Below are 72,089 nucleotides of genomic sequence, written 5' to 3' on the forward strand. Positions count from 1 at the left end.
GGGAGTCTTGGCTGTTCCACTTCCGATCCAGCTCTCTGCTATGGCCTGGGAAAACAGTAGAAGATGGCCCAAATCCTTGGCCCCCTGCACCCACGTGGGAGACCAGGAAGAAGCTCCTGGCTCCTGGCTTCAGATTGGCACAGCTCTGGCCATTGCGGCCAATTGGGAAGTGAACCTGTGGATGGAAGACCTCTCTCTCTCTCTCTCTCTCTCTGCCTCTCCTCCTCTCTCTGTGTAACTTTCAAATACATAAATTAAAAAAAAAAATCAGGAACTACTAACCTTGCAATGGGGAAAAGTTCATTCAGACCAAAATTCCTGCTTTGGACACTCAGTAAACTAATTAAAATATATTCTACAGCTCCTCTTGAAAATCTCAAAGACCTGGGGCCAGTGCTGTGGTGCAGCCTGTTAAGCAGCTGCCTGCAATGCCAGCATCCCAACTGGTGCAGGTTTGAGTCTAGGCTGCTCCAGTTCTCATCCAGCCCCCTGCTGGTGAACCTGGAAAGCAGTGGAAGATGACCCAAGTCCTCGGGCCTCTGCACCCACGTGGGAGACCTCAAATTCCTGACTCCTGGCTTCTGTCTGGCCCAGCCCATAATGGCCACTTACAGAGTGAACCAGTGAATGGAAGATATCTGTCTCTCTTTGCCTCTCCTTTTCTCTCTGTAACTCCTGCCTTTCAAATAAATAAATTAAAAAAAAAGAAAATCTCAAAGACCTAACAAGGAAACACCAGGCCAAAATCTAGAAGAAAACCACCAACCCAGCATTTGTTTCCATTATAACCTATTTCAAGACTATATTCAATTCACCTACCAGGTACACTCACCAGTGTTATCATTTGAAAGCATTAATCAGACAATTCTAATACTTGGCTCAAAATGTTTCAGTAGCTTCTTGTATCATTCAAGACAAAATGTAAGCAAATCCTTGCCTTAGAAGAGGACTTCAATGATCTGCTAGCACCCCCTTCCTTTTAAATTCATCCTATATCCTCTACTACCCTCACCTCTTCTACTGCTCTCCTCTCTGCCTTGAAAACTGCAGGACACCCTTCCATGCAAGAAATTATCAGGTACTTCTCTATCAGCTTGAAATGCTTTGCCTCCAGACAGCAGAAAGACTTGCTCCTTCACTTTCTCAGAGTCCCTTCTAAAATGCCACCTTACCAATGAAACTCTTCACTCAGCCCTTCCCCTCACTCTCTATATGGAAGCTGCCATTTCGTTATTAAAGTACTGATACTATTGGTCGCTGGTATATTTACTGTCTACCTCGTGCTACTAAAAGAACCATCAGCTGCTTTCTTCATGTGTCTGCAGCACCTGAAAACATTTGCTGATTTCATCAACAAATGGAAACAATGTGGAAGCATCACAAGGATAAATGATATCTAACTGAAGATTTGCAATCCAATGAAATGGAATATCTGAGATTTTTAAATGACTAATCCAGTTAAAGCTTCATTCTACTCTATACACCAAAATTCACTGAAATGAGATAAATAGTTCCAAAAGATAAATTTTGAAATATAATTCCTTTAAAAACTTTATTTAAAGGCATGTCAGTGATGTATTGTTTGTGAGAAAAACATTGTTGCAGAATAATCTATTTAGCATGATCTTATTTACAGAGAAAAACTGACAATACATATATATATATATATATATATATATATATATATATAGAAATAGAGCTAGGGTGGCCGGCACTGTGGCGCAGCAGGTTAAAGCCCTGGTCTGAAGCGCCGGCATCCCATATGGGTGCCGGTTCTAGTACTGGCTGCTCCTCTCTGATCCAGCTCTCTGCTATGGCCTAGGAAAGCAGTAGAAGATGGCCCAAGTCCTTGGGCCCCTGCACCCTTGTGGGAGACCCAGAAGAGGCTCCTGGCTCCTGGCTTTGGATCGGCGCAGTTCTGGACATTGCGGCCATCTGGGGAGTGAACCAGCAGACAGAGACCTCTCTCTCTGTCTCTACCGCTCTCTGTAGCTCTGTCATTCAAATAAAATAAACTAAAAAAATAGAGCTAGATATAGGGGTATATATACACATCTGTGGGTATCAATGTGGTTTTGTTTTTTTTTTTCAGCCTGAAAAGGATGTGAAAATGGTTTTGGATTTTCCCTGTGTTTAAGTCAGGAGTGTTAAGAATCTCCATGAGTGAGATCCCAGTGGAAAGAACAGGTCATCAAAGAAGGAGGTACCTTTCTCTGAAGGGAGGAGAGAACTTCCACTTTGACCATGGCCTTGTATAAAAATGATCAGAGTCAGTGAACTCAGGGGGCTTCCATAGCCTTGGCAGCTCATGACAAGAGCCTAGGGTGATTACTGAGGCCTTAAACAAGAGTGTCAATTTGTTAAGTCAACAACAGGAGTCACTGTGTACTTACTCCTCATGTAGGATCTTTGTCCTTAGTGTGCTGTACATTGAGATTTAATGCTATAACTAGTACTCAAACAGTATTTTTCACTTTATGTTTCTGTGTGGGAGCAAACTGCTGAAATCTTTATTTAATGTATGCTAAATGGATCTTCTGTATATAAAGAGAATTGAAAATGAATCTTGATGTGAATGGAAGGGGAGAGGGAGTGGATAAGGGGAGGGTTGCGGGTGGGAGGGACATTATGGGGGGGAAGCCATTGTAATCCATATTCTGTACTTTGGAAATTTATATTCATTAAATAAAAGTTAAAAAAAAAAAAAAGAGTTCCGGAGTGGAAGAAATGGTGATACAGAAACATTTTTTCCCAAAAGTTTCTTTCATCTAACACTTTAGCAATGAATTTTTTTTTTTTTTACCATTTGTATAGGAAAAGTCAAGAGACAAAGTCAAAAAAATTTTTAAAAAGCAATGTAACTCACTATGTTTTTAAAACATCTCTTAGCCTTTACAACTCTCTGGATTCCCATCTCTAAAAAAGATGCCAATGCCTACTCTAACAATTACCATTTACTGAATGCTTTCATCAACATCAGGACTTCGTGGCATTTTTACTGATTATTTTACTTAATCTTTACCTCCTCTAAAACATGTTCTGTCATATATATAAAATTATGACTTCCACCACACAGAATTAAAATAAAGAACAAAGAGATGCAATATGTGAGAATGATCTTGACACCAGCCAAGTGGCATGCAAACTGATTGGGTATGATGTTTGACTCTTTACGTAACAGTAAACATTACCATGATGTAAAATGACAGCACATACAAACCCCATCAGGGAGACCAGTATTGACACAGATCAAAGGATCAGAATCAAGAGACCACATGAGAAAATCAGATGCTTGTGCATGAGTCTCAATAGGACAAGTTATCTTTGCAACTCACCAACATTTTAAAAATAAACAACTACCAAAACATTTACACTTCTGAAAAAAAATCAAGAAACATTTTTGCAGAGCATCAAAATTTGACCTTTAAAACATGAAAACCTCCCACTGAAGGGACGTCCACAATAGCAACTGCTTTCATAAATAAAATGTCAATAAAAATACAGAGTAAACAAATATTAACTCAATTACATGCTCTTAATAAGTCCCTTGATTTCCCCAAGTCTCAAAGTCATCCATCTCTAAAAATCAGATAATACTTGCTCTTTGAGTAACAAAACCAAGTTATCAAAAATTATGTGAAACTTATACAAATAAACCAATAAAACATTACTGAAGGATATTAACAAAATCTTGAACCAATGGTTAGATCCATGTTTCTGTGTAGCAAGACCCTGTAGGGTAAGAGGTTGAATTTCATTTCATTGGCAGTTTAGGGAAACTTCATTAAAAATCCCAAAATACGTGACTCTGGCAGGGGTGTCCAAGAGAGATTTCTACAATGATACCAATGTTCTGCACCCACTTTACCCAATAGGGAGACACTAGCCACATACGGTTATCAAGTTCTTGAGATGGGGCCAGGAAGTACTGGTCTAAAATAAATTCGTATTTAAATAGGTACATTTCGTCAATTCAGCTTTCAGAACTCATTCACAAAATGAAATTAAATAGTAATGACATTCCTCATACTGGGTATCAAAATGGAACTGAAAAACTATCAAATTAAAACTATGTGGTTTCTTCTTTCAAGAATGGATGGTGTTGGAGCCTGTGCTGTGGCACAGCAAATTAAGCTGCAGCCTATGATGCTGGTACCCCATATAGGCACCAGTTTGAGTCCTGGGCTATTCCACTTCTGATCCAGCTATCTGCTAATGGCCTGGGAAAAGCATCAGAAGATGACCCAAGTACCTAGCTCCCTGCCACCCATGTGGGAGACTCAGATGAAGATTCCGGCTTCAGCCTGGCTCAACCCTGGCTGTTGCGGCCTTTGAGGGGAGTGAAATCAGTGTAAAGAAGATCTCCCTCTCCTTCTCTTCCTCTCTCCCTCTCTTCCACCCTCCCTCTCTTTCTTTCTCCCTCTCTGTTTCAAATAAATAAATGGTTTACCAAAAAAACAAAAGGAGAAGAAGAAGAAGAATGCACAGAGTTGAAACAAGCACTATGACTAAATGTTGTTACAAAAATTACATACCTGTAGAAAATTTAAACAGTTAAGAATTACCCACAACACATTTTACATGGCTTAAAATGTTGAATTTTAAAATGGAACACAAAATAAGCCTATTGATCTGGAAACACAGGGCATACGGTGAGAAAAAAATTAGAAAAGTTGAAACGAATAGCATACTTGCTGTTTTTAAAAGGAACAACTTCTGAAGGTTACTTTTCATTGCTACTGACAGAGGGGTCTCAGTGGTAGCTGGGCAGTGCAGACCATTGGCTATGCACCCAGGAAAACGTATTTTAGAGGATCTAGGGGAGAGGTTTGTGGTGGGTGTGCATATGCACATTCTAAGTGACTTTCATCTGTGTATGTGATCAGTTTCTGAATGGTCTCAGAGCTGCCAACAATGAAGTCCTAAAGGTAAGCTCAAGGAGTGGATGACCAGGAGAGGGGCTCCAGAGATCCTCAGTCTCCCTTCACATACCTTTGTCCCCTGCTTCCATGAAACTGAGCACCTGAAACTCTCCTAAGTAAAAACATTTTGATCTTAGAACTACAGGGAAATGCATGTCATTTACTTGCTCTACTACATATAACTTCTACAACTTAAAGTTTTCACATATTCAGGAAGCAAATGGTACCTGCAATGTGAACAGGCCTTCCTAAGAGCTCATTCCAGGTAGGCACTGCGCTGGGACCTCCTGAGGATTCTCCCCTTGGATCTTCCCAACAGCCCAGGCAGCAGATGGGGTCACTGCTCCTCTGCCCTTGCCGCACAGCTCAAGAGTGAACTCACCTGCGACTGACCCAGAATGCTAAGGGTTATGTTACCCACGCGTGATCCCAGTTCTACAGCCCAAGGCTCCAGACATGTTGCTCAGCTATCTAAGCCCACACACCTTTCCCTGGAGGTGTGAGTGTAGCAAAGGGGCCTTCTCTAGCAGCTGTGGTTTGAACCACCTGCAGAGAGCATGGCCATTCACGACATGCAAAGGTTTTCCAGGGCATCAGGGGTTTCATTTGGGGGGAGTACTCAGAAAAAGCACTCTCCTGAGTCCTCCTACATGGCCATGTGCACAGAGCGTGAATGAGGATGTGTTTTCTTTTACTTAATGTACATTATTCATCTACTCTTAATGATGCTCTGGAAATGCATGGATTATGTTTGATCCAATTAGAAATCCCAAGATAACAAATGAAAAACTATGAAATCTAAGACAGGTAAAAGTGGTAGGCAGAAACATCGTAGACAGATAAGTACACAGATGATAGACACACAAAGAAGTCATTGATGAAACAAAAAGGGAAGAAAATGCACAAAAATAAACATACTAAGATACTTTAAAAACCGGTAAGATAGTTCCAACAGCCCAGGTGAAATCATAATCATTTCATAAGGCACATGAAAGGAGACTGGACTAAAGAGATAAAAGGTACTAGGCCGGCGCCACGGTTCACTAGGCTAATCCTCCGCCTTGCGGCGCTGGCACACCGGGTTCTAGTCCCGGTCGGGGCGCCGGATTCTTTCCTGGTTGCCCCTCTTCCAGGCCAGCTCTCTGTTGTGGCCAGGGAAGGCAGTAGAGGATGGCCCAAGTGCTTGGGCCCTGCACCCCATGGGAGACCAGGAGAAGCACCTGGCTCCTGCCTTAGGATCAGTGTGGTGTGCCAGCTGCAGCGCGCCAGCCGTGGCGGCCATTGGAGGGTGAACCAACGGCAAAGGAAGACCTTTCTCTCTGTCTCTCTCTCTCTCTCACTGTCCGCTCTGCCAGTCAGAAAAAAAAAAAAGAGATAATAGGTACTTTCTTCAAAAAATGGAATTAAAACATCAGTTTAATTTGGTGCAGAAAGTTTTGAAATTCATGCATAGATTTTTCATAAAATGCAATTTCCATGAACTTTTTGAAGACTCCTCATATATGTTTCCATTACTCCAGATCGAACATTTGATACTTATGCTTTTTTTGCAAAATTCAATAGGTATTATACATTTTAAAATGTTTATATTCAATATGCACAATATATAAAATGTAAAATTTGATATAACTCGCATTTTTAAAATCCTCACAGAATTTTTTCCTCCTGAATTTGACCAAGTGGCATTATATTCACTCAGAAGGGCATATTCTGATACAATCCCCAACAGTGCGACTAAGGAAGATTTACCACGCCAGGCACTAACTGGCACTTTTAAGTTTCAATAAGTAGCCCAAGGCAGCCTGGGCTCACGGGCTGAGGGTCAGAGGAACAGAAATACATCAGTGAAGGAAGTTCTGAGGATACCACAGCCCAGTGTCATTTACAGACAGGCAACCGAATGATGCATCGGTGATTTGTACCGATTTGCTGTTCATGAAACCCTTAAAACTTTTGACAGGTGTCAACACAGAAGTGTTAGATGAGGACAGAGTGTTTGTCTTTGGCGTGCAAAGTACAACAGTGTTTTAAGCAAGAGCTGTAGCCGTGCTCCGAGGTAGAGACGTGTGGGCACTCAGCTGTGTCCTGTGAAGGACAGCATGGCCCGGGTGATTGATTACACAGGAACTTCCTCATTTCATCATCTGCAAACATTTGAAACCGATGCAATTATTCCAGCTCAGTAAGGGGCAGCAACGAAGGAAATGAGGAAACCATCAGTCAGCCCCAAGAGCGAAAAAGGATGGTGATCCCTTGAGCACTGTGACTCACAAACAGGTTTCCCCTTCCCATCTGGAACCATCAGGATTCGAGCTGTGAGTCAACCTGCTAACTAGCCGGCTATAGCCCTCTGATTACATTGCCAAACAGTTCACCAAAGTGAGCCTTGGAGAGTGGCTTCCACGTGGCTGCTCAGGCAAACCTGGGCCACTTAGCAGCAAAGTCTTATCAACCTGTTTACCCGAAGATCCCGATGCCAGAACAGAGCCGAATGTTCTAGATTACTGTCCAGAGAGGAAAGGCCCCCGAAGCCAGGGATCTTCTCGTTCTCTCTGGCAATATCTAGCACTGGATGATGTGCTGCTAATGTGGAGCTACCTCTAAAGCACAGATGGCATTGTCTGTTTTAGGCCTTGATGATACAGCAGCGAAAACACAGGAGTTTTAATACACTATTTACCAAAACATGTAACATGTCTGGAACAAAGAAAATGGTATATAGATGTTTGTGAAGTGCAATAAAAAGAAAAGCTCTATAGAAATCAGTGTTTCAGCAAACATCCATCAGAAAAAAGAATGGGAAAAAAGAAGCTGTTTGTGACACTGATAAAACCTAAAACGCCTACAATGAGCTTTTCAGTGATGGTTGTTCATGAATGGTATGGAAATGTAACTAGGCCTGCACCGTGGCTCACTTGGCTAATCCTCCACCTTGAGGCGCCGGCACACCAGGTTCTAGTCCCGGTCGGGGCGCCAGATTCTGTCCCGGTTGCTCCTCTTCCAGTCCAGCTCTCTGCTGTGGCCTGGAAAGGCAGAGGATGACCCAAGTGCTTGGGCCCTACACCTGCATGGGAGACCAGGAGGAAGCACCTGGCTCCTGGCTTTGGATCAGCGCAGCACGCCTGCCAAAGCGCACCGGCCTAACAGCCATTTGGGGGGGGGGGGCGGGTGAACCAACAGCCATAACAGCCATTTGGGGGGGGGTGAACCAACATGTTACTCACCTCTCTCTCTCTCTCTGTCTCTCTCTCACTGTCTAACTTTGCCTGTCAAAAAAATAAAACATAAAAATGCAACTAAAACTGCAGAATATGAGAGAAGACTTGAGTAAGATGATGCTTATTCCAGGAATTTTCCTAAAAGGGAAACTTATAATTAGAAAGACAATGTGTTTTTTTTTAATTAATTTTGAGTTTCAAAATGTTTTTGACATCTCAATGGAACCCCTTTAGGGGGAGTTGGCAAACAGATGTTAAATCCATCTGCAAGATCAGGGAGAAGAAAAGAGGAAGGGACAAGGAAGGACTATACCTTAATGGATTCCAAGGGGAGTTCAATGGCAATGACAATGAACTCACTGTGTTATTGGCCCAGAATTTAGGCAATGGAGCAGGAGCAAGATGAGTAATTTGGATATTTGGGAAAGGACAGCCTTACTTTACACAGATGCCCAAATGTATTCAAAATGGATTAAAGCATTATATGTTAAAGACATGAAACCACAATCATTTCCCATGACCTGTTGTTAAATTACACCAGCAAGTTAAGAGGAATCTATATGAAATGGCTCAATTCCTGCTACATCTGATGCCAACAACATTTCTTTCCCACACTGCTAATGTGTGTGTGTTCCTTTGTGTGCTGGTATTTTCCCTGATGATGGTTATAATAGATTCATGTCTGGGTTAACACTGTTCACTTCAATTGAGTAGCAATGGAGACCAGACATAGGAGGGGATTCCAGTCTACATGGTTTTAACAGCTGCAATTAGCATTACTATGTTTGCTAATTAAAATATTTCAGTAGAGATTGTTTTTAAAAGATCATAACTATAAAAATGATTATAAATAATGAAGCAAATCTAACAAGCCATAAACTTCTTCTAGCATTAGGTTCTCACATCTGTAAGAAGGCAATCCTATCTGCTTTTAAAACTGTCGGGGCCAGCGCTGCGGCTCACTAGGCTAATCCTCCACCTTGCGGCACCGGCACACCGGGTTCTAGTCCCGGTCGGGGCGCTGGATTCTGTCCCGGTTGCCCCTCTTCCAGGCCAGCTCTCTGCTGTGGCCAGGGAGTGCAGTGGAGGACGGCCCAAGTCCTTGGGCCCTGCACCCCATGGGAGACCAGGATAAGTACCTGGCTCCTGCCATCAGATCAGCGCGGTGCGCTGGCCGCAGCGCGCCGGCCACGGCAGCCATTGGAGGGTGAACCAACGGCAAAGGAAGACCTTTCTCTCTCTCTCTCTCTCTCTCACTGTCCACTCTGCCTGTCAAAAAAAAAAAAAAACTGTCGGGAAATATGCCCCCACTAAACATACCCCAAATCCACATTCCTGAGGCAGACGCTATCCCCGGCTCTGTTTCTTCCATTTACACGGGCAGGTGTCCTGTGAAGACACAGTGTCATTACTTCAGAGAGGCTGCTGGGCAAAGCAGCGGGGCACAGACTGTGAAGCTAGACACCAGGGTCTGAATCGCGGCTCCCCGACCTCTTAGCTGAGTGACATCAGGCAAGAATCGAAAATTCTCAGTGCTCTGCTTCTGTAAAACAAATGCAGTATCAGAACCGACTCCTCGTAGCACAGTCTATGAACTGTTGTATGTGAACCCCTGGGAATCGTGGGGGGCAGGTGATGCACGTCTTGAAGGGCTGGCTATCACACCCCTTACATATTTGCTGGCCAGGAGGTAACGAGGAAATGGATTTGAAAAGAATTTGTACATTGTAAATTCACACATATACTGCCGGTATCATATGCCACCCTGAGCAGGATGTGGTGTGTGGTTTCGTTTCAATTATTTACTGCATCGAAAACAAAAAGCTAACTCAAAACTTACCAATAGGTTTCCATTCACTAATTTCTCATAATTTAGGTTCTGTTTTTAAAATATGTTTTCATTCCTACAGTGTTGATTCTAGAGGGAAGGGGAATACAGAAACAAATGTGAATTAAAGCATTTTATTAAAACTCGTAGACCCTCTGTCATAATCTCAATATAGGAAATGCACTTGAATAGCCTGAATGAGAGGCATTAGTAATTTTCATCTGATACTTTTTAGGTGTACGGGTCACCAAAGGGAGAAGTGACTGAACTGGGTCAAACAGGGGCTTGGGAAAGCTTTGACACTCTAGAAAGGAGCTATGTGTGTGTGTGTGTCTGCGTCTCTGTGGATGCATGTGTGTGTCAGGCAGTGTCTTTATTGGAGGCTTTCTCCCTCTGCCACATGCACCAATGTGGACCCATGCCATATTCCACATACAAAGAAACATAATGCCAACAATTTGAGAGTCTACAGAAAACTATACTCTTTCTTCTTCTTTATTTAATGGCAGGTCAAATAACCTGAAACATAAACACATTCTGATAGATAGTAACATGAATTATTCCATCTGTCTACACAATAGCCCTACGAAACAGGCACTAGTATTATCTGCTTATTACCCATTTAGTAAAACAAGGCTAAGAAGTTACAGTTCCCATCTTAAAACACATGCCCTTTACAATGGCCACCGTCTTGCTTCCATCAGTGTCACAATAAGTGAATTTCAACAGTTTTTCCTTTCTTGGCTCACAAATCCCTTAGAGCTCTGTAGTACTTAATGTTCTTCCATTTTCATATGCTTTTCTTTTAAAGATTTATTTATTTATTTGAAAGGCTGAGTTACAGAGAGGCAGAGGGAGGGAAGGAGGGAGAGGGAGAGAAAGTGAGAGAGAGGGGGAGAGAGAAAGAGGTATCTTCCATCTATAGGCTCACTCCCCCAATGGCCATAATGGCCGTATCTGGAGGGATCCAGAGACAGGAGCCGGGAGCTCCTTCCAAGTCTCCCACGCTGGTGCAGGGGCCCAAGGACTTGGATCATCTTCCACTGCTTTCCCAGGCCATAGCAGAGAATTGGATCGGAAGTGGAGCAGCTGGGACTTGAACCAACACCCACATGGGATGCTGTCACTGCAGGTGGCGGCTTTAACTCACTATGCCACAGTGCCAGCCCCTTAATAAGCTTTCCTTAGATCCACTGACCCAACACTCTCTGGAACTCCATCATTTCTTTGGCAAATACACCATCTCAAGCTTCATAAGCACTTTCATTCCATCCCAAAATGTGGGTCTTCTCCAAGGTTGTAACTGATGTTTTCTTCAATTCTTTTCTCCACATTATTGTTAGACAACACTGCATTCCCATAGCCTCACTTCTTCCCCATGCTTTGGATAATATGTGCATGTGCTGATTATCAAATTTGATGTATACAATATGAAATACATCAGATTTACTTCTTAGCCTGCTCCTTTTCTGATACTCAGCATATACCCTTCTGGCCTGTCAACCTTCCTCATGACCTGATTTCAAAGTTGCATTCATTTTGGATCCCCCCACCCCAATCCATTTATCCTAGCCTTAACTACTCAGTAACTTTTATATTCATCCCCATTTCCCTTTCCATCCCTACTGCTGCTTCTAAAATAAACAAGAATGTCCTGGGGCTGGTGTTGTGGTACAGTGGGTTAAGACATTGCTTATAAAGCCTGCATCCCATACTGGAGTGCTGGTTCGAGTCCTGGCTGCTCTGCTTCAGATTTAGCTCCCTGTTAACACATTGGGGCAAGTTTTGTAAGATGCCACCCATGTGGGAGACCCAGATGAATTTCCAGCTTCCTGGTTTTGGCCTTGTCCAGCCCCAGCCACTGCAATCATTTGGAGAGTGAACCAGCAGCCAGAAGATCTCTTTTCCTCCTAGTCATTCTGCCTTTAAAAAAAACCAAGTATTTAAAAAAAAAAAAAAACTCAGGCTGCCCTAATAAATCTATCTTCATCTCCTCTACAGTCCTACCCATGTTACACACTGATGTCAACTTAGTCTTTCCTATTAAATACACTCATTAATTGATTTTTAGACTTAGTGTAGTCTTATGGGGAACAAAATTAGTGATATTCTTTAACAAAAGGAAAATTGAAGAATATTCAATCTCCCTGGTGTGCTTCATATATTTTGAGAAATAATACTCAAGTTGTAGCAGACAATAAAATTATGTAAAACATTAACAATGATGACAATTAACACTCATTAAGTACTTTTCTTACAGCAGATAACATATTATCACTTTATCACAATAAGCCTTTAAAGTGAATACTTTGGTTATCCCCATTTTACAGACGAAAAAGTGGACATTCAGGAGTAAGGCAATTATTGTTTAAATCTCAATCACCTTGGTTGATTTTAGGGACTTACATTTTACATGCTGCACTGATTTTCCACTGACATATGGTAGATGAGAAGCACAGGGGCACACAGCTTGATGGCTGTACTTTCACAAGTGGGAGGTCAAAAAGTGACCATGACACTAGGAGGACACACCAAGGCCCTTCTTGCCTTTGTCTTCAATCAGCTGAAAGCAGATGAAATCACAAGTGAGTCATGAAGGACAGAAGCAACACATTTTTCAAATGACACTTACCTGAGCAAACCTTCTCATTTCCATTCCAAAATCACCTTTCTTAAGTGTATTAAAGAGATGAGAAATGAGTTAGGACAGTCTGAAGCTCAAGCCCATCAGGTTTTCCTCTAGCAAATAGCCTTTCCTTCAGATCTGATCAGCCTTTGCTTTCCCATCAACTCTCCATATGCTAGGACTCTGTAGGTTCAAAATACACTTGATACCAGCATCTGCTCTTGTCAAATATTGCTCCGTTTAATTCAAACGGAACTCTATGTGAAGTCCAGGACACAGGAGGTAAATGAGACTTTGGGAAGAATATCCATCATCATGTTAAAAAAGAAACTGAAACATGGTGGATGAAATTTATTTATCAGTAACACAGAGAGAAATCCACAGCTTGATGAAAATGGTGAGGGATTAAAAAATCACTACAATACATACTTAGTACCAACTATATGCCAGTCATGGACCAGGCTCTTCTACTACCATCTCACATAATCTTCTCCACCATCTGGGGAAACTAATAGACAGGGTCAAACTTAAGATAAAGTACCATGGACAATAGATTAAAATGGTCCAACGTGATCTGCCACATTAGTTGTTTGGATGATATGTTTATCTACTCTGGGAAAAGAAACTGATTCTGTTATTATGAATTCTACTTTCTCCCTCTCCTTTCATAAGTTTTAGCTATAGTGGCAGTTTGTTTATACATGAAGGACTGACTTTACTTTCAGATGTAAGTGTTGAACTTTCAAAAGAGAATCTAATCCCCATAGGTCTACAAATACTCTTTAAACAGACTTATCAAGTTAAATAAAGTATGACAGATGGCAACATACTGTGAACAGAATATAATAGTGATGTAAATAAAAAATTAAAAATTGGTATTTGTTTCACAAAATGGACACTATTTGTGAAAGCTATTCTTTTTGAATTGACATAAAAGCAAACGACAGAGAAAGGGTCCAAAATGACCTCAATGGGCTGAAATGACACAACAGTAAATTGAGCACAATTAAAGTTAATGTAGCTAAGCATGAAACTCAGTATCTGGGCCAAAATGAAATCAAACAAGCAGAAGCACTAACTTCAGGATTAAACTGATAGAGCAAATCAATAGATTTTAGAAAAAAGAGTTATACTGTTTTCTGCAAGCTCAGAATTAGTCAACTATGTGATGAAGTTCCTGAGTAGTGATTATGATTTTAGGTTCTATCAGAAGAATCATACTATATAGAACAATTGAGATGTTGGTCTCTATTCTGCAAGGAACAGGCCTTACATAATACTCAGACATATTTCTTCAAAAAGGAGTTATCTATTTATTTGAAAGGTAGAGTGTCAGAAAGGGAATGAAAGAGTGAGAGAGAAGGGAGAGGGAGACCTTCAATCCTCTGGTTCACTCCTCAAGTGCCCCTATGAGTCCGGGCTGCACAAGGCTGAAGCCATGAACTCCATCTAAGTGACTCATGTACATGAGTGACAAGAACTCAAGTCCTTGGGCCATCATCCACCACCTCACAGGTGCATTAGCAGGAAGCTAGATCAGAAGTGCAGGGTAGGTGCCAACGCTGTGGCATAGTGGGTAAAGCCACCACATTCAGTGCCAGCATCCCATATGAGCTCTGGTTCAAGTCCTGGCTGCTCCACGTCCAATCCAGATCTCTGCTATGGCCTGGGAGAGCAGTGGAAGATGGTCCAAGTATTTGGGTCCCTACACCCACATGGGAGACCCGGAAGAAGCTCCTGACCCATGGCTTCGGATTGGCACAGCTCTGGCTGTTCCGGCCAACCAGGGAGTGAACCAGTGGATGAAAGACCTCTCTCTGTCTGCCTCCGCTTATCTCTGTGTAACTCTGACTTCCAACTAACTAAATAAATAATTTTAAAAAGTACAGGATAGTCAGGACTCAAAATAGGCACTCCAATATGGGATGCAGGCATCCCATGCAGTAACTTAACCCACTACACCACAACACCCACCCCTTGACTTAGTTCATAATGCAACATTAGAGATAATGTTGATATGTTAGCATCTAGAAGCGAATGGTTAGGATGTAAAGAGTGTGGAAGCTCTGATAACAGAAGAACTGGGCTGGCTTAGAAAAGAAGTAACTTAACAGGCAATATATTAACATCTTCCACTGTTTGAAGGATTGTCATGTGGAAAAGAACTGTGTGTTTGAGGAGGGATGAACTCGGACCCTATTTCACTTGGTGAAAATTATAATAAACTACATTTCAGCTCAACACTCCAATAAATTCTATACCAATCAGAACATTCTAAAAATATCATCATGTGATAATGATGTCAATCTCTAGAAGTCAGATAATCATTTATCAAAATGAGATTGTTACTTTAGAGAGAGTATCAGTTCTGATGATTTCAAGGGAAATTTCTGGTTCTGAGTCGCACTGTTCTCATCAGTCATGCCCAGTAGGTATGTAAGTACTGTTTTCTGTGATATATCTGGATGTTCTTGTTGTAATGAAAAATTTGTGTTAACTGCATGGAAAAACAAATACAAAAGAAGTGTGAGATACATAAAGGCAGGGCTGAAATCATTTGAGCAACTGTGTCTTAAGAATCACATATGCAGGGTAGACATTTGGCCTAGTATCTAAGATTCTGCTTGGCATGCCTACATCTTATATTGGAGTACCTGGGTTCAAGGCCCAACTCCACTTCTGAGTTCAGCTTCCTGCTAATGTGTACCTTCGTAGGCAGCCAGTGATAGCTCAAGTAGTTGGATCCTTACCGCCCACAGGGACCATCCAAATAGAGTTCTGGGATCCTTGCTTAGAACTGGTCCAGTCCCAGTTATTGTGGGCATTTGGAGAGTCAACAAGTGAATGACAAATAGATTTTTCTCTGTCTCTCTGTCTTTGTTTCTGAGCTTTTTAAATGAAATAAATACAAATATAAAAGAACTGCATGCCTTCTGGAACTAGGGATAAGTAAGATAACCAGAGAATTCTAAAAAGCTGCACTCTGTATAACAGAGCCTATGGAAGTGCATTAGGTTTGTTTTTTTCTAAGTAAAAAGTAGGTACTTTGAATTCACAAAATTAATGAGAAATGTGGACAATTCTATATGCCTAGAAGTGGTTATGGTTACAAAGATAAGCCAGTGAGTAAGGACTACAGCCAATCATTTGGAAGATTAGCAGATGAAGGAAAAAGAGGATTTATCAGAAACTGAAGCTCAATTTGCAAGCAAAAAGAATAGATATATGTTTAAATGGGACGGCAGCATCTCTGAAAAACTGTATACTAGAGTTGATGATTGGTCCAGGTGCAGAAGTCCCAATCTTGAGTGTCTTGTTGGCAGGGTAAGCACTATGACAGATAGTGTTTACTTGAGAAAGCATGAAGGAGAAATGACCATTTACTTCAGTATGTAAGGAGTACAGAAAAGAAATCAAAAGTATCTGAGAAGAATTACAGGTAAATAGTTATGCAATGGATATTTGCCATGTATAGGATAAGTCACTAAAAAAACTCAGTATGACCCATGAGTGTCTACTGAAACCAGTGACACAAATTGAATTATGGAAATGCAGTCTAGATTCACTTAGGTGCTTTTAGAAGCCTTTCTAAGTATGCCAGGGAATCCTGTTGAAACAAAGCTTCATGCCCCACTGAACAGACATGCTTTGTGGAATTATGAAAACAATTTTTGTTACTTCTAGTACAAAACTAAAGACGAAGAAGAAGAAAGGAGGAGAGAATGGAATATACAGGTAGTAGGTCCCACTGTGAGTCAGGCACTGTGCCAGACATTCTCACAGATATCATCTCATTTAACCATCACATTAAAAATATGGTGAAAGTATTATCACCTGTACCAGGGATGGCTAACTTGATTTTCTGTCAAGGATCATTTGGATATTTATAACATCATTCAGAGGCCATATGACATTATCAACTTGAAAATTAGCCAGTTATAGATTTATTGAATTTGAGTCTTGCCTGCAGTTTCCTTGGCAGGGCCAGATCAAATGATTTTGCAGATCTTATATGGCTGGCAGGCCAGACTTTGCCCACTTTTGACCTGTACTTTAGACAGGCTCACAGAAATCAAGTAACTTGCCTAAGACTTAACAGGTAGTAAGAGAAACAAAGCCAGGTTTCAAATCCAGTTCTCTATGAGAAGCTAATGGAATAGTTGACAATGGAAATAAAATGAGAATAGAAGAAAAAAACTTTTGGTGGAAAATACAGTAGACTGTATAGGACACAAAAATCTGTGGTCATACAAACACCAAGAAAGGGTTTATAAACTACGTAATAGAGCTAAGATGAAGAAAAACTGGTATTGCATCCCAGGGCACTTCCCAGAAACTGGTCATAAAATGGAGAATATTAAACACAAACTCTTCTGAGAATAATCACAGTTGGCAACTATATCACTCAATACATCACCCTTTTTCCCTCCCAGCTCTTAAGAACAGCACCACCACAAACAGCACTATCAACAACAACAAAACCAGTTACAAAGTACTGACAATCAAAGGAAGAAACACCCCAAAGTGGAAGCTGAGTAAATTCCTAGAGTAGAAAACAAAGAAGTAGCAATACATTCAAGCAGTCAGTCAGAAAAACTAACGTAGGATGTGTAATGCACAGGGCCAGAGGTGAAAAATCACTGAAGAGAGCAATGGAGAAAAGTATTTCCGCGGAGTAGCTACGCAGGGAAACCAGGCTAGCTGGTATGCATATATCTGAGTCTGGACACTAGAGCTTTTACAGAAGGGCCCTAGTGTTTTGGGTCCAACTGCTTTAGGAAGTAACCTGCCATAATACTCTGACAAATACAGTGATTAAGTAATACAGATCCCCAGTTACTTCTGCTAGGAAACAGCCATGATGCATAAAGAGAGAAAGAAAATGCTGCAGTCTGGCTAAGAAAGACCAGAGCTAGTGTTAGTGACACAGGAACCCAGAGACTTCCACCTAGCCCTCTCCTTTTCAGAAATGGAAACAAAGACAAGAAGACTCATAGAAACTCAGTCATGCTATTGCCCCTATAAAGGTTTATTCATGATGGCAGAAATCTGTAAGAACTAGAAAGAAGGAGAGCGAGTTCCTGCTGTGGAGATCATGAGTGAAAACTGAAATTAAAAATTCTCCAGGGGCTGGTGCCATGGCTCACTTGGTTAATCACCGGCATCCCATATGGGTGCCGGGTTCTAGTCCCGGTTGCTCCTCTTCCAGTCCAGCTCTCTGCTGTGGCCTGGGAGGGCAGCGGAGGATGGCCCAAGTGCTTGGGTCCCTGCACCCGCATGGGAGACTGGGAGGAAGCATCTGGCTCCTGGCTTCGGATCAGCGCAGCGCCTGCCAAAGCAGCCATTTGGGGAGTGAACCAATGGAAGGAAGACCTTTCTTTCTGTCTCTCTCTCTCACTGTCTACAATGCTACCTGTCAAATAAATTTAAAAAAAAATTCTCCAATCCAAAGACTCTCAGATCATCAGTCTATAGAGTGAAACATTATTTCTTAAGATGACATGAAAATAACAACAAAAATAAGACTGATGGGGCTAGTGCTGTGGCATAGCGGGTAAAGCCACCGCCTGCAGTGCCAGCATCTCATATGGCTGCCAGTTCAAGTCCCAGCTGCTCCACTTCCAATCTAGCTCTCTGCTGTGGCTTGGGAAAGCAGTAGAAGATGGCCCAAGTCCTTTGGCTGCCGCATCCACATGGGAGACCTGAAAGAAGCTTCTGGCTCCTGGCTTTGGATAGGTACAGCTCTGGCCATTGCGGCCAGTTGGGGAGTGAACCAGCAGATGGAAGACCTCTTTATCTCTCTCTGCCTCTCCTTCTCTCTGTGTGTAACTCTTTCAAGTAAATAAATAAATCTAAAAAAATAAAATAAAACTGACTGCTGCCTTTGATTTTTTCTAAGTGGAAAAATAAATCCAAAATAGCACAGAAAAGAAAAAAGAAGTTTTAAATGCAGCTGGTCTGGTCCTCAGTGTAAAAGCAGAAACAGACAAGTCATTTTGAATGTGTTAATACCATCTTGCAGTACTGTAGATCATTATAATTTATGTCTTATTTGAAGCCTGCTTTAAAAAAAAGGGATTTGTTTATTTGAAAGTCTGAGTTACAGAGAGAGAGGGAGAGACACAGAGAGCTCTTCCAATTGCTGGTTCACTCCCCAAATGGTCACAATACCCTGGCTGTCCCAGGCGAAGCTAAGAGGTTCATCTAGGTCTCCCACACGGGTGGCAGGGTCCCAAACACTTGGGACACCCATGTTGCTTTTCCCAGGCCATTAGCAGGGAGCTGGATTGGAAGTAGAGCAGCCAGGACACAAACTGGTGCCCATATGAGATGCTGGTGTTGCAGGCAGTGGCTTTACCCACTACACCACAAAGCAAAGTCCTTGAAGACTGCCTCCTAAAATTTGTTATACTGTAATTTTCTGAAACCTGAATAAGATGATGGGGACATAAATAAAAGCAGATAAAGATAACTTACCACTGAATCATTAAATGCATATAATTTCAATTTCTTACATGGTAAGAGTTTTTATTTTATTTTTATAAAAGTTCTAATCAAAAATAATTATGCCAGCTTGGATCAGGTGTGGTCAAGCTAAATTGATCTCTGAATTACTCCCAGCAGAGGGAAAAGTGTTTGCTAAGAAGGAATGCCCTTGTATTTAACTGCATGCCACCTGCTTCTCTGACAAAGATTGCATGTTATGAAACAAGCGTCAACTCTCCCATGGATTTTCAGTTATTCTGGAATCATGAAACTAATTTCTTGTTATCAATTGTGTCAATGATTTTACAGTGAATATTACCACACAGCCTGGCATTCAATATGTTCCTGTTTTGAAACTGGTCACAAAGAGTCACCTGGCACAGGCAGGCCCCCTGAGTTCAAAGTAACAACCAGTGATTTCTAAACTACAAATTAGGTGAAAGCATGCTGAGCCTGACATGAAGAATCAGAGGCTAGACATTTTTTTAAATGGAGTAATCAGCCAGAACAATGAAATTTCAGGTCCTCTGCCTTGAGTCAGAGGTCATTTCCTAACAAAAAGGACGCTGCATCAAAACTGGCAAATAATGCATAAGGATGTTTCTTCCTGGTCTTTACATTTGTCCTAGGCATCACAGGCAAGGGTACTCCTGCACTGCCTTGCTCACCAAAGCCTTCTTTCTCAACCACTCTACCTACTTTATAAATCGTTTGATGTATAGCTACTTTTGTTGGTGCTCCCCTATTTGACTATACAGTCATGTACCTAAGACTTTTCAGTCAATGACAGACTGGATACACAACAGTGGTCGAAGAAGACAACAATGCTTAGCAATGTGTCACGGTCTCAGTTTGTCTAAGTATAGTCTATGATGGTCACACAATGAAGTTGCCCATCAATACATTTCTCAGAATGTGCCCCCAGCATTAAGCTACACATGACCATACTTGGGACGAGATGTCTAACATGGACTTTCTGGTGTGCCCTCAGCTAGGATTCAAGTTCTGCTTCTGGACAGATTATTGTGGGTATAAATCTCCTTCTAAGCAAACCAGATTCTATGACTGGCAATCTTGGAGACAGACCTCACAGCTTTTCTCCTTTTCCTATCACAGATAGTAGCCTATTCAGGTTGCCAACCTAAAGCAGGGAAAATAAGACAGAGAATTGACTTTCTTTCTAACAGGCCAGTCTTCATATTAAAGCTTCTACTGTGTTTATTATTATTACTACTAACATTGGCAAAATTACTGAGTAAAATCGTATTACTGGATACCAGATCACCACTTCATTTTCATCATTCGAGTTCTCTTGAACCTAACATTTGGTCTAACACACCACCAACCTCTTCATGGACTTGAGGGAAACACTAAAATTCTACTCTACTAGGTTCTTTCTTCTTACATTGATTCCTAAAAAAACACCTTAGGGAATAGTAGAGAAGTGGTTTCTGATTTATGCCCTCTATCCAGATACTTCATTTTCCACATTTTACCTCAAACTATTATTATGATGATGGTGGTAGTGGAGAGGGGCATACCATAGGGTCATATTTGCTTATTTCCTCAACAGGGGAAGTAGCTTGATTTTCCAAACTTCAGGTACCAGGGTCTATTAGATCTTGCCCCTATAAGGACCAGGGCAAGCCATTCTTCACAACAACCTATGTGGCCAACTTGTTCACCCTATGACAACCATCTATTGCCTCCACACTTACTCTAAGCTTCACAAGGAAACAGTCATGATCAAAGTAAGCCAGAGGTTGTCGTTCTTTGAAAATAACCCCTCACATTAAATAGTAATCAATACAAACTGAACCCCTAAAAACATAGAGAAATGTTTATTTATAGCCTAAACAGACTTGTTGTATTTTAGAGGCTTTTATTGTAGGTGGTTATACTATGAAGTATCTGTGACAGTACAGAAAGGAACAGTTCATCTCAATGCCATACATGGTGAGAAAAGTGCAAGGGTACCTTAAAAAGTTCATGGAAAAATGAATTAAAAGTTAAGTTTATTTTAGTGTCCCCCTGAATTTGAAATCCATGCATACAAGGGGTCTTCAAAAAAGTTCATAAAATGAGTATTATGAAAAAGACTGTGTATAGATTTCAATTCATTTTTCCATAAAGCTTTTGAAGTACCTTCATATCTAATTCATGGTCTGTAAGACTTAAAGGTGGTGAATGCTCAAGGATGTGAGATAGACATCATGAATGGTGTTTTATGTACAATTTCCAGCTCTCCTATTACCATGTGTGTCCAATGGACCAAAGAATATAAGCATTGAGGGCAGCCTTAAGATTAGTATAGTATTGAATTCAATATCTACTCTGTGCCTGTTGGGTGTAAATCCCTCTGTCAGTCTGATGGGAAACAAAGTCATAGCAGATATGGTTTCTGACCTGCAGGAGTTGACAGTTCAGTGGGGAAAAAAAACACTGAGATACTATCATATAATTATAATCAAGGAGTAAAAAGTACTAGATTAGAGAATAAACAAAAGAGCTGGGTTCTCAAAGACAAAGCTTGACTGTTGAACAATGGACAAGCTGCTAGTTAGAGCCAACTTACATGATCTTGGGTAAGCAAGATTTTTTTGCCAAAGAAGAGGATGGATGTTGTTTATGGCAATGGTAAAACATTTCCATAGCATAGAAATTACAAAGGGCATGTGTGTTTTGTTAAGTAACTAGCTAATACTCCTTCATGACTGGAACACTGGATTGAGGAGATTGAGGCAACACAGCATTCAGAGTCTGTCAGAATGACTTTAAAAGGTCAATGAGCTGAAAATGGTAAAGACCTTGAGTGCTATGCTGCAGTTTAGTCTTTACTATATAGGGAATGAATAACCATTGACGTTTTTGAAATGATTGGAAAGTATCTCTGGCCAGAGGAAAAGATGCACTAGAGAGAAGATGAGACTAGGGTAAGATATGCCACTTAGAAAATAGCTGAACCCGAGGATATAGCTGGGACTTGAATAAAGGGCAAGGTGAACTAATGTTTCAAAGCACTACATACTAGCAAGGCAACCATGGGAAAGTTAAACCATTTCTTTACTTGCAAAATGGAGACCACAGTCCCAGTTCTGCTTTGTTCACAGGCATATGGTAAGAATCCAGGGATCCAATCAATGTATAAGTATATAACCAAAAGAATTATGTTACAGAACAAAAAAGAACTGTGTTACTTATGACCATGATGCTAGAAGAACATATTATGTTAACTGCTTGTTAGGTTCAGATCCATGCCCTCTGGAAGTTCTTCCTTCCCTCTTCCTTCCATCAAGCCTCAAGTCAGAGGTGACTCTGGTGAATCACCACATTGTTAAACCATCCAAGCTAGTGGGTCCCCTTTATTCTGTATTCAGTCTCTTCTTTATGTATTTCTCTACATTAGTCCTTCTTTTCTCATGCTAGTCCTCATAACCCTTTGCCTCACAGCTACACTTCTTGCTTACTTTCTGCTACTATTCCACATGTGCTCAGCTTCCTCTGACAGTTCACTATCTCTTCCCCACACATTCCCACCATGTTGCAGTGTGAGCTACACTTGATTTCTGTCATGTCTCACCCATCAGTAATTTATATAAATCCCTGTTATGACTTCCAACACTGAACACTTAACATCTCTGGGGCTTTTACTGGGTCATCTTTAAGGACCATCATAGTTTTGAAGCCTGGGGAATACTGTAGTATAGTTTTTAGTCAAATGACATTTACAACATTACTTAGTGTCAAAAAGGCTGAACAATAAGACTGACATCTTTGGGACCACAGTAGGAAAGAAAATCGTATCTAAACCAATCATTCCCTATCAACCTCCCTCTTCATTACCACCTCCCTTATACCCCACCATGACACATATTAACAATAAATAATGTTGTTAGATTCTTTTCTTTCTTGACAGAGAACTCTAGTGGACATTCTGATGTGCCACCTGGCTTGTCCACTTCCAGAACTGAAACTCTCATTTCCTCAGTTGTTATAGATGAGGTGTTGTTGACTGATTTGTCTCAGCTGAGTCCATGTATAAGAATTACTGACAGCTGGAGACAGACACATCCCCCAAAATCAAAATTTTCTCTGAACAGCCTCGATATAGTGACTGGAGAGAGAGGAGGCAAGAAACGGAAGTTATGGGAGGAGTAGAAATGGTCCAGGTCATTACTTCAATTTGGGACTACTCTGCATGGATATTTCACCTCCAGAATTCTCTGTACAGTTTATTGAGGCCCTCATTATAAATTTATCAACTATGTTGAGCTTTTTCTGCTCAATCTTGCTTCCTTCCTATCTCCATAGGTGGTAATCCTGAGAACACTATCCAATAAACTTCCTTCATATAAAACTCCACCTCAGAGTTTAATTCACAAGGAACCCAATTGGTGACAGAAACTGCAGAACTTTTTTTATGGAAGCTGAGGTCATTTCTTTCCCTTTTCCTCCCCTTTTATTTCTTTATTTTTTGTTCACACAGATCTAAATACACATCACGTTTAAGGAATATGCCACACAGTAAACACAGGTGGAACATTTCTTTATGCCAAAGTAGCAATGATGTTCCATAAATTATTTTAGTAGGATTAACCTACTCCAAGCAATGTCTGAAATCAAATCCACATGACATAAATCTGGAGTGATTTTCCTCTTTGAGATCATGATGTATTCCTCATTTGCAACTGAATACCTTAAATTAGAGCCCTAATCCTGAGAGCCCGTATTCTACTATTTGGAAGAATAGTCCCCCTATTGGGCTGTTTATGGATACTGAGAAAAAGCCCTTGTCATCAGAAACATTCATTTTTATCATGCATTTATCCTATAAGTGCTTGCTCTCAAAATTAAACAGTATTTGATTTGATAGGTCTTCTTGACCTGAGTGTGTTAATATATATTTTCTAATAATCTGAAAATTATATACTTCACTGGGCTTAAAACTGGTGCTGAGGGGAAGTTGGGTAGCAAATGAGCAAGCCATTGCCCCAAGAGTTTTATGTCGGAATTTCTAATCAATGGCGCTCATGCTAACCAAAGATTTCTTTACACTGGAGCAAAGCAAGTATGCTATTGTTACTGCCTTTATAGTGTTTGATGGAAGAGGTAAGATGATACGTGGCATGGTGATGGATTTAACTGGTGTCTAAACAGTGATTCATTACAAATTTTCTTTCATATTTAGTACCATGAGATCAAAACTTCACTATTTATGGATATCAATAACTACAAACAATTGAATTGGAAATCTGCTTGTATTTTTTTATACACAGTACCTCTAGGTAAGACCTAGATAACTTTCACCCTGCTAAGAGCACTGCCTTCCTAAATGATTCATCTCACTCCAGTATCTTCAAATTTATACTCACAGCTGCTAAGGTGGTTTTTTAAGACCTAACCTAATACAGAAATTGGTACCAGAAATGGGATGATCCTAAAACAAAACTAACAAAAATATTTGGCACCACCTTAGTGGTCAGAAATCTTGATGGGAAAGAGAAACATATAGGTGAAATGACTAGAGAGCTATTTAATTAAGTAGCAAAACATTCAGTAACACTACCATAGCGTTCATTTAACAGCAGAAGAGAAGGGAATGAGAAGTGTTAGAGCCAAAGGTTCTGCTGGTTGTGTTTGGGAAGATATTTTATGAAAAAGATAACCAAAAAACAAAGTGGTTGATTTCTGAGAAGAAATAAAAGAACAAAGGAGGAACCAGAAATCTTGGGTTTGCAGACTTGGAAAAACACCTTGCTTGCATGGCACAATGATAAGAGACAGCATAAAATAATATTAAAGACTCAATGCCCAGGAAACTTTCTCAAAGTGACTCTCGGCAGGGGGAGAGTTGAAGAAGTGGCCTCTCCATGTTTTGTTCTAACTTCAAACACAGGTTTAAAGAGGTATAAAACTACAGGGGGCAAAGAAATAAGTGATAGTTGAAAAACATGCCTACATAAAGACTTTAATTGTAACCCCTGGTTCATAAAACTAGATGCAAATAAATTACTAAGTTTGGAGGTAACTATGTGGGTAAAGAAAACGTAAGATTATACTGAAGTGCCTTGTACTATTCTAGACATAAAACAAACCTGGGTCTTCCAATTTTCCATAAGTCTGAAGAAGACATCAAAGGATTTGTAGCCCCTTAAGAAAGCTTATTCCTCAACACACATTTCAGATGTGACCAAAAACAATAATGAACTAAGAACCGCTCCCTAGAGGGTAGCTTCATTTTTCATGAAGATAAAATGAACAAGGGAGTTCACTCAGAGTATAGAAGCAGAATTTAATCTACGATCATTCCCACCCCACAGGTCGGCAGACTCACAGCATCTTTCAGAGAAATTTCAAAATTAGCACATCACAGTGACTGTTCTGTGTCTCCTAATACCCCTCTACCACCTTTTAACAATTTATTTGAGACACAGACAGAGAGAGCTCCCTTTCTCTGGTTCCATTCCCAATGGCCCACAATGGCCATGAATGAGCTCCAGCCAAACCAGGTCCAGCAACATAAATCTGGGTCTACAACATGAGTAGCAGGGATCAAATTGTTTGAGTCATCACCTGCTGCCTCTCATGGTATGCACTGGCAGGAAACTGGAATTGGGGGCTGGAGCTGGGAATCAAACCCAGGATGTGATATGGGTATCTTAACTATTAGGCCAAACACTCACTCCCACTACTCCTTTCTAAACTGGAATGGTTTTAACTTTTTCTTCATTTAAAAATCTGTATATATCAGTTGCTTATAACAAAATGGAGCCAGTTCTCACTCATAGGTTTTGTGGGTCAGCTGTGGTTAAGTTCCAGTTTAACTCTGAGACTCAGAGTGAAGAACAGCTACCAAGAGCATCTTGCCACCTAGTTCAGGAAACGAGTAATAGAGTGAATTCTAAGTCACACAGGCACATTTAAATCTCTAGTCTTGGCACAGCATAAGATACCTGCTCACATTTAATTAGTCAAAGCAAGGCACATGGCTGAAACCCAAATCTACAAGGTGGATAAATATATTTACAGGAAACTATTAAAGATGGGAAGGAAAGGGGAAAATGTGAACAGATATTAAAATCTATTGTCGGGGCCAGCGCTATGACGCAGTGGGTTAAAGCCCTGGCCTGAAGTGTTAGTATCCCACATGGGCGGCAGAGTCCTGGCTGCTCCACTTCCAATCCAGCTCTCTGATATGGCCTGGGAAAGCAGCAGAAGATGGCCTAAGTCCTTGGGACCCTGCGCCCGCATGGGAGACCTGGAAGAAGCTTCTGGCTCCTGGCTTCGGATCGGTGCAGCTCTGGCCATTGTGGCCATTTGGGGAGTGAACCAGTGTATGGAAGACCTCTTTCTCTCTCTTTCTCTTGGGCTCTCTCTCTCTGTAACTCTGTCTTTCAAATAAATAAAAAATAAATCTTTAAAATATATATTGTCAAAATGTTTATTAAAGTTATCTTTGCCTAGTTCTATACTTGTATGTTAGGTGTGTTTGATTTGGGGCAGATAATCTGTCTTTTAAATCATCAGTTTCCAAAAAAATAAAAAGAGACAACAAATGGACCAGATGAAGATTACTACATACAATCCTGAGAATTTGGAATTAAGAGCTAGATACAATGGCTAGATGGGATTTAGAGCTGTATTCCTTGGGAAGTAGGGGAATACCATCTTTGAGTAGAAAGATAAATTAACCAATTTGAGGACTAAAAAGAAGACTGTCAGATATGGTGCTACATGTCAGAGCAAACATGATTCACCAATTTAGCCATTTTTGTTCAAGCTGCACATGTGAAACTCAAATAAAATTTTATCTTTTCCCTAGCTGTAACCCTATAGCTGTCATATGGTAAAACAAAAACTCCAGTCTCCTGAAGAAAAATCCTTACAGTATATTATATCTTAAACATCTTAAACGTACTCTAGAACAAGTTCCAAATTAAATGCACTGCTTTAAAGGGCACTTCTACAACTCACTTATCATTTTTCACATGTTCACTGGCCATTTGTAATTTACTCTTCTCCCAATTACTTCTCAATAGCTTCAAATTAGGATAGACTTGGTTCTGATACACAAAATCTCCCTCCTCCAAATTTCAGTAACCTATAATAACAAAGGTTGGGTTCTCACTCCCACTACATGCTCATCACATGTAATCTAAGGGTTTTGTTTCAGAGCCCACTTCTCCTAGGTCCACAATGCAATCTCTAACAAAGCTGCCACTAGTTAGCAGACACAGTACTAATGGTTGTCATGACATATGGAATACAAAATTTGCTCAGGTATGTACTAATTCAGAGGTCTTCTCCCTAAACGTGACATGTTACTTTTGTTCACATTTCATGTGCCAAAGCAGGCCAGGTGTTCATGTCTAGTTCAAACAAGCAGAGGAGTATGATCTTCCAGAAAGCAGTTCATACATAAAGGAAAAGTAATAAAGGTCTTATGCAGTCTTAACAATCTGACTAACAAATACTGGTTCCTTGCCCTCCCGTTTTGTCAAACACTTTACCCTTTCTCCAACAGGGACAATCCTAACTACCACCCAATCATTTTTCCAAACTCAAAGTTAATTATATCAAAGCTCAGGGTAAAATATTGTAGTTTCTAAGTGAGAGATCCATATTCTCAGCATACAATTGTGAAATGAGCATAGGAAAATTGCATTAAACTCTTTAATTCAGAAAGCAGAAGAATGAGAGGCATAAAGCAGCCATCAGGCCACAGCAACAATGACATTTCTCTGGGCAACTGTTGGAGAGATTCCTGCCACAGAAAATTTAGAAATTTTCTTTGGGAATATGCCCTGGTAGTCCTCCCTTTTAGTAGCTTTCTTGTCCACTGTTTGTCTACAGCTCTTGTCTCCACTCTCCAGGAATTTCTCTGTCCCCATTGTGTTTTTAGAACATGTATGAAACTGGCATGGAGAAACTTCTTTCACTGGAAATATAGCTGTGTATGTGCACTGCTAAGAGACTGTGGTCCAAAGTAGCACTTTAAAACTTGCTCACATACTACTGGGTCCAGGTTCATGGTACTTTTGTCTATAATTATTTTCCCAAAAACCTCTATCAGTCTTTATCACTATTGGCATTTCAGTTAGCTGTTTATGTCGATAACCATATCACAACTCTTTCTATATTCCCCTCTCTTAACTTAGGTTTGCGTACCTTGAGTCCATCAAGCTTTCTATGGGAGAGCCCCATCCTTAGTGTCTTTTTCCTGAGCCATTTGGTCCAAATGAAGGGTGCCACACACTTAGTTGAAACTTTATTCCAGAAAATTTAAATCTAATGAGAGTTGTTAATAATAATGGGTACAAAGATTATACTCTTGATTTGATACATTCACTGGGATAATAGGTTGAATTAGTTCAAAGATTTTTAACAAAATGTCAGGAGACATCCATATTTTTTGCTGTTTCCTTGGTGAACACAAGATTAAATCTGTTTTTATTGCTCAAAAACCTTAGCAATTTTATTTCACATTGCTTCAAATTTAAACTTAGTTTTTAGCCCTGAAGGTCCACAATTTCTAGATTCTCAATTCCCTTTCATTCATGTTTTAAAACCAGCTAATTATCACATTTAAGCTTAGATGTTTTTGTAGTAATTTGAGAAATGCAGACAAAAGTTAACCAATACATGTAACTAGCTTCTGTTTTTCAACCTGTTCCCCTAAAACCACACATTCATTATGGGCATGATCTGCCTTTCAAGCTACCATTGCAGATAATGCTTTTACTGAAACTTTTTCTAACACAGAAAATGCCTAACTAATCTTCTAGTTTCTGACAGTTTCTTCACTACCCAGAACACAAACTTTATTTTTTAATTTCATTTTAAAGATTTATTTATTTGCTTGGAACAGAATTACACACATGCGCGCACGTGCACGCGCGCATACACACACACACACAGAAGGGGGGGAGAGAGAGAGAGAAAGAGAGAGAGAGAGAGAGAGAGATCTTCCATCCACAGGTTCACTCTCCAAATGGCCACAATAGTCAGAGCTGGGCAGGTTGAAGCCAGGAACCAGGAATACCATCCAGGTCTCCCATCATGTGTGGCTAAGCTCAAGCACTTAGGCCAATCATTTGCTGCTTTCCCAGGCATATCAGCAGGGAAGTGGATCAGAAATGAAACCACTGGGTCTTGAATAGGTGTTTATCACAGGTTTCAGCTTCACCTGTGTACCACAATACCAGTCCAAAAGCACAAACTTTAAACTATGGCATATATTTTATAGATTCTGTTTTAACTGCACTCTGTTTTAACTGCACCATTATTTAGTATGGATTTCTACATGAGACAGGATAGACTAAGTTAAGACATGCTACCTATTATGGCCCAAAATTTTGTGTTACTCAAAATTCATATGTTGGGACTGGCATTCTGTCTCAATGGGTTAAGTCGATGCCAGAGACACCAGTATCCAATAAGGGTGCCCGGTATACTCCCAGCAGTTCCAAGTCTTATCTGGATTTCTGATAATGTGCCTGGGAAAGTAGTGGAACACGCCCTGAGTGCTTGAACCCTTGCCACCCACATGGGAGAATTGGTATAAAAGATGTTTTCTGGAGCCTTGAACATTGTGTCCTGACACAGGGATATTCAGTACTTTTCCCTGTATATATATTCAAAAATGCAGATGCATTTCCCATGACTGCACCAACATGAGGATCATTCTAAAGAGTGAATCCTTCAATACAATCCCAACCTTGATGATGGTATAATCCTCTCATTAAAGAGCAAGTAAAATGGAATAATTAAGAAAAAAGATGGAAAACATGGGGAAAGCAAAGCATTTTTTCAAGGAATAAAACAACAAAACTTTACACTTTTTGCCATTCTGGAAGTCTTCCATGTTACACAAAAAGATATTTTCAGAAGGAGATTTTTCCCCAGAGGTGCTAACAAAGCAATGTCAGTGAATACAAAAGCAGGCAGACTCTGTCACAGGGGCCAAGGCAGGGCATTGCCTGGTAAATGAGGACCTGTTAGAATGTCAGTATTTTAAATTCCCATATGCCCAGCTCCATTTTGTTGAGTGCAGAATTTTTTTTGAATTTCTGCTGAAAAGGAGCTAGGAGAAATGCACAGCCCCTTTTTAAGAAAGCACTGCAGGAAAATGGAGTACCATCATGGAATGAGAAAGGAGAAATGGAGCTGTTCCCAGTGGAACACAGTTGTATTCCTTTCACCCCAGAGCCACTCTCTTTTTGGTGAAAAATGTGATCATGATGCTGATATATAGATAAAAAAAGTGTATTTTTAATATTTTGAGAAAATAAATTAAAACATATTCTGGACGGAAAAACTGCCTACTTCATAGTATTTGTGTAAAATAAGTCTGTAAAAGAAGTAGAAAAATGGAAAATAATTTATTCATAAGTCACCTCTCTGTCCTTTTTGTAAAAGTAGGTGTGTATGTTAAGAAAATTATCAGGATGAAGAGTACTTATGTTCGTTTATTTCTGTGCTTTCTGGCATTTAAAAATTTTATTCATTTAAAAGACAGAGAGACACCAAGGGACAAAGACAAGCAGAAAGGCAGACAGAGAGATTTCCCATCATCAGATTCACTCTCCAAATATTAGTAATAGGACAGGCTGGGCCTGGGCAAAGCCAGGAGCAAGAGAAAGTCAATCTGAGTTATCAGCGTGTGTGGCAAGGACCAAGTTATTACTTGAGTCAGCACCTGCTGCTGGGGCTTTGACAAAGTTCTCCCTAGGATTTGTTCTTGCTGCTACTGTTCCCCAAGTAGTTCTGTGTCCTGTTTCATCAAGACTCATATCATTTCAAAGTAAGAAAATTTCCCTTCAGTTTTTTACCTCTTACACTCCAATTTGTACTGGAAATAATGATTCTGCACATTTCTCCACATTTTAGTCTCTGGAGGAAATTTGGTAGAGGTCCCTATCCCACTGCCATTTTGAGTTTCATTCCATTATATTATACACAAATTTCCTTCCCAATAATCAGCATGGAGACCCCAAATCTTTCTTTGCACAACTCTCTCTCTCTCTCTCTCTCTCTCAGATCCTTCATTCTGGCAAAAGCTATGCTTAGGGAAGCACTGCATATATGTCCAGAAGATGCTGAAAAGCCAGTCCACTACATTATAACCTTCCTTTATTCAGGCGACTACCCTAGCCCAGTATAGCTATGGTTCTTCATAGAAAAAGACTGACATTTATGAAAATATGGTAGCTGTGCAAGCTATAACACCTTAAGAATTGATATCAACAACTATTATCTTAAGTACTTCAAGCCTTCAAATAAAAACAAATGATTATGGAGGAAATAAGCTCTGAGGGAATAGAAGTAACTTGTAGGGAATAAAAATGTGTGTTTGTCACCGTTTCCCATAGTGTCCATTTCACTTCAACAGGTTTCCTTTTTTGATCAGCATTGCCCTGTTAATGAACAACTTAATACATTATCCCTCTTAGTAGTTTTTTTGCCTGTTCTACTTAATATGACTGGTTTAATTCTGTAATTAATACACAGTTATTCTTAAGTGTTGAAAATTAACTGAAATGTGATCCCTGTTAAACATAAGAGTGGGAATAAGAGAGGGAAGAGATGTATAATTTGGGACATGCTCAACCTGACTTGCCCCAAATGGTAGAGTTAGAAACATACCAGGGGATTCCAATTCAATTCCATCAAGGTGGCATGTACCAATGCCATCTCACTATTCCAAGTGATCAATTTCAGTTCACAATTGATCATAATGAAAGGACTAAGAGTCAAAGGGAGCACATAAACAAGTCTAGTACCTGCTAACACTAACCGATGGAATAAATAAAGGGGAGAGTGATACAACATGGGAAGTGAGATACTCAGCAGACTCATAGAATGGCAGATGTCCTAAATAGCACTCTGGCCTCAGAATCAGCCCTAAAGGCATTTGGATCTGGCTGAAAAGCCCATGAGAGTATTTCAGGCATGGAAAGCCAAGACACTCTGGCAAAAGATCTCTGTGAGTGAGATCCCAGTGGAAAGAACAGGTCTTCAAAGAAGGAGGTACCTTTCTTTGAAGGGAGGAGAGAACCTCCACTGTGACTATGACCTTGTCTAAACAAGATAAGAATCGGAGAACTCAGAGGGCTTCCATAGCCTTGGAAACTCATGACTGGTGCATAGGGAGATTACTGATGCCATAGACAGGAGTGTCAATTGGTAAAGTCAACAACAGGAGTCACTGTGCACTTACTTCTCATGTAGGATCTCTGTCCTTAATGTGCTGTGCATTGAGATTTAATGCTATAACGAGTACTCAAACAATATATTTCACTTTGTGTTTCTATGGGGGTGCAAACTGTTGAAATCTTTACTTAATGCATACTAAACTGATCCTCTGAAAAAAAAAAAAGAAATTATCAACTCCCAACTTGACTCTCACTGGGATTAAACATGACAATAGGTCTGATCTGATTTCATCATCATTTAAAAAAAATCATCTATTATTTTTCACTTTATGTTTCTGTGTGGGAGCAAACTGTTGAAATCCTTACTTAATGTATACTAAGCTGATCTTCTGTATATTAAGATAATCGAAAATGAATCTTGATGTGAATGGAAGGGGAGAGGGAGTGGGAAAGGGGAGGGTTGTAGGTGGGAGGGACGGTATGGGGGGGAAGCCATTGTAATCCATAAATCGTACTTTGTATACTAAGCTGATCTTCTGTATATTAAGATAATCGAAAATGAATCTTGATGTGAATGGAAGGGGAGAGGGAGTGGGAAAGGGGAGGGTTGTGGGTGGGAGGGACGGTATGGGGGGGAAGCCATTGTAATCCATAAATCGTACTTTGGAAATTTATATTCATTAAATAAAAGTTTAAAAAAATGTGTGTTTGGGGAAGGGGAATGGGTAGAGAGGAGAAACAGATATTGATATGAAGGGTGAGGAGATGGCAGGGGAAGAAAGGTAGGGAGGGGGTAAGTAGAGAGGAATGACAGGGATATGAAGTAAAGAAATGGGAAAGAGGTGGAGGGAGGCAGATCACTGTAGTGGAGAGAGAGGTGGAAGTGTGGAGAGGGGTAGAAAGGGAGAGGGGGTGGAAAGGGGGAAAGACTTGGAAGGAAAGGAGAGAAGTAGAGACTGGGTTTAGCAGGACACATGATAAGACTATTCCAGGTATACATCAAAAGACACTGCCAACAGAATGAAAAGACAACCCATGGAACTGGAGAAAATATTTGAAAATCATGTATCTGAAAAGGGGATAATACCTATAATGTAGAACTATACTCTCACAACTCAAAAACGAAAACCAAACAAACCAATTTAAAAATGAGTGAAAAATTTGAATCTCTGCAGGAGATAGTACAAATAACCATTAAGCACATTAAAAGATGCTCAACATCACTCAGTAAGGAAATGCAACTACTACCAGAGATGCCATCTTCCCAGACCTAGGTGAGAGGAATCTACAACAGCCCCCATACCACTGGTGATCTTCTGAGGGAGAACCTCAAAGTCCTCACTAATTTTGAGCCCGGCCTGAAAAGCTGGCGGATGTTGCGGAGGTGGGAAGGGTGCCCCATCTAACAATGTAAAGGGATGGCATATTACTCTTCTCACCTCAACCAACCAAACTCTGTATGACAGCTAGCTGGCTCCAGGAACAGCTTTCTCTGTGGATGCACAGGTTTGCAGGGCATGGAGTAGATCCCATCCACTGTGACTGTGAGAGCCCTGCACCATGTAACTGTGGGAAACCAGTGACTATGCAATAAACCAGGAAACTGAGAAGGGTGTGGGGGTATGGCTGGGTCTTCAGACAACCAATGGATCTGACTCTAGAAGCTTGAAGCTTACCTCAGTGCTGGGGAGGGTCACTGCCGAAGGCTCTATGCTAAACACTATAGAGCATGTAGATCATTTCTGTGGTTTGTGTGCCTGAGTGAGTGGGGTGCCCAGTCACTGTGGGCTCACTCTGTGCAGTGGTTTGTCTTAGCAGACAGGGGCTGGGGTTGTGAACACTGAGCATGACCATACCCTTCCCCTGCTGATGATAGAGCTCAACCACACCCAACACGGGTGCTCTTCTGGACTCCTGCACTACCCTCAATTTCTGGCCAGCAATCCCTAGCACCACCTAGCATACACCTCTGGATATCTTCTGAGGGATCAGGCATTTCACTAAGCCCTAGTGGCGTATTTCAAAGAACAAAGCCCTCAGGGAAGATATCAACAAGTATTTACCCAGATGATTAAAGAAAATGTAGAAATACAAGAAACATGAGCAAAGAAGATAATATGATGCACCAAAGGGAACACAATATTAATTTAATATTAGACTGTGAAGATGAGAAGACCGATGGAATTTCTGAAAAGAAATTCAAAAGAATGCTAATAAGATCACTTAAAAACACAGAGAAGCAAATATATGAGTTTAAAAAAATACATGACATGGATGAATTCTTCCAGGAGGCAGAATATTAAAGAAAAATCAAACTGAAATATTGAAATGAAGAATTCAAATAAAAAATACAATCAAAAGCCTTAACAACAGACTTGGTGAAGCAGAAGAAAGAATATCTATGCTAACATAAAATCTTTGGAAATACAATAGTTAGACCAAAAAAAAAAAAAAAGCAAGAAAAATTTGAGAAACTGAAAACAGTGATCAAGATCTTTGGGATGCCATTAAATAACCAAATATACATGCCTGAAAGTAGGGAAAAACAGAATGGCTTAGAATACCTCTCAGTGAAATAACAGCAGAAAATATCGCAAAATTGGAGAATGATATGGAAATTTAAGTACAAGAAGTGCACAGAACCCCTAATAGATATGACCAGAAGAGATCTTTGCCATGACACATGGTGTCATGATTTCAGGAACAAAACATAAGGAAAAGATCCCAAAATATGTAAGACAGAAATATCAGATTATCTTTACTAGAACTCCAATTAAATAGGTAGCAGATTACTCCTCAGGAAGAATGTCATTGCAAATATTAAAAAAAAAATAAAGGAAGATGAAGGTGTGAGTGAGGGAGGGAAAGTAGAAGAGAGGGAAGTACCAAATAACTAATATGTAGAGTACCAAAAAAAAAAATGGAAAGATACAGCAAAAGCCCTAAAAGAATGAAAATTTTCAACCCAGAAAACTGTACCCAGTGAAGCTCTCATTTATCAATGAAGGTGAAATAAAGATCTTTCCCAAACAGAAATTGAAAGGATTTGTCACCATTAGGCCAGCCTTATCTAATGATACATAAGGATATGCTACACAAAAACAGAAAGATAATTAGCATTATGAAAGAACGTGAAGACAGAAAACGTCATAGTAAAGCTACAAATAAACTCAAAATAAACAATAAGAATATTAATGGAAAAAAGGCAGGACCAAGTCATTACTTAGCAACAATAATCTTGAATGTAAATGGCCTCAATTATCCAATTAAAAGATACAGACTTGATGAACAGATTTTTTAGAAATTTCCATCTACATCCTGCCTCAAGCAACATATCTCAAAAAGATACTCACAAACTGAAAGTGAAAGGATGGAAAAAGATATTCCATGCTAATGGAAATAAAAAATGAGCAGGAGTAGCCATCCTAATATCAGACAAAATAGATTTTAACACAAAAACTCTTAAAACATAGGGAAAACACTACTAGACATTGGTCTAGTAAATGGGAGTACATTAAGCTAAGAAGCTTCTGTACAGCAAACTAATACTCAACATAGTAAAGAAGCAACTGACAGAATGGGAGAAATATTTGCAAACTATACAACGGATAAAGGACTAATAACCAGAATCTATAAAATGCTCAAGAAACTGAACAACAACAAAATAAACAATATGTGAAGAAATGGACTAAGGAATTTTTAAAGGATGAACTACAAATGGCCAACAGACACGTGTAAAGATGCTCAGGATCACTAGTCACCAGGGAAATGCAAATAAAAACCACAATAAAGTTTTGATTTGATTCACTATAGTTAGACTGGCTACCATCCCAAAATCAAAAAATAACAAATGCTGGCAAGGATATGGAGAAAAAAAGTACTCTAATCCACGATTGGTGGGGATGTATAACTACAATCATTGTGGATGACAGTAGAAAGATTCCTCTGAAAGCTAAGACCTAGCCATCTCACTCCTAAAAATTTACCCAAGGAAATGAAATCAGCATATGAAAGAGCTATACATACCATCACATTAATTAATTCACAATGGCTAAGATATGGAATCAACCAAGATGTCCATTAACTGATGACTAGATAAAGAAAATGTGGTATATATACACAATGGAATACTTCTTAAACACACACACAAAAAAAGAACGGATTCCTATCTTCCACAACAAAATGGATAAAATTTGATATCTTTATGCATAGCAAAATAAGCCAGTCCTAAAAAGAAGAATATGATATGTTTTCTCTTATTTGTGGTAACTAATATGTAGAGTACCAAAAAAAAATGTGTATGAACGAAACTGATAGTCTTGAGATCTGATTATTTTATAGCCCATGTCTATATTCCTGGGTAAAAATGGTATCTCTACTTAGTACTTGTTAATTTTTTTTATTTAGTGGAAGATAGCACATGTAAGTATAAAGTAAATTAGAAGAATGTCATTGCAAATATTAAAAGAAAAATAAAGGAAGCTGAAAGTGTGAGTGAGGGAGGAAAAGTAGAAGAGAGGGAAGTACCATTATGTTCTTAAAATTATGTAAATCAAATACATGAAATTTATTCCCTTTGCAAAAATAAACTAAAAATAGAAAAATAACTACTATCACTTCATATGAATTAGGTTAGCTATTATTTAAAAAATAAAATAAGAACTATATGTCAGGATGTGCAATTAGAACCTTTCTTTCTTGTTGGTGAAAATGTAAAATGGTACAGTCATGGTAGAAAACTCTATGGCGGTTCTTCCAAAAAGAAATAACATTACCAAATGATGTGGCAATTCCACTTCTAGGAATATGCCCAAAATAATTGAAAACATGAATTTGAAAAGATACATGCATCCACGTTCATAACAGCCAAAAGCCTTAAACCAAAAATATATGGAAAGGTGAATGGAGAATAAAACATGGCATATAAATACAATGGGGTATTATTCAGCCTCACAGGAAGAAAATTGTGGTACATGCTACAATGTGCATTAAGCTTGAAGGCATTATGATAAGTCAAATAAACCTGTCAAAAAGAGAGTAAATATTGTATAATTCAGTATCATGAGGACTCAATTGTAAATTTCAAATGTCAACTTTATAGAGACAGGAAATAGAATGATGATAACCAAGTTCTTCATGAAGGCAGAATGGACAGTTATTTTTAATGGTTATAGGGTTTCAATTATGCAGATGAAAAAGTTGTGGAAATGAGTGGTGGTGATGGTTGCACAACAATATAGATGCACTTAATGGCACTGAACTATACAATTACACAAGGATAAATGGTCAATGTTATGTATATTTTACCGTAAACAAAAAACATTAAAAAATACTACAGAAATGTCTAATGGACATATGCTAACGGAAATCAAAGACAGATTTTACAGAAATTTAACAAGCTTGGGAGATGCATTTCTTTTAACATTTATCTAAAATGAGCCAAACCATGTTGTATTTTTACAATTCATCTTTGATACTTTTTCTGTAACCAGTCACAATAACTTGTTCTCTAAAGTTATAGTTATGTGTAAATGGCATTTCAGTGAAAGTTCTTAAAAGTCAATTGCAGTAGTACAAGGAATGAAATAAAGAACAGGGGACTATCTTGAAAGAAGAATCCACAAAACACTGACAAATCTCTAGTAATCTCATGGGCACATGGTGAAAGACTATGTATTTGTAAGCATTTTTGGGTGTGGATTGTGGTATAAAGCTCATTTTCCAGAAACCTTATAGAAATAGCAACCATTACCTCATCAGAAATTCTTGGAGCCAATGCTGTGGTGTGGCAAGGAAAGTTGCCGCCTGCCGTGCCGGCATCCCATATGGACACCAGTTCAAGTCCTGGCTGCTCCACTTCTGATCCAGCTCTCTGCTATGGCCTGGGAAAGCAGTGGAAGATGGCTCAAGTTCTTGGGCCCCTGCACCTGCAGGGGAGACCTTGAGGAGGCTCCTGGCTCCGGATTGGGACAGCTCCAGCTGTTGTGGCCATCTGGGGAGTGAACCAGCAGATGGAAGACATCCCCCCCACCCCCCGTAACTCTGCCTCTCAGATAAATAAATCTTTAAAAAAAAAAAAAAAGTTGTTCCAGTTTAGGTGTTAGAGCAGAGGATCAGATTAGAAATGGGAATACACATCCTGTTCCGTTTAATAGTTGTGGTATTTGGGAATACCTATTATGCTAACCCAGATGGTGATTTTACCTTAAGCACATATTTTGCAAATATTGCAGATACAGAATTATATTAACAAATCTTATTGACCAAATGCAAAATTCAGCATTCTCATGGCAGCTGGTAAGAGAAACTGATGAAGCCCAATTTTCCTTTCCTGACAGTGCCAAGTGCTGCCCTTCTGAATGTGGTCCCCAACTTAAGATAGTAAAAATGAGACGAACATAGGAATAGGGAATTTGTGATGCTGGCCCTGGGAGCACAATTCTGTAAACACTTGAGCTTTCAGCACACACACAGCAATAAAGGAGTCATCATTGGAATAAATGAGAGCTTCAGAATTTAGAGAGATGCCTGCAGCATATCATTTTGTTGAGAGATTTATATTGATGTATATTGTTCATCTAGAGTCCCACAAGTAAGAGAGGGACCCCAATAAAGGTGTGCCCACTATTTCCTATTCTCAGGAAGCATATTTTTAGGATAATACACTAGGACATAGCACCTGGATACACCAAACCATAGAAATAAGTGGACAAGAATGAGATAATAATGAAAGCAATAATCTCCTGCAGCTATAAAAAGAAGCTACTATGCTTTGGAAATACTGACACTTTTATTTATGTTATCAGTTTTATGTCTTTTCCAGGACTGCTTTTTCTGCTGCTGTGAATAGGTCAATTTATAAATCATAAAATGCACTGCCTCCTCCACATAATGTTTTAAAATCAACAGTAACTTCCTAATTCCTTTATAAGGTCCACCAAAGATTGTATTTTCCCCCACTGCATTCCTTTGCTGATTGGTTGGGACTTTCAGTTGCTGCATGTAAAATCCCAAGAGATCAGATTCTTGTCTGATACTACCACTGTTTAATGTCAATGAAAGGCTGAGAGCATCATTCACTCCAAATATTTCCTATCACCATTGACACAAAAAGTGAAGGAAAAGATATACACATGGAAATTATGTAATTGGAAGAAATTAATGTAATTGTAATAAGATGGTAAATAAAAATGTATTTATTTAATAAATGTGGAATCCATTCATCTTTTGGAAATGTGTTGCATACCTAGTAACAGCACCAAAGTTGAATTCCAAGTCTATTCCTAAAAGCATCCCCCTCAGAATTAAAAAGAACCAGCAAAGGGCCAGCGCTGTGGCATAGAAGGTGAAGCTGCTGTCTGCAGTACTGGTATCCCATACAGGTGCCAGTTAGAGTCCTGGCTGCTCAAAGTTCCAATCCAGCTCCCTGCTAATGCACCTGGGAAAGTGGCAGAGAATGGCCCAAGAGTTTGGGTCCTGTACACATGCAGGAAACCCTGATGAAGCTCCTGGCCTCTGGCTTCAGCCTGGCCCCCTACCCTTGGCCATTGTGGCTATTTGGATGGGAGAATTCACTTTCTGTCTCTCCTTCTCTATAGTTCTGACCTTCAAATAAATAAATAAATCTTTAAAAAAAAAAAGAGCCAACACCTTTTGATACCAAATGTAAGGTCATACCTTACAGAGAACTGTTCTCGATTAGTTTCTCTTATGAGACTGAAAATAGATTATCCGTGTGTTCTCTTTATGTGCAACACGTCAAACCATGTGGACAGAGCTTTCAGCCATGTGGACAGTGGGCTAGACTCCAGACATGGAGACTGGAATGAAGGGAAGCAGCAGCAAGAAATCTATATACTGCTTCTCTATTCAACCAGCCTGTAGTCCAGCACTTGGGGCTAAGGTATGAGAGAGAGAGAGAATCTTCCCTCCACTGGTTCACTCCCCAAATGGCCTCAATGGCCCCAAATGGCCTCAATGACCAGAGCTGGGCCTATCCTATGCCAGGAGCCAGGAGCTTCTTCTGGTGGTGCAGGGGCCCAAGCACTTGGGCATCTTCCACTGCTTTCCCAGGCCCTCAGTGGGGAGCTGGATTGGAGGTGGAGCAGCCGAGTCTCCAACCAGTGCCCTGCAGGCAGCAGCTTTAACCACTGTGCCACAGCACTGGCCCTCCATTTTTCTTGCAATAGGTATACTTTATAAAGTAGAAGGTGAAGCCTCAATAGCAGAGGTCAGTCACTGGATTAGATGCTTAGTTGTCCATCTGACTGCATGATAAATCACTTGGGGGAATTTGAAGAAAAAAAAATTCCCCAATTAAATTAAAATCTCCATAGTAGGTCCCAGTTACCAGTAGTTTTAAAATTTTGCCATTGTGATTGTAATATATAGCCAGGGTTGAAAACCACTGTTTTAGATGTTACCCAAAAGCCTTTTTAACCGGGAATAGAGCATACACCTAATAACTTAATTCATAAAAAGCTATTTGAGGAAAACCAACATTTAAAGGTGCTTAGTAGAGAATGCATAAAAAAGCAGTGAGTTTAAGTTTTTTCAGGGATGTCTTTTAAAGCAAACCATATTTCCAACTAAACACAGCTGCTTTTTAAAATCTTAGGGGTAACTTTTTTTGAGCTCTGTAAATCAGCCTCTTCTTTATAAATTCTGTAACCATATACCTTAAAAATTATGTATTTTGCTTTCAGGCTCTTCACATTGGTAAGTATTTTATTAATACACAGGTTAGTATCTACCTCAGATTTCATGATTAATAGCTTTCTACAAATGGTGGTCTAGTTTCCCAGATCAAAATAAATGAATACACTGTAACTAATTAACTAATATGTGAGAGGACTTGAAGAGTTCTTGGACAAATGGAATTAGAATAATGTGCATTTACCACAAAATTTTTGAAGACCCTTCCTAAAACAAATTCTAATATAATTATTAGCAAGAGAGATTTTTTCCAATTTCCCATACTGTCTCTCCAGCTGAATTTGCCTGGCACTTGGGCCCAAAACTGATTTCATGTTTCCAAAACTAAGCATTGCCTTTGGTAGCAATGGCTTTGTTACATGGACAAAGCAACAAGTGCCACTATAAAGCCATCTAGTGCTTTGGTTTTCTTTGACAAATTAGCATTAAGCCATTACACTCTGGTTTCAGGAAGGTTTGCTCTGTGAGAGAAGATTTATGTTGAAATCTCATCCATTATTTGAAGGAGTACACAGTGTAAGAAGTATCTTCTAGTGTTGGAGACCTTCTAGTCTTAAACAGCAAGTGATCAGGTGAGGCACAGTTTAAGAGTGTAGTTTCAAGCAAGCATGAGGGGGACATTTATTCTAGGCCACTGGAAACAAAGTAGAGGAGAAATAAGATGGTATGCTCAGACAAGCATCACTGGAAAAAAATATGCAAAGGAGGTGAGAGAGGCAACTTGAGAGAAAAGGCCAATGAGACAGACAGAGAAAAGAGAAATTAATGTAAAAGAAGCAAGATTAGAAGCATGGAAACCACTCAGCAAGCTATGAGTAAAGCAAATATCCAGGCAGAAATTGATGAGGGCTGGACCTATGGCAGTGGTATTAAGAATAGAGAGGAGCTAGTAATGTAGTGATATGAAATAGATAGTATGGAGGTGATTTAGTGATGTAGAGGAGGCCAGAAGAAGAGTTTAGTCTCAGTATGTCGTCCAGGTTTCTGGCTGGGATGCCTGGCTGAAGAACAGGAGTCATGTGTGCCCCCCACTATCCCCAGTGGGAACCTGGTAAAGGTGCTGGATAAAACTATAGGGCCATTCCAGTTATATTGGAATTTCAGATAAACACCAAATACATTTTTACTACACAGTCTGTAGGACATATACTACAGAAAGGTCACGGGTGACTTAGTTTGTAGCTAATGAGACAGCAGAGGAGATGGGAAGGCAAGGCTAGTCCTGAACTGACAGATTAGTTTTTCATAGGTATTAGTCACAGCAAATGGTCGACAAAAGATCTTGGTCTTGAACACATAAAGTGATATCCTTGCTTACTGTACCAAATGTATGCTAGAATTGTTCCTTTTCAATTTGATACTGAGTAATTTACTTTAGGTTGCCATAGTGAAATATTCATCTTGGGCTTAAGAAACAGTACTGTGGAAGTGAGGAAAAAATAGCATCTTACTGATAGCACATTTATGTACCAATTTGTTTTTCAAGACATTCTGGTCATATTTAGACCTAAGAAGTCATGATTTTCTAAAAATGTACTCAACTGGATTGATGCGCTTTACTATATATTTAATTCTGAAAACATTAATGCTCATGGTTCATTGATCTTCTCATTAAAGTGATATTTTTCTTCTTAGCATTTCTGACTTAATTGTGAACTGGGGAAATGAATTTTTACAATGGAAGGAAGAAGTTGCTAGGCTGACAAGAAAGGCTTTTCTTCACAATGTGCTCTTCTCTTCTAGAAAAATACTTCCTAGTTATTGTCACTAAAATATCTCGAAGTAAAAACAGACATTTTTCTTCTATTTGATTAGGGCAGTGATAACAGAGTAGATAGGATGATATATTTCTATCATGTTAAAATACATAAATGTAAAAGAGGATGGCAGAATGAGAAATTACTGATTAGCATTTGTAAAACTAATAGAATACATGTTGCAGGAATGACCCTCAGAATTACAGAGATTTCTCAAGGCTGGGTTGCAATACAGAGACATATAGAGGTGGAACTTGATCTTACAGATGGGGTAAGATCTAGAAACACCATCTAGAGAGCAAGAACATCTGAAGAGGAAAAGATCGGGCAAATATATAGAGGCAGGACCTCATCATAAACTAGGCAGAGTGCATTCAGGTTACTCATCTCCCTGAAGCAGGAATACTGTGTCAGGGACTCAGAAGGAGTGAGTTTGGGTAGAGATGGAATGACCCAAGACTGTAAGTAAATCAATCTATTTATAAGGGACTTTTATAAAAGAACATTTTCAGAAGGGCTTATATGAATACTATGATTCTAGAACTTTTGTTTCATAATCTCAATCTATTAGGCACTAATTCCAGGCTCTGAGCTAGGCTTTTGGTATACAAAGATGGCTGATATTACTAAACAGCTTTCACTCTAGTATTAGCAGGTATTCTCAACTCACTGTAATATATAGTAAATATAAAGGATCTATCCATTCTACCTTAGTTTTCAATCTATACAAATTTTATAACACAAGTAAAAAAACATATACAGCATCTGCGTATTAGTTAAAAATTGTCTTCTGTATATATAGAAAATTGAAAATGAATCGTGATATGAATGGAAGGGGAGAGAGAGTGGGAAAGGGGAGGGTTGCGGGTGGGAGGGAAGTCATCGGGGGGTGGGGGGAAGCCAATGCAGTCCATAAGCTGTACTTTGGAAATCTATATTCATTAAATAAATAAAAGTTAAAAAAATTGTCATTAACATAAGGATCCATTAATAAGGAATGGATAAATATGCAAGCATCCCCAGTCATCTGAGTGAAAAAACAAGCTTCAGAACCTATAAGGAATATAACACCATTTCTGTGAAAATAAACCAACACAAATGTCACCTTTTCTATATGTTCTGGAGAGGGAGCGGGAGTTGGGAGGGTTGCAGGCAGGAGGGAAGATTTTTGGGGGGTGGGAAGCCATTGTAAGCCATAAGTTGTACTTGGGAAATTTATATTTGCTAAATAAAAGTTAAAAAAATATTCTGGAAAGGATAAGAGTAAGCTTGTAGAAACTGTTTTAACTTTGGCAAGAAAATTAAGAACCATAGTTATGCACATTTTTATAAGGTGGTTTTATATATCACTTAATCAGTTAAAAATAACTGCAAAAAGTTGAAAAGCACCACAGGAAGGATATCTATAAATGCAAGAAGAATTCTTTAAAGGAATACTATATGATCAGAAAGGCTAGTGCTGCCATAGAAATCTGACAGAGCTCTGGATCAAACAGATTTGGCTCCAAAGACTCTAACATTTAAGCATGGCCCATGAAAATTTGACTTTTCTGCAGCCCACTGTCTTCATTTGTGAAAAGTGAAGAGTAAATGTCCACCCTTTGTAGAGGTGGAATATCCCATGCCACTTCACTGCATTCTCTTTTCTTTTTGCCATTTATCCCTATCTAAAACAAATGTGTTTACTGTGCTCTTGCTATTTGCCTATGACCCATTTCCTCATTTCATATCTACCTTTTAAGTGTGGAATTCTTGTCAGTCTTCCTTACCACCATGTCCTTAGTCCTAGAATAGTTTTTAGTACACAAACATTACCTGACTACTTTGAGCTTGTTTTAGCCTCAGATCCCTTCCAAATATTCATCCTCCTGTCTGAAAAAATTCCCTTCACATCTCCTCAGGGCTGGTTCTTTCTGTTAAAAATCTCAGCTGAAGTATGTCCACAAAGAAATCTTTCCTGACAGTTCTATCTAAAGTTGCCTTCATTTTTTTAAACACATGATACTGTTTTAATTTTCTCAAAGGACTTATAACTGGAAGTTATTTATGGTTTATTTATTTATTGGTAATTTATCATCATCTTATTTTATGTTTCTCCAACGGGAACAGAAGCTGCCATCAGAACAAAAGCATTATATTTGTTCTTTTTGACAAGTATAGTTCAAATACCTAAAATGCTTGGAACAGAGTAGATTCTCAGTACGTAGTGAATGAATGAATGAATGAAGGCCTACAAGCAGGATAATATTAGGAAAAGGAGATAATGCTAGAGAGATAAGGAAAGAGTGAACAGAGGATGAGATGAAAAAATGATTTAGAATAAATGGGGCTTTGTAGATCATGTTAAAGATTTTTTTAGGAGCCAGCATTGTGGCTTAGCAGGTAATGCTGGAGCCTTCAAGCCAGCATCCCATATGGGTGTTGGTTTGCCATATCAGTGCTGGTTCATGACCTGGTTGCTCCACTTTTGATCCAGCTTTCAGCTAATGCACCTAGGAAAGCAATGGAAAGATGGCCAAGTAGGGCCCCTACCACCTGAGTAGGAGACCCAGTGGAGCTCCTGGCTTCTGGCCTCAGCCTGGCACCACCAGCTTATCCCTCTCTCTATCCCTCTCTCTCTGTAAGTCTTTCAAATAAAAAATAATATTAAGAGTATTTTAAATTTTCTTGATACTCTGTATTCATCAATATATACAAATGAGCTTCAAAATTTCAGGAAAAACTTGAACTAGTTCTCTTTATATCAATAATAATGCATGTTATCTCAAAACTTATATAAATAAAATACTAAGTTGGAGAAAAAAAAGGGGGGAAAACCTAAAGGGGACAATATCAGATCCCATATTTAAGTTCAAAAAGAAAAAACAATTTATTGAAAAAACTTTTAAAAAGATAATACAGTTTCTTGAACTTCATGAAACCTCTTGGTAGATATTAGAAACATCATAATGGAGTATAGGTACTCTCCACCAATTCCCTAGTCCAAATTACCATGATATTTTTGTGCCTGGATTAAGGTAATAGCCTTTAAAATAATCATTATTTTCCATTTTGTCTTCATTAATAAATACGTAGCCATGTGTCAGCCTTTAATTCAGGTGCTGACGTTACAAAGAAAAAAAATTAGCATCCTTATCCTCAGGTCCCTCACAGTTGTGTTGAAAGATAATGTAACTATGGAAAACCTAGTTTTCTGTTATAGGCATAACAGAAATTTGCTATGAGAAGAATGAAACCATGTATGCTTTCCGAAGAGGGGGATATTTCAGTTAGATCTGAAAGAATATATAGTCTTTTGACAGAGCCAATGGAGTTCAGTGATATAAGCAAGGGAACAGCAAGAGGGAAAAAAAAAAAAACATGGAAATGAGAAAGCACAGGGAGTATTTTACAACTGCTGAATAGCCCAGTTCCACTGCAGCTAAGTATCCGAGAAGAGTAAGATATGAGATTGTAAACATAGCTTAAGAGGCTCAGCATTGTGACACAGCAGGTAAAGCCACCGCCTGAGATGCAGGCATCCCACATGGGCGCTGGTTTGTGTCCCAGCTGCTCCACTTCCAATCCTGAATCCTGCTCCCTGATAATGTGCCTGGCAAAAACAGAAGAGGATGGCTCAAGTCCTTTGACCTTTGCACCCACGTGGGACACTGGGAAGAAGCTTCTGGCTCCTGGTTTCAGCCTGGCCCAGCCCCCGTCATTGCAGTCATTTGGGGAGTAAACTGGCAGATCAAGATCATTCTCTGAATCTCTCCTCCCTTTTTCTCTCTCTGTAACTCTGCCTTTAAAATAAATAATTCTAAAAAAAAGAGGCTTGAAGAGAATAGAGGTGTGTAGAAGAGAAGGTGTGGTATGATGTAGGAGGGAAACATCCAAGAAAGTCACAAAGGAAAGCTCAAATGAAACTCAGGGTGAAGGCAGTTTAGAAGCTATGTATCAGGATAGAAACTGAGGTTGACTAGAGTGAGAAATGGCACAGCAAGAATACAGTTCAATGAGGCAAGGGACTCTGCAATAGCAGGGCAGACACAACGGTAAGGGCCAATTCAAATATCCAGTCTGCTGTAGGTGGTTTCTGAGTGAGGTGACGGTCTGAAAGTACAGGACACAAACTGGATATCACTTGGGAGTCCAAGGCCTGGTAAGTATTCAGTAGGAGTAGGGAAGCAAGAGATCCGAGAAAACAGTTTGGATTACAGTTTGAGAACCTGAAGATGGCTCACTGAGATTTAAGGTTATGGAACTGTTTATGTGTAACTGTGTAGTAGAGATCAAGCTCCTTGAAGCTGAAAATACATTAAATCTGAATAGGTTAAATAAGGTTAAATAAAACATTTTTACCAAATGTTTAGGTAAGAAAGAGTTCATGTAACTTCCCCAAGGCAAATTTTTAGTCACCTGTGCAGTGCGGGAAGCCTGACTACTTAGTCATTCTTATTTCAAGGATCTATCAAATATAGAAATTTCAAGTATATAATTGTCAAGTATGTATTACTTTTGCAAAAAGTAGCTCAAATACTCCTGTAATAGATAATCACATGTACATTATAGATAGTGTATTCATTGTATTACATTCTTGGAATTTATAATCTAATTGATTTGGTAAAGGGTTAGTATACTCCCGATGAGCTAGAAGAGTCTAAGCAGGTCATTTAATACACATCATCACTGAATCATCAAAGTCATGATAATAAAAAAGCTATTATTTACTTGTCTTGGTATTTGATAATAGTAATACTTACTTTAATACAAATAAACATCACAAATATTTTAAAGATATTATCTTGTTTTACTTATACAGAACACAGGTATTTTTATTCTGTAATACTCCCAAACTAAAATGAACAAACTTTTTATAGGTGATTAGCAATTTAGGTGAGCTTCTTGCTTTTGATATTATCAAGGGTTTAAAATAATAAAACCTTAATATAATTTTTAAAGTTCCAGTAACTGAAAATGACACAATAGCATAGCTTGCTCACACTGTCGTTACCCCAAAGTAAACTGTCTAGCAGTATCCAAAAGACTGAGGCAAATACAGACAAGGAGCTTGAGTTAAAAAGACTGGATGTAGTCATCAAGTATCTACTCAAAGTTCCTCAATGCACTGTGGACTTGTCCTGCGAGGCCCACACTGTTGGGGTGGTGCGATGACAGCATTCTTCGACAAGAAGCACTGGAGACAAGTTTCAGTGAACATGTCCATTGACTAACAATCAGGCACAATCTTTTAAAGGGCAGGCAAAGAGGAGTAGTTAGTTCAGCGCAGCAACACTAATTCTATAGGATAAGCAGATACTGGTGTCTCTACCCTTCTCCAATCAGCTTGAAGGTCATGTAGCCTACTTAGCCTTCCAGGTGCTCTTTATGGGTCTGGGCCACATCCAGGAGCTATTTACCTAGTTGACAATTACAAGGCTCTTCAACAGGAAGTGGGAGTGGGGAAAATCCAGCAGTCAGGTCACATGTGGATCCCAGTGTGCTGAGCCGCTGAGCAGGGTCTTTCCTGCCAGGCATAGCATGCCATGCCCTTTTTTTTTTTTTTTGAGTAGACAGTGAGAGAGAGAGAGACAGAGAGAAAGGTCTTCCTTTTCCGTTGGTACACTTCCCAAATGGCCGCTGCGGCCGGCGCGCTGCGACCGGCGCACCATGCTGATCCGAAGCCAGGAGCCAGGTGCTTCTCCTGGTCTCCCATGCGGGTGCAGGGCCCAAGGACTTGGGCCATCCTCTACTGCCCTCCCAGGCCACAGCAGACAGCTGGACTGGTGTAAGACCTGAGCCTGGATCAAGGTGCAACTATTTTAAATTAGGCCTCCATCTTGTAACCTGGGCCTGACCAGGCCCTGAACCCTGAGCCAGAAGCTCCTAAAAGTAAATAAATGAACTCCCCTTGCAATAAACTCTCCTAGCAACAGCCGATTAGCAGATAACAGAAATACCTAGAGTTCCTGGTGTCTTCTCAGGGCAGATAAGGTGACTGATAGCTTCCTGAGACTCTGCAGTTCAGCACGTCCACCCCAGCAGCTCAGACTCTATGCTTCGGCCAATCAATTTAAAAAGCATCAACCCCAAAGCCATCCAACCGGTTACCTTTACTAGGTCCGTTCCCACCACTGGATGCACTAATCAATTCTAAGAGATGTCCTTTGAATTTCCCACGGGATGAGATGATTTGCTAAATGGTACCATAATGTATAGAATGTCTCTGAAAACCCTGTAAAAACCCTGTTACCTGAAGGGTTGGGGCTCTCAATTCAAATCCGATGCGTTGGTAATAGTTGAGAGCCCAGGCCCGGACCTGTCATAAAACTCATGTGTTTTACAGCGGTTTCGGCTCCTTGGTGGTCTTTGGGGACAATTGAACTGGGCATAACACTGGAAGAGGAGCAACCAGGACAGAACCGGTGCCCCGATCGGGACTAGAACCTGGGTGCAGGTGCCGCAGGCAGAGGATTAGCCTAGTGAGCCGTGGTGCCGGCCATGCCACGCCCTCTTAACCTCCTGCAGGGGTTAGGCAGGTAGTCCCCCAGCCAGGCACAGGATCACTTACAATACACTGAAATAATTAAGGACTCTTTGGTCTCTGAAAAAATAAAAATTGCCTTTCAAAGTTTTTTTTTTTTTTTTTCCTCTCCCAGGGCATAAAAAAAGCCTTACTTACTGAATGCATCTCTCTTTTGAGAATTCTAAAGTAGTGCAAAACAACCAAGCACCACATTTCCATCTATCAATGTTTCTACCAAAGTGCAACAAGGAGGAAAAACAAGTCTACACAAAAACTAAAAAATGAGGAAAAAAAAAAAAGGACATAGAAATGGGACTAAGGTTGATCTAGTGAGAAAGCATAAACACATCTTTAATCTAAAAATAGTTAAATTGAAAAAAAGTAACACATATGATAGGGAAAGTCCTAAGCATCACATGTGATATAAGGGAATAGTCAGAAAGTCACAGCTCCAGGGAGTGCAGTGGAGGATGGCCCAGGTGCTTGGGCCCTGCACCCCATGGGAGACCAGGAAAAGCACCTGGCTCCTGGCTCTTGCAATCGGATCAGCGAGGTGAGCCGGCCGCGGTGCGCCGGCCGCAGCGCGCCAGCCGCGGTGGCCATTGGAGGGTGAACCAACGGCAAAGGTAGATCTTTCTCTCTATCTCTCTCACTGTCCACTCTGCCTGTCAAAAAAATAAATAAATAAAAAATAAAAAAAAGAAAAAAAAAAAAGAAAGTCACAGCTTCTAGGAGAAAAAAATGGTTTAACAATCCCCACCACCAAAAAAAAATAATAAATAATAAAAAATAAAAAAATAAAAAAAAGAATCACCCATTGGTGAAACGTAAAAGAAGCAAAAGATAAATGTAGAGTCATGCAAGATAAGAAATTCACAAAATCAGAGGACACAAAACCCTTCCACACTAACCAAAACAAATAAATCCACTTAAGTATCTGGACTTTGCTCTACTGACAGAAGAGTATCATTATAAACTAGGAATGCTATAAAACACTACAATACCTCCTGATTTCAGCCTGGCCCAGACCTGGTTGCTGTGGCATTCGGGGAGTGAACCAGTAGATGGAAGATCTCCCCACCCCAGCCTTTCAAATAATAAATAAATAGTAGATTTTAGGTAATAAGTAGGAAAACACATGGAAAGATGGATGTATGATACAGATTTAAAGAACAAAAAAATTGGGAAGTATGAGAAAGATTAATGCATAAACATTATATGTTTTAACAAAGTAAAAACAATGCAACGAAAAATGGGAGAAAGGAAATTTGAATAGGCAGTAGGTAAAGCCCAAAGTATACTAATACAAAACTGAAAAACGACATAAATAGGCTAAATAAGGAAACAAGAGACTGTGGTTATTTAAAAAGGAATAAATACAAAGCCACTAGGACAAAAATGTAAATTTTCCTGAAGATGTATGTGTGTGTGTGTATATGCAGTCTTCAAACATCTATATTTGAGCAATCTTTAGAAAGTTTTTTAGAAAAAAACTATCAATGGATTTCAGGATTTTTTTTACAACACAAAAAGCATCTTTTTAAAATTGGCTTTTATTTGAAGAAGAGAAAGAAGAAAGATACAGAAACAGAGACCTTCCATCATCTATTTCACTATTCAAATGTCTCAAATGTCTGCAACAGCTGGAGGTGGGCCAGGCTGAAACTGGGAACCAGGTAGTCAATCCAGATTTCACACGTGGGTGGCAGGGACTTAAGCCATCACCTGCTAACCCCTAGGGAGCACATTAGCAAGAAGCTGGAATCAGATAGAGCCAGGACTCAAAACAAGGTATTTCAAAATGGAATGTGTTATCTTAACGACTGCACCAAATGCCTGTCCCTAAACTTTTCTTTTAACTCCATTTTCCATGCATTTTTAAGCCCCCTCATATATATGTATATGTAACAAAGAATACACATTTTATAGTAAAGCATAGCAAATATAACAATATACACATAATTATAAGACTGTGATGAAACTGAGAACAATTCATGTAAATAAATGGAAATGGGCATAATCTACTTACTAAAAAGTATTTTCAATTTTACAGAGCATAATCCAGCTCTTTTGTATACAAGAAACACAAAAGATAAATGAAGAGAGAGAATATTATGCCAGGAAAATGAAAACAGGAAGAAATGATCTAGAAAAATGGAAACAGTGAGTAAAGCATCTTCAATATTAGAAAAGTAAAACTTAAGCCCCAAAGCCAAATGACATGACAGGAAGGATGTTTTAATTTTAAAGTGCAGAATGATACTATAACTGTTAAAGAGCATTTATTACCAAGTAATAGCCACCTTTATAAAGTAAAAACTACAGATGGATGAAAGGAGATAGAAACAGAAATAGTAGGAGTAGGAGACTTTAATATTCCACTCTCACTAGGAGACCAATCAAGTGGACAAAAGTAAGGAGAGATAAGACTTAAAATAATTAACAAAGTAAAATTTTATTAACATATGTCAAACTTAAAGAGCATGCTTTATTTTCAGTCACCCATTGCACATTCATAAAATTAATCTATATTGTCAAAAATGAATAAAATTCAAAAAGGAGAAATATAACAAATATCCTACTACTAAGCAGTTAAACTGGGTATTGCTAATAAAAAATGTATTCATTTTTGTCAGGCAAACAAAATGTATGTGTGCAATATTTCTGCAATTAGCCAACACAGTCTTTAGGAAAATAGAAAGCACAGGCACCTACCGTATGTGCCTGGCATAGCGTTTCAGAGATTATCAGATTTGTTCCTTGTCCTCAAGAGACATAAATCTGGCAGACAGAAAATAAACATAAACAGAAAATTACATTAAAATGAGGCTCTCAATATTAAGTGTTAATTGCACTGATAAACTGTGGGCTCTTGCTCTTCCCTGTTACCTGTTGCTACATATATATAATCACTCTAAGAATATACCTATTTATACTTATATTTTAGTAGATTTATTTATTTATTTTAGTAGATTTAGTAAATTTTTATCTTTTAGTAGAAAGGAGCCAAGAACATTCATTTGACTCCAGTGTTTCCAAAAAAAGAAAAAAAAAAAGCTGATGACGAGGCAAATGAAATAAAGCGCAAAATACAAAAGTGAATCTGGGCAAAGAGTATATGGTTTTGGGGCCAGCGCTGTGGCATAGCAGGTAAAGCCGCTGCCTGCAGTGTTGGCATCCCATATGTGCACCTGTTCTAGTCCTGGCTGCTCCACTTCCGATCCAGCTCTCTGCTGTGGCCTCGGAAAGCAGCAGAAGATGGCCCAGGTCCCTGAGCCCCTGCACCGACATAGGAGACCCCAAAGAAACTCCTGGCTACTGGCTTCAGATGGGTGCAGCTCCGGCTGTTGCAGCCATTTGGGGAGTGAACCAGCGGATCAAAGATCTCTAGCTCTCTGCCTCTCAAATAAATAAATCTTTTTTTTTAAAAAAAGAGTATATGGTTTTTGCTTGTGCTTTTTTATCTTGGCAACTTTTGAGTTTCCAAAAGTTTGATGGTAAAAAAGAAATGATCGCTGCAGAAAATCAATTCCTTCTTAAAAATTAATCTTTGATATTCAAGAGGAAAAAACTCAAGATCTTCAATTTTTCATAGTTTACCTTTACATGGTTCAATCTATTTGACCCTTCCCTGGCTGGGCTTTATTTTTCTTTGCAAAGTCCCATTCATTGTTAAAATATCTGTTTCTAGAACTATTCTAAATATTTCGAAAAATACAAATCCTCCTTTTTCTTTTAGAGTGAGCTTTTGGTATTTAAAAAATATTACATAATACAACTCACAATTTCAAAAACATGTATATACTTAAGACAATCTTTGAAATCGAGAAATTACTTGGATTTACTATTTGACTAACAAAGCTGAGGTTCTTAAAGAGCTTGATTGTGAGGTGAAAGGAGAAGCGGAAGGAGGAGGCACAAAGCAGAACCGACCAGGTTTCCAGGGAAGTCAGGTATGGCGTTTTACAGGTACAGAAAAAAAGCGGGAGTTCACGCCACAGCGACAAAACGTTTAAAAAAAAAAAAAAAACGTTTAAAACAAAAGGAATATTATTCTCTTGGAAATAGCAGGCTTATGATAAAACTATTCGTTTTTTAACTTACCCCAAACTAACTTCCAATACGTGGCTGTAACCAGTCAGCTAGCGATGACAAGAATCAACGGTTTGGTCACGACGACGATCAACTGGATCAACTGGATCAACTGCCTCGTCTCGTCGAAAGGACCAATTATCTCCTTAAGAGGACCAGCTCGCCTGAGAAGGAATAATGGTTTCCTCAAGATCAAACTGTCCGCAAAAGAAATTGCGGCCTCTTCAGGAAGACCGATATTCTCCTCAGACGGACCAGCGACCCACTCAGGAGAACGGGCGCCATATTCTTTCTCGGCTGGGTCTACCGGAAGATCTAATTATCCCCACCCTCCCCTGCCCGCAGCTGGAGTCGAATGACAGAAGTTCTGGCCAATGAAACATGGAGCATACGAACCACTTCCGTGTACAAATCCTCCTCCAGTATGTTTGTAACATAAAACATTGTTTCAAAATAAGGGAACATGGCGGATCCATGCTTTTACATCGCTGAGCGCAAAGAGGGTGGGCTGCCCTGGAAAAACAACAGATGTTCTTTGACTTTTTATGGCCTCTTGCTTGCAATCCAGCTGCAAAGAATCCACTCTGAGGCCCAAAAGGTTGGCAGAGTCATGTAATAGACGTACCTGATAGATCGTACTCAACTGTGAAGCAATAAATCAGCTTTTGTTAACATTCTACCCACCACACACTTCCCCTTCCACTGCACCTCACACCCCTGCTCCCACAAACACCTTTACCCCCCTACTCCGAAAACTCTATCACTTGGAGTTGTTTTGAGAACAGTGTCTGGAACGTGGTGTTACAATAGTTGTTCCCACTGTTTGGAAGACTTTCTCAGCTACAAAGGGGTTTACTAGCTGTATAGCCCAAGGACAGCTCGCTCGCTCGCTCGCTCACTCTCTCTCTCTCTCTCTCAGGTTCCATTATTCGTCTAAAAACGGGGATAACATATTTAACAAATATTTGTTGAACGGCTAAGATACACCAAAGAGTTTAGGTTGAGGACAAAAACGTTGAAGGAGATCAGTAAAATATCTGCTTTCGTGGTGCTTACCTTCTAGTAGAGAGATAGGTTATAAATATAAAAACAACTAATTATAGGAAATAAATAATAAAAATTGCATGAGGAATGTAAGCAGCGTGGTGCTGGCATTGTGGTGCGAAAGGCTAAGCCACTGCTTATGACACCAACATCTCTTATGAGTGAGGTCTGAGTCTCGCTCCTCTGCTTCCAACCCAGCTCCCTGTTAAAATGCTGGGAAGGCAGAAGAGGATGGCCCAGGTGTGGGGCCCCTGTCTGCCACCTGGGTGGGGAACACAGACATAGTTCCCGGCTCCTGGTTTTGGCCTGACCCAGCCCTGGCCATTGTGGCCTTTTGGGGAGTGAACCAGCAGATGGAAGATTCTCATTCTCTCTCTCTCTCTCTCTCTCTCTCTCTCTGTAACTTTGCCTTTCAAACAAACAAACAAATAAATAAATTTTTTAAAAGAATGCAAACAGTGGTAATCAAAGGTTTGAGGGGTTACAGCTAATTTAAGGGAAAATGCTTCTGATTTCTCACTGTCAAGATACTTTTGTAAGTATCCTTTATCAAGTTGTTGATCTTCCTGTATACTTCTTGTGTACTAGAGTTTTATCACAAATGAGCATGGATTTTGTTGAATATTTTCGTGCATCTATTCATATGGCAATGTGATTCTTCTTTTAACTTGTTAATGTGATGGATTACATTAAGTGATTTTCTAATGTTGAACCCCATTTGCTTAATTTGTAGGAAATCTCCCTTGGTCATGGTGTGTAAATATTTTTAAACATTATTGGATTTGATTTGGTAATATTTTGTTGATTAGTTTTACATTGATGTTCATTAAAGTTATTGGGGCTTTCTTACAAGGCCTTATTTGATTTTAATATTATTGTGGTACTGGTCTCACAAAATGAGTTGAAAATATTACCTCTGTGTCTAACTTTTGAGAAAGCTTGCAGAGAATTAGCATAATTTATTCTTGAAATGTTCAATGGAATTCACCAGTGAACCCACCTGGGCCTGGTACCTCCTTTCTAGAAGACTTTTTATTATCGATTCAAGGTTTGTTTTTTTTAAGTAAAATAGACATAACCCTATCCAGATTGTCTATATTTTGCTTTATGAATTTTGGAAGATTGTGTATTTCAATATGCTCCATTTCATCTTTGTTATCAAATCTGTGGGTATGGGAGCAAGTGTGTAGCCTAGCGATTAAGAAGCCAGTTAAGATGCAGTGTCCTGGGCCGGCGCTGTGGCACAGTGGGTTAAAGTCCTGGCCTGAAGCCCCAGCATCTCACATGGGTGCTGGTTCACATCCCAGCTGCTCCACTTCCAATCTCTGCTATGGCCTGGGAAAGCAGTAGGAAATGACCCAAGTACTTGGGCCCCAGCACCCACGTGGGAAACCTGGAAGAAGCTCCTGGCTTCGGATTGGCACAGCTCTGGCCGTTGTGGCCATCTGGAGAGAGAATCAGTGAATGGAATACATCTCTCTCTGTCTCTGCCTCTCTCTCTGTAACTCTCTCAAATAAATAAAATAAATCTTTTTTTTTTTTTAAAAAAGATGCAGTGTCCTACATTAGAGCTCTGGCTCTTGACTCCAGATTCCTACCAATGCTAACCCTTGGAGGCAGCGGTAGCAGCTCTGATAAAACTCCTCTATTTTTTGGCATTGGTTCATCTATGGTTAACTAGCTTTTCTTGATAAAATATCGGAGACCCATGTCTTAATCCATTTTATGCTAATAGAATATCTAAGACTGGATAATTTATGAAAAACAGAAAATTTTTTCTCATAGTCCTGGAAGCTAGGAAGTCCAAGATTAAGGTGTTGGTATCTGATGTGGGCTTTGTTACTGCATCTACATGGTGAAGACATCACATAGTAGAAGGGTAAAGAAATAAAAAGAGAAAGAATGCAAAAAAGAGATAAATTTGTTCTTTTATAACTGCATTAATCTCCCCAAAAAGGGTGTAACCCTCTGACTCACTATACTTTCTCATGATCTAATCACTTTTCAAAAGCCCAAATTCCTGGCACTGTTACAATGACAATTAAATTTCAACATGAGTCTTACAGGGACAAACATTCAAGCCATAGCAAAATCTTCTAGACTCCTCTCCTGTTCTAGGGATGCTGGGTGGCTGCTACAAGGACTTATTTTTAAGTTACGGAAGGAATATGAGAAACAGTTATTTAGGCAAAAATTAATATTACTGTTTCAAGAAAAAAGACTAGCTTATACAAAGGGTGAAAGAGAAAGGTGAAAGAGAAAGAAAGCCTCATATTGATTTGAGTCAACATAAAAAAATGGTTTCAAAAAAGCTGAGACTTGCTATATATGAGAAAACAAATGAAAGTTCCTTCTTCTGTTATTATAGCTTCTTGACCAGAATATCTGATGAGGGTGTCCCAAGGTACATTTCATTTAACCCACCAGATTTAAGCTGTTTGCACATGGCAGTGAAATAATTTTCCATAGATGTTTGAAAACAATCCTTTCAATGGAAATAGGGGAAAAATCGTTAACTGATTTGGAGACAAAACAACCAAATTATTCAATTTCTTTCCTGAGGAATAGAACAGTTGATATGTTGATTGAGAGAAGCTGTGTTTCCTCCTAGCCCTAGAGAAGGAAAGAGTTTCATTTTTATATTTGATATATTCCCTCTGAATGGGGAGGCATTTCATCACTTCATTTCTTGTTGTGGTGTCATTTCATTTCTCTTAAATTAATTATCTTCTTCCTCAGCTTCCCTCCCACTCATTTAAGGGGGTAGTTAGGGGGTATTCTAAGGTGGCCTCTAATGCGCTCTAATGCGTAAGGTCAGAGGACCAGAATCAGGAAGTGAACTCTGTAGTTTCCTTTCATTATAACATTAAAATCACCACTTTGATGTTTAAAATCAGTGGTTTATAGTGCACTCACCGTGTTACATAACTACAACCATTTTATAATTCAAGAATCTTTCCACTTCCTTTCCCCTCAAAAAACAAAAACAAACAAACAAACAAAAATTCAGACCAGCATCATGGCATATGTTTGCCAGTTTTGTTCTGGCTGCTCTACTTCCACTCTACCTCTTGCTAATGGCCTGGAAAAAGCAGCAGAAAATTGTTCAAGTGTTTGAATTCCTGCACCCAAGTAGGAAACCTGGAAGAAGCTCCTGGCTCCTGGCTTTGGCCTGAACCAGTGAATGGCAGATCTCTGTCTCTCCCCTCACCCCTCTCTTTTTTTCTATTTTTTAAATAATGTGTCTTTTTTTGTGAAGATTTTATTTATTTGAAAGTCAGAGTTACACAGAGAGAGATGTCTTCCATCTGCTAGTTCACTCCCCAATTAGCCACAATGGCAGGAGCTGTGCCAATCCGAAGCCAAGAGCAAGGAGCTCCTTCTTGGTCTCCCACGTGGGTGCAGGGGCCCAAGGACTTGGGCCATCTACTGCTTTCCCAGGCCACAGCAGAGAGCTGGATTGGAAAATGGAGCAGCCAGGACTTGAACCAGCGCCCACATGGGATGCCAGCACCACAGGTGGCAGTTTTATCTGCTATACCACAGCGCCAGCCCCTCTCTCTATCAAAATAAATAAATAAATATTTTTTAAAAATTCATTCTTATTGAGGCCAGTGTTGTGGCACAGCAGGTTAAGTCACTACATATGATGCCAGTCTCCCATATCAGAGTGGTGGTTCCAGTCCCAGCTACACTATTTCCCATCCAGGTTCTTGCTAATACACCTTGAAAAGCAGTGACAGGTGGTTCAAGTGCTTGGGCCTCTTCCTCTTCCACTCATGTGAAAGACGTGACTGGAGTTCTAGGCTCCTGACTTCTACCTGGCCCAGTCCTGGCCATTGCAGCCATTTGTGGAGTGAAACAGCAGATGGAAGAACTCTCTCTCCCTCTGCCTTTCAAATAAATAAATCAACATATCTTTGAAATCTCATACCTATTAACATGCAAGGCCAATTTCAATTACTGCTTTCTTGATAATTAATTAATTAGTAAGTAATTAATGGCAATCATTTATCAGTTTCTGTCTTATGGAATTGTCTATCATGAACATTTCAGGTGCATGGAATTGTACAATATGTGGTGTTTTGTATCTGGCTTTTTTCTCTTAGTTGCCCTTTGCCTATGAGAAAGAACATTCCACATGCAGGACTTGGCTTCTAGGATAGGCCTCCATTTTCTCCTGCCACCAGAGTACAAGTCACAAGGAATCAGGTGGGAAAGGCAAATGTAAGCTGACTATTGCTGTGGCTGTGTCCTTGAGTTGATTCCCCGGTTTTCTAGAACACCAGGGAACAGAGCTGGCTGTTTTGACCATGAATCAATTATGCCTGTAGTTTCCTGCTTGCTATTTAATGCTGTGTACTCTGAAAAAACAGTGCGGATTCCTGACCAACTGGCAACCACTGGTCACTCTCATAAGTAAATTAAACCCATGCATGTCTTTCCCACTTGGACCTCCATGTAATTTTTTTGGAATTGGCAAATATTATACATAATTTTTCTTAATTTTTTAAAGATGCATTTGTTTGTTTGAAAGACAGAATGACAAAGAGACAGAAATAGGGTTGGGTAAATAAAGGGAGAAAGGTATCTTTCATCTACTGGTTTACTCTCCAAAAGACTTCAAGAGCCAGGTCTGGGCCAGGCCAAAATCAATAATCAAGAACTCCATCCTGGTGTCCCACAGGCTGAAGCAATTGGGACATCATCTGTTGCCTTTCCAGGTGCAATAATAGGAAGCTGGATCAGAAGCATAGCAGCAGGGATTCAAACCAGGGCTTTGCTATGTGGTATCAGTCACAAAGCAGCAGCTTAACCCATGTACAAACACACTTGGATCTCAGACTCCTACAGCGCTACACAGGGCCTCAAGGTTCATCCATTTCATAACATGTATGATTATTTCTTTCATTTTTACAGCTGAATAATATACTATCATATAGATTCATTGATTTTTGTTTATCAACTCCAGGAAATTTTTGTCGTGTTCACTTTTTACTATCACAAATAATGATGCTACAAACACCTGTGAACATGTCTTTGAATGGAAATACATTGTCAATGATCTCGGTTATATACCTAGGAGTTGAATTGCTGTGTCATTTGATAATTCTATATTTAACATTTCAGCAAACTTTCAAACTGTCTTCCTAGGGGTCTGCTCCATTTTAGATTCCACAAGAAGTGAAAAAGTATTCGAGCTTCACTATATCTTAGTCACACTTGCTAGTTTCTATTTTCTGTCATTTATTATAACCTCCCTAGTATATCTGAAGTGGTATCTCACCATCATTTTGATTTGTATCTTTGTAATAACTAATATAGATTATTGGCAGATTATATATCTTCCTTGTAGTAAAGTATATTCAAGTCTTACTGATAGGGACTCCAAGGGCTGCTAGAAAGGAAAGGAATGAATACACATGGTATAATCCCCTTGGAGCCCCAAGAGATGGTGGAAATATATACAATATAATCTTCAGATTTTGTTGCAGCTGTCAAATGTGTTATCCATTCTGGACCTGATTGAGCACTCTGAGAATGTTCTCTATTCAAAATAGACTCCTTGGATGATAGCCCCCTGACTGGCTCACAGGTTAGGTTTTGCCTTATTTCCATACCTATGGGCCAATCAGATGAACTTCATCATTTAGAAACTCATAAAAAACCTTAGACACAGCCCTCCATAGGCAACACTTTTGGGGTCACCTCCCAGCTGTCAGGAGCTTTCTGTTATCTCAATAAACTTCCTTCACTTTGCATATTCTTTGGTGCCTCATTCTTTGTGCTCACGAGATAAAGAACCCAATTTTGGGGGGAGGGGGACTGTAACACAAAGGACTGCAATACAAAGGGTTATACCATAAGAACAGTGACATTTCTAAAGAATTCGGCTAAAAGAAAAATCAACAACATTTTTTCGGGGCACATCCAGGATCATTGGAAAGTTGACTTTTTTCAGAGTTTCTATATTCCACCATAGTCCTTCACCAGTGAAAAACACAGGGACTGTATCAGCCAGTTAAAACTAACAAGTGCAACTAACAGTCTTAAGACTCAGAGACAGAGTTGCTGAGATGAACCTGATCAATTCCCCTCCACCTTTTGGCATTGGGAATGTTGGTGTTGTCCTGCTTCTATTTCCTTTCACAGAGGCCTATCCAACACATGAGCCAGAAATAAAGTCTTGGAGTAAATGAAGATCTCTGTCAGAGTGACTCGCTGATATGATCTTAAGGCTCCTTGACCAGACACAGACTCCAACTGCCTGTCAGGCTTTTGGACTAAAAGCTACATTCTGCTCTTTACTTACTTCTGTCTTCACTTTGAAATGCTGTCTGGTAGGAAATTCTTCCCCAAATTTTAACTGGCCTCTCTTTGGGATTTGACTTTAGACCTGGCTTTTCAATGGGATAATCTTAAAAACTGTGGTCAGTCACCTTTATCCTGAAGCTTGCTTTCAGACTAAGGTTTATGGTAACTAGGCAGATGCATAGTGGCACAAGCTGCCATTTTATGCAGGGCCTTTCAGAAATGCAAGGCTCAGGGGATGGAGGTCCAGAGCATTGTGAACATGAGAGCACCTCTTCCTGCCTGGTTGGACCTCCCTTATTACGAATGCCAGGGCTCTACATACTCACAGTCCATAAACCCAAGGGACTGGGGGCTAGGAGATGGAGAGTCAAAGTTGAGTGCAGATAAGGGTGTTTATTCCTTTCAGCTTGACTCACTCTGGCCATGAATATTGGAATGCCATATACTCACAATCCAGGGGTGCCTTTTTCTCTCTCCTCTAACTCCTGTTGGGTGATAAGCTACCCCCAGCCGGCATGCCTCTTAAGTACATTCTGAGACATTGCACCCCTTTGACTCTCAGTCCCTGAAGAAAAAAAAAAAAACTAATATTTTTCTGTGCCACAGCCAGGCCTGGCTAAAAGCTAGAGGATAGAGATACCTGGCATCTTGAGGGAAGTATTAATTACAACAACATCCTCCAGTTATATATATTCTGTCAGAGGAAAGGCCTATATTCAGGCCTTCATGGTTTTAAGGGAAACCTTAATCTCTGTTGCCAGTAAAAGTTCAGTCTGGCTTTATTCGAGCCTGTAACCTGTAAATGTCTTTGTTCCAATAAACAAGAGCAGAGCCTTTAACTCACCAAAAGGAAACCCAACCAGCTGTTGCCTGCCCACTAATGAAGTTTATTCATCCTTCCCCTATTCCTTCCTGCCTACCTTATCTGGAACCATTCTTGGCCCCTGGAACCCAGAGAAAGAAGCCAAAGTTTATTCTGCCCCTCCAGCCAGACTCAGTGAATTCAGTGCTGTTCAGTACAGGTCCTCTTCTCTTTGCAAGGCCATGAAACAGATAAAGAGGTCTTGGGGAGATTTTCAGATGATCCTGACCAATACATTGAGGCCATCCAAAATTTGACTCAGGTTTTCAAGCTTATCTTGAAAGATATGTTATTACTAAGTCAGTCCCTCACTGGGATGGAAGGACAGGTGGCCTTACAAGTCACTGAGATTTTCAGGGATGAACTGTTCAAGCCAAGGGTCTATATGGGACCTGGAGGACCTCTTGAAAGTTTAAACAAGAAGACACTTCCAGTCCTACATTTTGGAAAGATTGAAGAGAACTATGACTGAACCCTTAAATTGTTCTAAAATGGCAATGATAGACCACAGTTATGACATTTCCTTGGCCTTCCTAGAGATACTGAGGGGAGTTTTGATCAAACACACTGTCTTGTCTTCTGATTCGGTGGAAGGGCAAGAAATTTCAAAAAACAAATCCATCACTGTAGATTTTATTTAAAAAAAGGCTTCAAAAGTTAGCTATAGGACCTGAATGCACCATAGATAAGCTTTGGAAACTCACCACCTCTGTATTTTACAGTTGAGACAAACAGGAAGCCCAACAATGGGAAAGGAGAGATAAGAAAAAAGGTGAAAATGTTGGAAATGTCAGTGCTGCCTTCTAGCTGTATTTTCTGAAAGATTCTCAGGAGGCTCCCAAATGATATGACTGTAATCAGACAGGAATTTCAGAAAGGAATGCCTTTGTGTGAAGAAAAAGCCTCCACACCCTTGTCCTATCTGTGAAGGCAATCATTGGTGAGCAGACTATCCCCAAAGATGAAGGCCCCTAGGTCCATATCCTTCCCCACAAATGGTCCAACAGGAATAAGGGGCCCTGAAGGTTCCTTCCCCTACTCTCTCTGAGACCCCATTACCATCCAGGAGCCCTGGTCCTTGCCTCAAAAATCTTATAACCTGATTCGTGTTCTCTCATTTAGAATCAGTGAATCTTCAAATGGTCATTCAAATTGATCCTTGAATGGATACCTTCTACTGGAGACCACTGGATAGGTCTATGAGGGGGAGCTGACCTCTGGCACTCAATGATGTCCCCTCCAAGCATTAAACAGACAGAGTGGTCATCATCCCTTTCCCTAAAGGTAGTTAGGTTTACCTCTTCAGAGGGTGGACTGCTAGTGACTCCAGGGGTCCCTGTAAAAGGTGTAACCTCCTAGGAGCCCCAAGAGATGATGGAAATATGTATGATATGATCTTTAGATGTTGTTGTATCTGCTGAATGTCTTGCTCATCCTGGACCTGATTAACTCTATGTTAAGTAAAGAGTTCAACAAATAGTATGAAAGAAAAAAAAGCTGTTCCTCAACAGTCAATACAGGGGCTGTTCAAGTCATTCTTCTCAAAGAGTCAATTTCACTTCTATAGATTGCCTTTTAGGTGCTCTGTTAATTATCACAGGACAGGGGGAACATATGGTATTTGTCACACTGGGATTGGCTTATTTCACTAAGTATGGTGTTTTCCAGATTCATCCATTTTGTCACAAATGACCAGATTTCATTTTTTTACTGCTGTGTAGCATTCTATAGTGTACATATGCCATAATTTCTTTATCCAGTCTTCAGTTGACAGGTATTTGGGTTGATTCCAAGTCTTAGCTATTGTGAATTGAGCTGCAATAAACATGAGGGTACAGATCACTCTTTCATACATTGATTTCATTTTGCTTGGGTAAATTCCCAGGAGTGGGATGACTGGGTCATATAGTAGGTCCATATTCAGATTTTTGAGGTATCTCCAAACTGTCTTCCATAATGGCTTTACCAGTTTACATTCCCACCAACAGTGGATTAAGATACCATTTCCCCACATCCTCGCCAGCATTTGTTGTTTGTTGATTTCTGTGTGAAAGCCATTCTAACTGGGGTGAGGTGAAACATCATTGTGGTTTATTTCTAACAGGTTTCTAAGTGAGGCTGATTCTATTGGTCCCTGAACCACATTTTGGGAACAGAGGCACTGTTTATATTGGTATCTAAGCAGTCCAAGAAGAGAAGTGGGGACATTTAGACATTACTTAAAATTGTTCATAGTGTTTTTATACCAAAACACACACAAAGAAGGAAAAGGAAACAAAACCTATAATGGGGAAGGGAAGGAAGGGACATTGCAAAGTCCATAGGACTAAATAGAGGCAGAGTTGGGTCTACATATTCTGGTTTTAGGGGCTGGTTGCTGTGGTGTAGTAGGCTAAGCCTCCACCTGGGGCCCTGGCATCACATTTGGACGGCAGTTCATGTCTTGGCTGCTCCTCTTACAATACAGCTCTCTGCTAAGGGCCCAGGAAAGCAGTGGAAGATGGACCAAGTGCTTTAGCCCCTGTACCCATGTGGGAGACCCAAAAGAATCTCCTAGCTCCTGGCTTTGGGTCGGCTCAGCTTCAGCCATTTCAGCCATTTGAGAAGTGAACAAGCAGATGGAAGACCTTTCACTGTGTCTCTCCCTCTCTATCTATAACTCTACCTCTCAAATAAATAAATAAAATTCTTAAAAAAAAATCCTGATTTCAGACTCTCAGTTAAGTGCTCATTTCCCAACCTGTGTCTGCCTTTTATGTCAGTCACATTGCCATCTGCCCAAAGTACTTCCCCTTCTGTTATCTCTGTCTTATTTCTTTCATCTTTGCAGCTTATTTTCAGATTTTCTCAGAAGTTGAACATTATAATTCAATGAAAAATTCAGATACGATGCTCAGTCACCTAGGCAATTATCTGTAGTCCTCTAGAACTATCACTGGGCACAGAGTTATGGAATAGAGTATATCTATGTTTGGAAAGTAGTTACTTTTACTCAAACATGTTAAATTATGAATTCTATTTGTGGCAGACAGAATTCTACGATGATCCTCAAGATTCCCAATACACAGATGTGTACTTACATTATAATCCTAGGGACTGTGACTTAAATTACATGACACAGTAGATTTTAAGAAACAGAGGTTAGAGGCCTGACATTATGATGCAGCAGGTTAAGCTGACACTTGCAGTGGTAACATCCCGTATTAGAACATCAGTTCAAGTCCTGACTGCTCCACTTCTGATCCAGCTCCTTGCTAATGAGCATGGGAAGTCAGCAGAAGATGGCTCAAGTCTTTTTGCTCCTGCCACCCATGTGGGATACCCAGATGAAGCACCTGACATCAGCTTGGCCTAACCAAGCCCATTGTGGCCATTTGGGGAGTAAACCAGCAGATGAAAGATTCTCTCTCTCTCTCTCTCTCTCTCAATTCTTCCATCAAGATACATAAAAAATAAAACTTAAAAATGAAAGGGAGATTATCTGAGCAGCCCTGAGGTAATAGTGTGAATCCTTTAAATCTAAGGTCATAGGCAGGGATATTGAATATTTGATGCACAAGACAGGTTTGACATTACATTGCTTGGTGGAGAATACAGTGTGTCACATACCAAGGAAATTAGTTCTGTAATCCACAAATAACAAAGACCTATATTCTTCCAACAATTCTGATCCAGCTCTGGCCATTGTGGCCATTTGGGGAGTGGACCAATGGATAGAAGATTCCTCTCTCTCTCTCTGCCTCTCCCTCCCTGTAACTCCATCTTTCAAATAAACAAATAAATATTCAAAGGAAAGCCACTAAATTTGTGGTAATTTGTTATACAGTAAAAATACTATGCCTCTTAATGACTGAAGAGACTAAGTATCTTATTTGTCTTCATTGACAGGGAACTTAATTTGCAGTATATATCTTAATTAATAGCTGTAGAGATATTCACATTCTGCACATTTATTTTCAGTATTTTTCTCCCAGTCATAGCTTCCTGCAGTTTTGTGTATTTTGCCTGATTTTTCTATTCTTAATTACATTTTAATATTTTATTTTGTGTAATTTATTCTCTGTCTCATTATAAAAATAAAATATACTCAGTGTAGAAAGTGTGGAAAATACAGTCAGGCACAAGAATGAAAAATTAAACATTAGAATTCAATCACTTCAATTAGATAAAATAGCTATTAATGTTTTGTTGCATTCTTTCCAATCTTTTCTCCTACATATAGTTTTATATAGTGAGATCATTCTGTATTATTATGTATATTCTTGTTGTAAACTGCCTCAAAATTTTGAGGGAGAAGTAAGATATATATTAGCATGTATTCAGTGGTTTGAAGCTATTTTTCTTTGAGTAACACATTGATTTGGTCAGCAGATCTCATCTTTTTAAAAAATTGTAATTACTATAAGCAGAACAGATTTCATATAATTCATAGGTATAGTTCTAAGATAATATCCAACTTCCCTCCCTCCCTTTCTCCCTCTCAATCTCTTTCCTTTCCTTATTTTTTCTTTAATTTTTGCAAAGACATAATTTCAACCTACTCCATAATCACAGGCATAATTTACCATTAACCATAATATTCAATGAGTAAAACGTAGGAAGAGTCCCACAGTGCTAAAAGAAAATCATGTCACAAGGTGTCCATTCCATTCCTATAAATTTTTTGTATATTATATATTAACTGCCAGATATCAGAGAAAATATGATATTTGTCTTTTGGGGACTGGCTTATTTCACATCCACTTTGTTGAGAAGGACAGGATTACATTCTTTTTTTTTGGCTGAGTAATATACCACAATGTGTGTGTGTGTGTGTGTATGTGTGTGTGTGTGTGTGTGTCTTTCTTTATCCAGCTATCATTTAATGGGCAACATGGTTGATTCCACATCTTAGCCATTGTGAATTGAGCTGTAGTAAACATAGGGGTACATATAACTCTTTCATATGCTGATTTTGTTTTGTCTGACTTTTGTTTCATTCTGCTGCTCCTGTGATATTTGCTTCACTTTTTTTCCCTCTTTATTTTCCTTTTTTGTGTGTCCTCCAAAATTTCAAATGCTGAAATCTTGGTCCCAATGTAGTGGGATTAAGAGGCGGTGTGGGACCTATAAGAAGCAGGCCTTAGTAGCAGGTGGCTAGGTCACAGGGCACTGCTCTTGGTAGGGATTAGTACTTGTTATGCAGAGTGAATTAGTTCCCCCAGAGGATATGTTGTTATAAGCAAGCATAGCATCACTCCTGAATTTCTCTTCTGTGCATGAAACTCATCACTCTTACATCCATGAGGTCCACCTCACCAGAGCAAAATCAATGTCAGTGCTGTGCCCTTGAACCTCCAGAACTGTGAAATAAAAAAGCCTCTTTTCTTTAAACAGTACTCAGCTTCAAATATTCTGTTATAGAAACATAAAATGGCCCAAATAATTCCTTCTATTTCTTTCTCATGTGACACTTGTATTCGCTGTGTTGAGTCCCCAGGACCATCCTCCGGTTCAGTGGCTTGCTAGAAGACTCACTAGACTCAGCGTAGAGTCATACTTTCAGGCGTGGTTTATTAGACTGAAAAAAAAAATAGACTAAAATCGGCTCAAGGAAAACGTTGATTGAGGCAAAATCTAGTGGAAACTTGATGCCAGATTTCAAGTCCTCTCCCAATGCAGCCAGGGAGAATGTGTTTAATTCCTCCAGCATGGAATTGTGACAACATATATGAAGCATTATCTACCAGAAAAGTGCATTTGTGACACAGTTCTTAAGGTTTTTATCAGGTCTTGTCATGTAGGCATCCCTTGCCTAATGCATACCAGGGTCCCAAACATAAGAAAACGAGTGTTGAGGATAAATCATATTACACAAGCCATTTTGGCATAGCAAGTCACACTTCTCAGAGAATGGTGAGAGTCCTCCCAAAATCCAAGTTCCTATCTCCAGCCTATGGCCAATTTTATAAGCGTTTCTTTCTAAATATAGTAATCTCAGACCTGCTGTGTTAAATCTTACTTCATATCACTTAAGAGTCACATCACCATGGTCACCCTGTAGTTATATACAGTGTCTTCTACTGTTGTTATACATTCTCTCACACAGAGTATATTAGAATATGGGTGAGAGAGAATCAGCTTTATTTGTATGCTTTTAAACCTATTAATGCTATTAGGATAGATCGGAGATGATCGTGAAAGATGGCCACCATACTGAAAACCAATGCCCTGGATGTCCCTCAACAGAGTCTGTTTCTACAGTGCTGTATCTACTTCTCCAAGGTTTCTTTATGCTTTTCCCCACCAGAAATAAGACTCCTAATTGAAGGCCATGCCTAAAGTCTAATGATATGCTATGCGGTCAGGGTAGAGAGCTTGCAGAAGGAGGGGGGAAGACATCTCAGAGCACCTGTCCCGTCTAACCAAGGCCCATGTTGAGTAGCTCATTATGAAGTGATCAGGAGGACAAGACTACCTTTGTCTCAGCTCTTAGGTTCTTGTAATTTTTCTGGCTGCAAATATAAGTCATTTGGATTATAAATATTCACATTATGTGTCTTGGAGGCCAGTTTTTTACTTTTGTGACACATAACTTATATGGAATACTCACAGAAGTGTTTTTTCCTACACAAACAATGCTTTTATCCTGCACTTAAGATGTGTCTTTGAAAGACGAGGGAGCCACCAGTCAATAGGGTGGCTTTTCTGTGAATCAATGAATGCCAATTTTCCTGGGTTTATACAATAGCGACACAGGGTTTGGCAAATACACTTGGGTATATTGGAAGAAAAATGCTCCCTCTGCACACATTTATGCCAAGCTTGGAAAGAAGGGTTATGGGTGGATTTCAGGTCTCACTTACCACTTTAGCTGGGCACATTTTTGTGCTAACACAATTGAATGCAACTAGGTCTGTCTCCTGAGAAGTTTGGTGCATCTGGGCTTATCTGTAGGTGCGTGTGTTGAGTGTATGGCACTATCTTCCTACATTATTTTTTTTTTCTTTTATTTGACAGGTAGAGTTAGACAATGAGAGAGAGAGACAGAGAGAAAGGTCTTCCTTTTTCCGTTGGTTCACTCCCCAAATGGCAGCTATGGCTGGCACTGTGCCGATCCGAAGCCAGGAGCCAGGTGCTTCCTCCTGGTCTCCCATGCAATGCAGAGGCCCAAGCACTTGGGCCATCCTCCACTGCCCTCCTGGGCCACAGCAGAGAGCTGGACTGGAAGAGGAACAACTGGGACTGGGACTAGAACCAGCACCCATATGGGATGCCGGCGCCACAGGCAGAGGATTAACCAAGTGAGCCATGGTGCCGGCCCCCTACATCATCTTTAAGAACTGAAAATTCCTGTGCTATTACTTGCCACCCCAGTAAGTGGAATGATTTTTTTTAATCCAAGTGGGTTGTTTGGAGTCAAATCTTACAATTATAACAGGGAAGGAAATGGTTTATGCAGGGGGACAAAATAGGTCCTCATTAGTGAATTTTTTCATTGAGAATTTACATAATTCACTATTAATCAGTGTACCCTAGGATTCTCTTAGCTACCTTTGAAATATGATGATTAAGGGCTGACGTCATGGTGTGGCAGGTAAAGCTGCCACCTGTAACACTGGCATCTCATGGGGCACTGGTTCATGTCCTTGCATCTCCACTTCTGATTCAGCTACCTGCTAATGAGCCTGGAAAAGCAGCAGAAGATGGCCCAACTATTGGGCCCCTGCACCCACGTGGGAAACTTGGAAGAAGCTCCTGGCTCTTGGCTTCAGATTGGCCCAGCTCCAGCCATTGTGGCCATTTGAGGAATTAACCAGTGGAAGGAAGATCTCTCTCTCCCTTTCTCTTTAACTCTGCCTTTCAAATAAATCGATAATTTTTTTTTAAAAAAGAGAAATATGATGATTAATTTGAATGTTAACACATGGAAAATACAATTTTAGTATAGAAAGACACGTGTTTTCCATTATGATATTGTTTAATTTAACGGCTTCAATGAACCTCTATTTCCTTATCTGTAAAATGGAGATAAAAAGTACTAAGCCACAGGATGATCCCACAGGCTAAATAAGATGACATACAAGTCAACAAATGTCAATTACAGCTTCATCCCTTCCCTTTTCTTCTAATTCCTCACATTTACACAGTATTCAGATTACAAAGCACTTTCAGTTCCAAGGTCAAGTATCTGGTCCTTAAATCTGTACTACAAATTAAGAAGAATGAGGATGAATGAAACACCTCAGCTTCAAGAAGGCCTAGATATACTTTCAGTGCCTGAAATGTCCATTTTTTTACTCTCTCCATTGTCCATAAAAGAAAACCAATCACATATGTAAATTTCTCTAGTATTGGGGAAGCTTTCACCAGGTGGCAACTGAATTTTATTTTTTTGTTTTCCTAAATTTATGTATTTTTGAATTTATTTTAAAGGCAAAAACAAATATATACAGAGATAGAGAGAGCTCCAATCTACTGGATCACTTCCCAAATATTAAAACAACTGGAGCTGAGTTTGGCTAAAGACAGAAGCCTGGAATTCAATCTGCATCCCTCACATGGATGGCTGGGACCTCAGTACTTAAACCATCATCTGCTTCCTCTTATGTGTGCACAATAGGAAGCTGGAATTGAGAGTGGATCCAGGAATCAAATCTAGGCGCTCCAAGGTTGGATACAAGCATACTCAGAGATGTCTTAACAGCTTTGCCAATTGCACACCACTGGGTCTTGATTTTTGTGAGCACACAACCCAAGGAAATGGATTATTTAGTTGATTTAATCTGTCCTGTTGAGTTTTGCACACAAAGGAGTCTTTAATATGTGACTACATTTTACCTGCCTCAATCCCTCTTAATTGTTACAATCATAATAATTAAAATCAGCAGTAGTATAATACAACATCTAAAAATAGGGAATATAGTACAGATACAGAAATGTTTAATCATAGTGCCAAAAGCATTTAAGTTCTTATTCTGTAATATTTTAATAGTCTGTGAATTAATGTTATTGTCTGCCTAATTTTGCAAAGAATGAACATCTATGACTGAAATAAAAAATTTAATCAGATACTTGCCCTCCTAGAAAATCACTACCCAAATTCTTTTTTTATGCCTCAAGTAAGAAGTTTTGTTTGGAACTAAATGAAACTTCCACTTAATATATCATAAGATGACAAACAGAATTTTTATTGGCAAGATAATGAGGTATCTTGTGATGTCCAAGGGGAGAGGACAGTTGGGCATCTCAAAAAACAGAAGGAAGGGTTGGAAAGTTCCCTGGACATCAGGCTTCAATTAGCTATGGTCACTTCAATTCTTCTATCCTTTAGGCTTCTGCCTCATTTGTTATTCTTCAAATTAGCTTTCACTGCCTTGGCATTCAACAGAATTGAAGGCTGTTGCTCTAAGTTGTGTCACATAACCAGTGCTGGTCCAATAAGCTATGGACTTCTATCACCTTCTCTGTCTTTGTCTCTCTCACTCACTCTTCCTCCACTCTCTGCCTTTCAAATAAATAAATATATAAATAAAAAATTTTAAGTGTAGATTTACAAATTATAGTCTTAGAGCACTTAGTTAATGGGGGTTAAATATTGTTAGGACATTTTAGTGGTCCATCAGTAGATAGAAATTTTAATAAAAACCTCATAGAATACAAGAGTTAATCTGAGTTAAGCCACTTCTGACTCTGAAAGATGACTTTGGGTTCAAGTGTCTGTATTGTATACGTATCTAAACACACACTGTCAAGCTCATAATGATGATTAACAAAAGGATTCAATCCTCAACCTCAATTCCTGTTCTTGGCTTCTTTTTTCCTTAAAATCTCGTCTATTTCCATGCTTCTGCCTCCCAGCCCTTATAATCTCCTCCCTTTCTTTCCTTTGCTATGAAACCACCATTCTCTGTACCCTCTTAGATGCCTATTTGTCATTAGAGGTTTGTTTGTTGCAGGTGTTTGTGTGTGTTTTTCCAGTGTTTTAAGCTTTTTGATGTCCAGGCCTGCATAGCACAATGACACCTTTATTTCCATGACTGGTATTAATACACACCCATTTAAATTAATGTTCTTATTTCAACTAGTTTACCTGGAAGGAATAAATTCATACACCAAAGTTTTTAAAAATATAGAACGAACAGGAAGAAAAGAAAGGGGAGGTGAGGAATCTCTTTCACCAGTTAGCATGCTAACAAACCAAGTAGATAAGGAGAGCAGTTTTTCATATGATCAACTAGGAAATGCAAAAAGGAGGCAGTTGAGAGAAGTCATTTGGTAATGAGGAGCAAGGGTACAGTTCGAAACCTGCGCCTTCTACATTTCTGTCAGTGCCCTTTCTGTCTCAGCTGAATGCTTCTCAAATGTGCTACCCTTTTAAAAAAGATTATCTCTTGCACACCACACAAAAACCAACCAAGTCTTGGTAAATTAGATCAGGGTGGTCAGCAAATTCTGTCCTGCAGGGTAATACAGCTGACTACCTGTTTCTGCATGGCCTGTGAGCTAAGAATATTTCTTTACATTTTTCAAAGGTTAAAAAAATCAATATTTTTGGTGAGTGAAAATGATATGAAATTCTAATT

The 72,089-nt window shown here is 39.6% G+C and overlaps 1 long non-coding RNA gene across 1 annotated transcript; it reads right to left on the minus strand.

Moving 5' to 3' along the window:
- Positions 1–8,102: 8,102 nt before the first annotated feature.
- On the minus strand, positions 8,103–53,580 carry LOC127487112 (uncharacterized). The gene is made up of 5 exons (XR_007913647.2): positions 53,316–53,580; positions 51,927–51,992; positions 12,375–12,531; positions 9,461–9,529; positions 8,103–8,188 (listed from the first exon to the last, which is right to left on the minus strand). It is a non-coding gene; the product is annotated as an uncharacterized lncRNA (long non-coding RNA).
- Positions 53,581–72,089: the final 18,509 nt, after the last annotated feature.

Source organism: Oryctolagus cuniculus, chromosome X (assembly GCF_964237555.1).
Source record: "Oryctolagus cuniculus chromosome X, mOryCun1.1, whole genome shotgun sequence".
Lineage (NCBI taxonomy): Eukaryota > Metazoa > Chordata > Mammalia > Lagomorpha > Leporidae > Oryctolagus > Oryctolagus cuniculus.